Source organism: Chiloscyllium punctatum, chromosome 30 (assembly GCF_047496795.1).
Source record: "Chiloscyllium punctatum isolate Juve2018m chromosome 30, sChiPun1.3, whole genome shotgun sequence".
NCBI lineage: Eukaryota > Metazoa > Chordata > Chondrichthyes > Orectolobiformes > Hemiscylliidae > Chiloscyllium > Chiloscyllium punctatum.
In genome coordinates this window covers 79,247,341-79,319,429 of record NC_092768.1, presented here as the reverse complement: position 1 = coordinate 79,319,429, position 72,089 = coordinate 79,247,341, and positions in this window count along the sequence as shown.

The following is a 72,089-nucleotide window of genomic DNA, read 5'->3' as shown; positions in this document are numbered from 1 at the left end:
AAGAGCAGACTGACCCCACTCTGTCAGTGTAACACACCCAGGGAAGAGCAGACTGACCTCACTCTGTCAATGTAACACACCCAGGGAAGAGCAGACTGACCCGACTTTGTCAGTGTAACACACCCAGGGAAGAGCAGACTGACCTCACACTGTCATTGTAACACACCCAGGGAAGAGCAGACTGACCCGACTCTGTCAGTGTAACACACCCAGGGAAGAGCAGACTGACCTCACTCTGTCAATGTAACACACTCAGGGAAGAACAGACTGAACCCACTCTGTCAATGTAACACACCCAGGGAAGAACAGACTGAACCCACTCTGTCAATATAACACACCCAGGGAAGAGCAGACTGACCCCACTCTGTCAATGTAACAGACCCAAGGAAGAGAAGACTGACCTCACTCTGTCAATGTAACAGACGCAGGGAAGAGCAGACTGACCCCACTCTGTCAATGTAACAGACCCAAGGAAGAGCAGACTGACCTCACACTGTCAATGTAACAGACCCAGGGAAGAGCAGACTGACCCCACTCTGTCAATGTAACCCACCCAGGGAAGATCAGACTGACCCCACTCTGTCAATGTAACACACCCAGTGAATAGCAGACTGAACCCACTCTGTCAATGTAACACACCCGGGGAAGAGCAGACTGACCCCACACTGTCAATGTAACACACCCAGGGAAGAGCAGACTGAAACCACTCTGTCAATGTAACACACCCAGGGAAGAGCAGACTGACCCCACTCTGTCAATGTAACACCCAGGGAAGAGCAGACTGACCCCACTCGGTCAATGTAACAGACCCAAAGTTCGTTCAGATTGACCCCACTCTGTCAATGTAACACACCCAGGGAAGATCAGACTGACCCCACTCAATCAATGAATTACAACCAGCGAAGAGCAGACTGACCCCTCTCTGTCAGTGTAACACACGCAGGGAAGATCACACTGACCCCATTCTGTCAATGTAACACAACCAGGGAAGACCAGACTGACACCACTCTGTCAATGTAACCCACCCAGGGAAGAACAGACTGACCCCACTCTGTCAATGTAACATACCCAGGGAAGATCAGACTGACCTCACACTGTCAATGTAACAGACCCAAGGAAGAGCAGACTGACCTCACACTGTCAATGTAACAGACCCAGGGAAGAGCAGACTGACCCCACTCTGTCAATGTAACACTCAGGGAAGACCAGACTGACCCCACTCTGTCAATGTAACACACCCAGGGAAGAGCAGACTGACCCCATTCTGTCAATGTAATACACCCATGGAAGAGCAGACTGACTCCACACTGTCATTGTAACCCACCCAGGGAAGACCAGACTGACCCCACTCTGTCAATGTAACCCACCCAGGGAAGATCAGACTGACCTCACTCTGTCAATGTAACACACCCAGGGAAAAACACACTGACCCCACTCAGTCAATGAATCACAACCAGCGAAGATCAGACTGACCCCACTCTGTCATTGTAACCCACCCAGGGAAGACCAGACTGGCCCCACTCTGTCAATGTAACCCACACAGGTAAAAAAAAACAGACTGACCCCACACTGTCAAAGTAACACACCCAGGGAAGAGCACACTGACCTCACTCGGTCAAGAACTACACCCAGTGAATAGCAGACTGACCCCACTCTGTCAATGTAACACACCCAGGGAAGACCAGACTGGCCCCACTCTGTCAATGTAACACACCCAGGAAAGAGCAGACTGACCCCACTCTGTCAGTGTAACACACCCAGGGAAGAGCAGACTGACCCCACTCTGCCAATGTAACACAACCAGGGAAGAGCAGACTGACCCCTCTCTGTCAGTGTAACACACCCAGGGAAGAGCAGACTGACCCCACTCTGTCAATGTAACACACCCAGTGAACAGCAGACTGACCCCTCTCTGTCAGTGTAACACACCCAGGGAAGAGCAGACTGACCCCACTCTGTCAATGTAACACACCCAGAGAAGACCACACTGATCCCACACTATCAATGTAACACACCCAGGGAAGAGCAGACTGACCCCTATCTGTCAGTGTAACACACCCAGGGAAGAGCAGACTGACCCCACTCTGCCAAAGTAACAGAACCAGGGAAGACCAGACTGACCCCACGCTGTCAATGTAACCCACCCAGGGAAGAACAGACTGACCCCACTCTGTCAATTTAACACCCCGGGAAGAGCAGACTGACCTACTCTGTCATTGCAACCCACCCAGGGACGACTAGACTGACCCCACTCTGTCAATGTAAGCCCACCAGGGAAGAACAGATTGACCCCACTCTGTCAATGTAACACACCCAGGGAAGAGCAGACTGACGCCACTCAGTCAATGAATTACAACCAGCGAAGAGCAGACTGACCCCTCTCTGTCAGTGTAACACACCCAGGGAAGAGCAGACAGACTCCTATCTGTCAATGTGACACACTCAGTGTTCGTTCAGATTGACCCCACTGTGTCAATGTAACATACCCAGGGAAGAGCAGATTAAACGCAATCTGTCAATGTAACACACCCAGGTAAGTACAGACTGACCTCACTCTGTCAATGTAACACACCCAGGGAAGAGCAGACTGACCTCACTCTGTCAATGTAAAACACCCAGGGAAGAACAGACTGACCTCACTCTGTCAATGTAACACACCCAGGGAAGAGCATACTGAACCCACTCTTTCAATGTAACACACCCAGGGAAGAGCAGACTGACCCCACACTGTCAATCTAACACACCCAGGGAAGAGCAGACTGACCCCACTCTGTCAATGTAACACAACCAGGGAAGAGCAGACTGACCCCACTCTGACAATGTAACCCACCCAGGTAAAAAAAAACAGACTGACCCCACACTGTCAATGTAACACACCCAGTGAATAGCAGACTGACCCCACTCTGTCAATGTAACACACCCAGGGAAGACCAAACTGACCCCACTCTGTCAATGTAACACACCCAGAGAAGACCAGACTGATCCCACACTGTCAATGTAACACACCCAGGGAAGACCAGACTGACCCCTCTCTGTCAGTGTAACACACCCAGGGAAGAGCAGACTGACCACACTCTGTCAATGTAACACAACCAGGGAAGACCAGACTGACCCCACTCGGTCAATGTAACCCACCCAGGGAAGAACAGACTGACTCCACTCTGTCAATGTAACACACCCAGGGAAGAGCAGACTGACCCACTCTGTCATTGCAACCCACCCAGGGAAGACCAGACTGACCCCACTCTGTCATCGTAACCCACCCAGGGAAGAACAGACAGACCCCACTCTGTCAATGTAACACACCCAGGGAAGAGCAGACTGACCCACTCTGTCATTGCAACACACCCAGGGAAGACCAGACTGACCCCACTCTGTCAACGTAACCCACGCAGGGAAGAACAGACAGACCCCACACTGTCAATGAAACACACCCAGGGAAGATCAGACTGACCCCATTCAGTCAATGAATTACAACCAACGAAGAGCAGACTGACCCCTCGCTGTCAGTGTAACACACCCAGAGAAGAGCAGACAGACCCCACTCTGTCAATGTAACCCACCCAGGGAAGAACAGACTGATACCACTTTGTCAATGTAACACACCCAGGGAAGAGCAGACTGACCCCACTCTGTCAATGTAGCACACCCAGTGAACAGCAGACTGACCTCACTCTGTCAATGTAACACACCGTGGGAAGATCAGACTGACCCCACTCAGTCAATGTAAAACACCCAGGGAAGAGCAGACTGACCTCACTCTGTCAATGTAACACACCCAGGTAACAGCAGACAGACCCCACTCTGTCAATGTAACACACCCAAGGAAGAGCAGACTGACCCCACTCTGTCAATGTAACACACCCAGGGAAGAGCAGACTGACCCCACTCTGTCAATGTAACACCCAGGGAAGAGCAGACTGACTCCTATCTGTCAATGTGACACACTCAGTGTTCGTTCAGATTGACCCCACTATGTCAATGTAACATACCCAGGGAAGAGCAGACTAACCGCAATCTGTCAATGTAACACACCCAGGTAAGAACAGACTGACTTCACTCTGTCAATGTAACACACCCAGGGAAGAGCAGACTGACCTCACTCTGTCAATGTAAAACACCCAGGGAAGAGCAGACTGACCTCACTCTGTCGATGTAACACACCCAGGGAAGAGCAGACTGAACCCACTCTGTCAATGTAACACACCCAGGGAAGAGCAGACTGACCCCACACTGTCAATGTAACACACCCAGGGAAGAGCAGACTGACCCCACTCTGTCAATGTAACACACCCAGGGAAGAGCAGACTGACCCCACTCTGTCAATGTAACACGCAGGGAAGACCAGACTGACCCCACTCGGTCAATGTAACACACCCAGTGTTCGTTCAGATTGACCCCACTCTGTCAATGTAACACACCCAGGGAAGATCAGACTAACCCCACTCAATCAATGAATTACAACCAGCGAAGAGCAGACTGACCCCTCTCTGTCAGTGTAACACACCCAGGGAAGAGCAGACTGACCCCACTCTGTCAATGTAACACAACCAGGGAAGACAAGACTGACCCCACTCTGTCAATGTAACCCACCCAGGGAAGAACAGACTGACCCCACTCTGTCAATGTAACACACCCAGGAACAGAAGAGTGACCTCACTCTGTCAAAGTAACACACCCAGGGAAGAGCAGACTGTACCCACTCTGTCAATGTAACACACCCAGGGAAGACCAGACTGACCCCACTCTGTCAATGTAACACCCAGGGAAGAGCAGACTGACCTCACTCTGTCAATGTAACACACCCAGGGAAGAGCAGACTGAACCCACTCTGTCAATGTAACACACCCAGGGAAGAGCAGACTGACCCCACTCTGTCAATGTAACACACCCAGGGAAGAGCAGACTGACCCCACTCTGTCAATGTATCACACCCAGGGAAGGGCAGACTGACCCCACTCTGTCAATGTAACACCCAGGGAAGAGCAGACTGACCCCTTTCTGTCAATGTGACACACCCAGTCTTCGTTCAGATTGACCCCACTGTGTCAATGTAACATACCCAGGGAAGAGCAGACTAACCGCAATCTGTCAATGTAACACACCCAGGGAAGAGCAGACTGACACCACTCTGTCAATGTAACACACCCAGGGAAGAGCAGACTGACCTCACTCTGTCAATGTATCACACCCAGGGAAGGGCAGACTGACCCCACTCTGTCAATGTAACACCCAGGGAAGAGCAGACTGACCCCTTTCTGTCAATGTGACACACCCAGTCTTCGTTCAGATTGACCCCACTGTGTCAATGTAACATACCCAGGGAAGAGCAGACTAACCGCAATCTGTCAATGTAACACACCCAGGGAAGAGCAGACTGACACCACTCTGTCAATGTAACACACCCAGGGAAGAGCAGACTGACCTCACTCTGTCAATGTAACACACCCAGGGAAGGGCAGACTGACCCCACTCTGTCAATGTAACACCCAGGGAAGAGCAGACTGACCCCTTTCTGTCAATGTGACACACCCAGTCTTCGTTCAGATTGACCCCACTGTGTCAATGTAACATACCCAGGGAAGAGCAGACTAACCGCAATCTGTCAATGTAACACACCCAGGGAAGAGCAGACTGACACCACTCTGTCAATGTAACACACCCAGGGAAGAGCAGACTGACACCACTCTGTCAATGTAACACACCCAGGGAAGAGCAGACTAACCGCAATCTGTCAATGTAACACACCCAGGGAAGAGCAGACTGACCTCACTCTGTCAATGTAACACACCCAGGGAAGAGCAGACTGAACCCACTCTGTCAATCTTACACACCCAGGGAAGAGCAGACTGACCCCACACTGTCAAAGTAACACACCCAGGGAAGAGCAGACTGACCCCACTCTGTCAATGTAACACACCCAGGGAAGAGCAGACTGACCCCACTCTGTCAATGTAATCCACCCAGGGAAGAGCAGACTGACCCTACTCTGTCAATGTAACACACCCAGGGAAGAGCAGACTGACTCCACTCTGTCAATGTAACACACCCAGGGAAGAGCAGACTGACCCCACTCTGTCAATGTAACACACCCAGGGAAGAGCAGACTGACCCCACTCTGTCAATCCATCACACCCAGGGAAGAGCAGAATGACCCCACTCTGTCAGTGTAACACACCCAGGGAAGAGCAGACTGACCCCACTCTGCCAATGTAACACACCCAGGGAAGAGCAGACTGACCACTCTTTGTCAATGTGACACACCCAGGGAAGAGCAGACTGACCTCACTCTGTCAATGTAACACACCCAGGGAAGAGCAGACTGAACCCACTCTGTCAATGTAACACACCCAGGGAAGAGCAGACTGACCCCACTCTGTCAATGTAACACACCCAGGGAAGAGCAGACTGACCCCACTCTGTCAATGTATCACACCCAGGGAAGGGCAGACTGACCCCACTCTGTCAATGTAACACCCAGGGAAGAGCAGACTGACCCCTTTCTGTCAATGTGACACACCCAGTCTTCGTTCAGATTGACCCAACTGTGTCAATGTAACATCCCAATGAAGAGCAGACTAACCGCAATCTGTCAATGTAACACACCCAGGGAAGAGCAGACTGACCTCATTCTGTCAATGTAAAACACCCAGGGAAGAGCAGACTGAACCCACTCTGTCAATGTTACACACCCAGGGAAGAGCAGACTGACCCCACACTGTCAAAGTAACACACCCAGGGAAGAGCAGACTGACCCCACTCTGTCAATGTAACACACCCAGGGAAGAGCAGACTGACCCCACTCTGTCAATGTAATCCACCCAGGGAAGAGCAGACTGACCCTACTCTGTCAATGTAACACACCCAGGGAAGAGCAGACTGACTCCACTCTGTCAATGTAACACACCCAGGGAAGAGCAGACTGACCCCACTCGGTCAATGTAACACACCCAGGGAAGAGCAGACTGACCCCACTCTGTCAATCCATCACACCCAGGGAAGAGCAGACTGACCCCACTCTGTCAGTGTAACACACCCAGGGAAGAGCAGACTGACCTCACTCTGTCAATGTAACACACCCAGGGAAGGGCAGACTGACCCCACTCTGTCAATGTAACACCCAGGGAAGAGCAGACTGACCCCTTTCTGTCAATGTGACACACCCAGTCTTCGTTCAGATTGACCCCACTGTGTCAATGTAACATACCCAGGGAAGAGCAGACTAACCGCAATCTGTCAATGTAACACACCCAGGGAAGAGCAGACTGACACCACTCTGTCAATGTAACACACCCAGGGAAGAGCAGACTGACACCACTCTGTCAATGTAACACACCCAGGGAAGAGCAGACTAACCGCAATCTGTCAATGTAACACACCCAGGGAAGAGCAGACTGACCTCACTCTGTCAATCTTACACACCCAGGGAAGAGCAGACTGACCCCACACTGTCAAAGTAACACACCCAGGGAAGAGCAGACTGACCCCACTCTGTCAATGTAACACACCCAGGGAAGAGCAGACTGACCCCACTCTGTCAATGTAATCCACCCAGGGAAGAGCAGACTGACCCTACTCTGTCAATGTAACACACCCAGGGAAGAGCAGACTGACTCCACTCTGTCAATGTAACACACCCAGGGAAGAGCAGACTGACCCCACTCTGTCAATCCATCACACCCAGGGAAGAGCAGACTGACCCCACTCTGTCAGTGTAACACACCCAGGGAAGAGCAGACTGACCCCACTCTGCCAATGTAACACACCCAGGGAAGAGCAGACTGACCACTCTTTGTCAATGTGACACACCCAGGGAAGAGCAGACTGACCCCACTCTGTCAATGTAACACACCCAGGGAAGAGCAGACTAACCGCAATCTGTCAATGTAACACACCCAGGTAGGAGCAGACTGACGTCACTCTGTCAATGTAACACACCCAGGCAAGAGCAGACTGACCCGACTCTGTCAATGTAACACGCCCAGGGAAAAGCAGACTGACCCCACTCTGTCAATATAACCCACAAAGGGAAGAGCAGACTGACCCCACTCTGTCAATGTAACACACCCAGGGAAGAGCAGACTGACCTCACTCTGTCAATGTAACACACCCTGGGAAGAGCAGACTGACCCCACTCTGTCAATGTAACACACCCAGGGAAGAGCAGACTGACCGCACTCTGTCAATCTAACACACCCAGGGAAGAGAAGACTGACCCCACTCTGTCAATGTAACACACCCAGGGAAAAGCAGACTGACCCCACTCTGTCAATCCATCACACCCAGGGAAGAGCAGACTGACCCCACTCTGTCAATGTAACACACCCAGGGAAGAGCAGACTGACCACACTCTGTCAATGAAACACACCCAGGGAAGAGCAGACTGACCCCACTCTGTCAATGTAACACCCAGGGAAGAGCAGACTGACCCCACTCGGTCAATGTAACACACCCAGTGTTCGTTCAGATTGACCCCACTCTGTCAATGTAACACACCCAGGGAAGATCAGACTGACCCCACTCAATCAATGAATTACAACCAGCGAAGAGCAGACTGACCCCTCTCTGTCAGTGTAACACACCCAGGAAAGAGCAGACTGACTCCACTCTGTCAATGTAACACAACCAGGGAAGACCAGACTGACCCCACTCTGTCAATGTAACCCACCCAGGGAAGAACAGACTGACCCCACTCTGTCAATGTAACACACCCAGGAACAGCAGAGTGACCTCACTCTGTCAAAGTAACACACCCAGGGAAGAGCAGAGTGTACCCACTCTGTCAATGTAACACACCCAGGGAAGACCAGACTGACCCCACTCTGTCAATGTGACACCCAGGGAAGAGCAGACTGACCTCACTCTGTCAATGTAACACACCCAGGGAAGAGAAGACTGAACCCACTCTGTCAATGTAACACACCCAGGGAAGAGCAGACTGACCCCACTCTGTCAATGTAACACACCCAGGGAAGAGCAGACTGACCCCACTCTGTCAATGTATCACACCCAGGGAAGGGCAGACTGACCCCACTCTGTCAATGTAACACCCAGTGAAGAGCAGACTGACCCCTTTCTGTCAATGTGACACACCCAGTCTTCGTTCAGATTGACCCCACTGTGTCAATGTAACATCCCAATGAAGAGCAGACTAACCGCAATCTGTCAATGTAACACACCCAGGGAAGAGCAGACTGACCTCATTCTGTCAATGTAAAACACCCAGGGAAGAGCAGACTGAACCCACTCTGTCAATGTTACACACCCAGGGAAGAGCAGACTGACCCCACACTGTCAAAGTAACACACCCAGGGAAGAGCAGACTGACCCCACTCTGTCAATGTAACACACCCAGGGAAGAGCAGACTGACCCCACTCTGTCAATGTAATCCACCCAGGGAAGAGCAGACTGACCCTACTCTGTCAATGTAACACACCCAGGGAAGAGCAGACTGACTCCACTCTGTCAATGTAACACACCCAGGGAAGAGCAGACTGACCCCACTCGGTCAATGTAACACACCCAGGGAAGAGCAGACTGACCCCACTCTGTCAATCCATCACACCCAGGGAAGAGCAGACTGACCCCACTCTGTCAGTGTAACACACCCAGGGAAGAGCAGACTGACCCCACTCTGCCAATGTAACACACCCAGGGAAGAGCAGACTGACCACTCTTTGTCAATGTGACACACCCAGGGAAGAGCAGACTGACCCCACTCTGTCAATGTAACACACCCAGGGAAGAGCAGACTAACCGCAATCTGTCAATGTAACACACCCAGGTAGGAGCAGACAGACGTCACTCTGTCAATGTAACACACCCAGGCAAGAGCAGACTGACCCGACTCTGTCAATGTAACACGCCCAGGGAAAAACACACTGACCCCACTCTGTCAATATAACCCACAAAGAGAAGAGCAGACTGACCCCACTCTGTCAATGTAACACACCCAGGGAAGAGCAGACTGACCTCACTCTGTCAATGTAACACACCCAGGGAAGAGCAGACTGACCCCACTCTGTCAATGTAACACACCCAGGGAAGAGCAGACTGACCGCACTCTGTCAATCTAACACACCCAGGGAAGAGAAGACTGACCCCACTCTGTCAATGTAACACACCCAGGGAAAAGCAGACTGACCCCACTCTGTCAATCCATCACACCCAGGGAAGAGCAGACTGACCCCACTCTGTCAATGTAACACACCCAGGGAAGAGCAGACTGACCACATTCTGTCAATGTAACACACCCAGGGAAGAGCAGACTGACACCACTCTGTCAATGTAACACACCCAGGGAAAAGCAGACTGACCCCACTCTGTCAATCTAACACACCCAGGGAAGAGCAGACTGACACCACTCTGTCAATATAACACACCCAGGGAAGAGCAGACTGATCCCACTCTGTCAATCTAACACACCCAGGGAAGAGCAGACTGACCTCACTCTGTCAATGTACCACACCCAGGGAAGAGCAGACTGACCCCACTCTGTCAGTGTAACACACCCAGGGAAGAGCAGACTGACTCCACTCTGTCAATGTAACACAACCAGGGAAGACCAGACTGACCCCACTCTGTCAATGTAACCCACCCAGGGAAGAACAGACTGACCCCACTCTGTCAATGTAACCCACCCAGGAACAGCAGAGTGACCTCACTCTGTCAAAGTAACACACCCAGGGAAGAGCAGACTGTACCCACTCTGTCAATGTAACACACCCAGGGAAGACCAGACTGACCCCACTCTGTCAATGTGACACCCAGGGAAGAGCAGACTGACCTCACTCTGTCAATGTAACACACCCAGGGAAGAGCAGACTGAACCCACTCTGTCAATGTAACACACCCAGGGAAGAGCAGACTGACCCCACTCTGTCAATGTAACACACCCAGGGAAGAGCAGACTGACCCCACTCTGTCAATGTATCACACCCAGGGAAGGGCAGACTGACCCCACTCTGTCAATGTAACATCCAGGGAAGAGCAGACTGACCCCTTTCTGTCAATGTGACACACCCAGTCTTCGTTCAGATTGACCCCACTGTGTCAATGTAACATCCCAATGAAGAGCAGACTAACCGCAATCTGTCAATGTAAAACACCCAGGGAAGAGCAGACTGAACCCACTCTGTCAATGTTACACACCCAGGGAAGAGCAGACTGACCCCACACTGTCAAACTAACACACCCAGGGAAGAGCAGACTGACCCCACTCTGTCAATGTAACACACCCAGGGAAGAGCAGACTGACCCCACTCTGTCAATGTAATCCACCCAGGGAAGAGCAGACTGACCCTACTCTGTCAATGTAACACACCCAGGGAAGAGCAGACAGACTCCACTCTTTCAATGTAACACACCCAGGGAAGAGCAGACTGACCCCACTCGGTCAATGTAACACACCCAGGGAAGAGCAGACTGACCCCACTCTGTCAATCCATCACACCCAGGGAAGAGCAGACTGACCCCACTCTGTCAGTGTAACACACCCAGGGAAGAGCAGACTGACCCCACTCTGCCAATGTAACACACCCAGGGAAGAGCAGACTGACCACTCTTTGTCAATGTGACACACCCAGGGAAGAGCAGACTGACCCCACTCTGTCAATGTAACACACCCAGGGAAGAGCAGACTAACCGCAATCTGTCAATGTAACACACCCAGGTAAGAACAGACTGACCTCACTCTGTCAATGTAACACACCCAGGGAAGAGCAGACTGACCTCACTCTGTCAATATAAAACACCCAGGGAAGAGCAGACTGAACACACTCTGTCAATGTAACACACCCAGGGAAGAGCAGACTGACCTCACACTGTCAATGTAACACACCCAGGGAAGAACAGACTGACCCCACTCTGTCAATGTAACAGACCCAGGGAAGAGCAGACTGACCTCACACTGTCAATGTAACAGACCCAAGGAAGAGCAGACTGACCTCACACTGTCAATGTAACAGACCCAGGGAAGAGCAGACTGACCCCACTCTGTCAATGTAACAGACTCTGGGAAGACCAGACTGACCCCACTCTGTCAATGTAACACACCCAGGGAAGAGCAGACTGATCCCATTCTGTCAATGTAATACACCCAGGGAAGAGCAGACTGACTCCACACTGTCATTGTAACCCACCCAGGGAAGACCAGACTGACCCCACTCTGTCAATGTAACCCACCCAGGGAAGTTCAGACTGACCTCACTCTGTCAATGTAACACACCCAGGGAAAAACACACTGACCCCACTCAGTCAATGAATCACAACCAGCGAAGAGCAGACTGACACCACTCTGTCATTGTAACCCACCCAGGGAAGACCAGACTGGCCCCACTCTGTCAATGTAACCCACACAGGTAAAAAAAAACAGACTGACCCCACTCTGTCAAAGTAACACACCCAGTGAATAGCAGACTGACCCCACTCTGTCAATGTAACACACCCAGGGAAGACCAGACTGACCCCACTCTGTCAATGTAACAAACCCAGGGAAGAGCAGACTGACCCCTCTCTGTCAGTGTAACACACCCAGGGAAGAGCAGACTGACCCCACTCTGCCAATGTAACACAACCAGGGAAGAGCAGACTGACCCCTCTCTGTCAGTGTAACACACCCAGGGAAGAGCAGACTGACCCCACTCTGTCAATGTAACACACCCAGGGAAGAGCAGACTGACCCCACTCTGTCAGTGTAACACACCCAGGGAAGAGCAGACTGACCCCACTCTGCCAATGTAACACACCCAGGGAAGAGCAGACTGACCACACTCTATCAAAGTAACACACCCAGGGAAGAGCAGACAGACCCCACTCTGTCAATGTAACACACCCAGAGAAGACCAGACTGATCCCACACTATCAATGTAACACACCCAGGGAAGAGCAGACTGATCCCTATCTGTCAGTGTAACACACCCAGGGAAGAGCAGACTGACCCCACTCTGCCAAAGTAACACAACCAGGGAAGACCAGACTGACCCCACGCTGTCAATGTAACCCACCCAGGGAAGAACAGACTGACCCCACTCTGTCAATTTAACTCCCCCAGGGAAGAGCAGACTGACCCACTCTGTCATTGCAACCCACCCAGGGACGACTAGACTGACCCCACTCTGTCAATGTAAGCCACCCAGGGAAGAACAGACTGACCCCACTCTGTCAATGTAACACACCCAGGGAAGATCAGACTGACCCCACTCAGTCAATGAATTACAACCAGCGAAGAGCAGACTGACCCCTCTCTGTCAGTGTAACACACCCAGGGAAGAGCAGACTGACTCCTATCTGTCAATGTGACACACTCAGTGTTCGTTCAGATTGACCCCACTGTGTCAATGTAACATACCCAGGGAAGAGCAGATTAACCGCAATCTGTCAATGTAACACACCCAGGTAAGAACAGACTGACCTCACTCTGTCAACGTAACACACCCAGGGAAGAGCAGACTGACCTCACTCTGTCAATGTAAAACACCCAGGGAAGAGCAGACTGACCTCACTCTGTCAATGTAACACACCCAGGGAAGAGCAGACTGAACCCACTCTGTCAATGTAACACACCCAGGGAAGAGCAGACTGACCCCACACTGTCAATCTAACACACCCAGGGAAGAGCAGACTGACCCCACTCTGTCAATGTAACACACCCAGGGAAGAGCAGACGGACCTCACTCTGTCAATGTAAAACACCCAGGGAAGAGCAGACTGACCTCACTCTGTCAATGTAACACACCCAGGGAAGAGCTGACTGACCTCACTCTGTCAATGTAACACACCCAGGGAAGAGCAGACTGAACCCACTCTGTCAATGTAACACACCCAGGGAAGAGCAGACTGACCCCACACTGTCAATCTAACACACCCAGGGAAGAGCAGACTGACCCCACTCTGTCAATGTAACACAACCAGGGAAGACCAGACTGACCCCACTCGGTCAATGTAACCCACCCAGGGAAGAACAGACTGACCCCACTCTGTCAATGTAACACACCCAGGGAAAAGCAGACTGACCCACTCTGTCATTGCAACCCACCCAGGGAAGACCAGACTGACCCCACTCTGTCATCGTAACCCACCCAGGGAAGAACAGACAGACCCCACTCTGTCAATGTAACACACCCAGGGAAGAGCAGACTGACCCACTCTGTCATTGCAACCCACCCAGGGAAGACCAGACTGACCCCACTCTGTCAACGTTACGCACCCAGGGAAGAACAGACAGACCCCACACTGTCAATGAAACACACCCAGGGAAGATCAGACTGACCCCATTCAGTCAATGAATTACAACCAACGAAGAGCAGACTGACCCCTCGCTGTCAGTGTAACACACCCAGAGAAGAGCAGACAGACCCCACTCTGTCAATGTAACACAACCAGGGAAGACCAGACTGACCCCACTCTGTCAATGTAACACACCCAGGGAAGAGCAGACTGACCGCACTCTGTCAATCTAACACACCCAGGGAAGAGAAGACTGACCCCACTCTGTCAATGTAACACACCCAGGGAAAAGCAGACTGACCCCACTCTGTCAATCCATCACACCCAGGGAAGAGCAGACTGACCCCACTCTGTCAATGTAACACACCCAGGGAAGAGCAGACTGACCACATTCTGTCAATGTAACACACCCAGGGAAGAGCAGACTGACACCACTCTGTCAATGTAACACACCCAGGGAAAAGCAGACTGACCCCACTCTGTCAATCTAACACACACAGGGAAGAGCAGACTGACACCACTCTGTCAATATAACACACCCAGGGAAGAGCAGACTGATCCCACTCTGTCAATCTAACACACCCAGGGAAGAGCAGACTGACCTCACTCTGTCAATGTACCAAACCCAGGGAAGAGCAGACTGACCCCACTCTGTCAATGTAACACACCCAGGGAATAGCAGACTGACCCACTCTGTCATTGTAACCCATCCAGGGAAGAGCAGACAGACCCCTCTCTGTCACTTTAACCCACCCAGGAAATTCAGACTGACCACACTCTGTCAATGTAACACACCCAGGGAAGAGCAGACTGACCTCACCCTGTCAATGTAACACACCCAGGGAAGAGCAGACTGACCCGACTCTGTCAGTGTAACACACCCAGTGAATAGCAGACTGACCTCACTCTGTCAATGTAACACACCCAGGGAAGAGGAGACTGACCCAACTCTGTCAGTGTAACACACCCAGGGAAGAGCATACTGACCTCACTCTGTCAATGTAACACACCCAGTGAATAGCAGACTGACCTCACTCTGTCAATGTAACACCCAGGGAAGAGCAGACTGACTCCTATCTGTCAATGTGACACACTCAGTGTTCGTTCAGATTGACCCCACTGTGTCAATGTAACATACCCAGGGAAGAGCAGACTAACCGCAATCTGTCAATGTAACACACCCAGGTAAGAACAGACTGACCTCACTCTGTCAATGTAACACACCCAGGGAAGAGCAGACTGACCTCACTCTGTCAATATAAAACACCCAGGGAAGAGCAGACTGAACACACTCTGTCAATGTAACACACCCAGGGAAGAGCAGACTGACCTCACACTGTCAATGAAACACACCCAGGGAAGAGCAGATTGACCCCACTCTGTCAATGTAACACACCCAGGGAAGAACAGACTGACCCCACTCTGTCAATGTAACACACCCAGGGAAGAGCAGACTGACCTCACACTGTCAATGTAACAGACCCAGGGAAGAGCAGACTGACCTCACACTGTCAATGTAACAGACCCAAGGAAGAGCAGACTGACCTCACCCTGTCAATGTAACAGACCCAGGGAAGAGCAGACTGACCCCACTCTGTCAATGTAACAGACTCTGGGAAGACCAGACTGACCCCACTCTGTCAATGTAACACACCCAGGGAAGAGCAGACTGATCCCATTCTGTCAACGTAATACACCCAGGGAAGAGCAGACTGACTCCACACTGTCATTGTAACCCACCCAGGGAAGACCAGACTGACCCCACTCTGTCAATGTAACCCACCCAGGGAAGATCAGACTGACCTCACTCTGTCAATGTAACACACCCAGGGAAAAACACACTGACCCCACTCAGTCAATGAATCACAACCAGCGAAGAGCAGACTGACACCACTCTGTCATTGTAACCCACCCAGGGAAGACCAGACTGGCCCAACTCTGTCAATGTAACCCACACAGGTAAAAAAAAACAGACTGACCCCACTCTGTCAAAGTAACACACCCAGTGAATAGCAGACTGACCCCACTCTGTCAATGTAACACACCCAGGGAAGACCAGACTGACCCCACTCTGTCAATGTAACAAACCCAGGGAAGAGCAGACTGACCCCTCTCTGTCAGTGTAACACACCCAGGGAAGAGCAGACTGACCCCACTCTGCCAATGTAACACAACCAGGGAAGAGCAGACTGACCCCTCTCTGTCAGTGTAACACACCCAGGGAAGAGCAGACTGACCCCACTCTGTCAATGTAACACACCCAGGGAAGAGCAGACTGACCCCACTCTGTCAGTGTAACACACCCAGGGAAGAGCAGACTGACCCCACTCTGCCAATGTAACACACCCAGGGAAGAGCAGACTGACCACACTCTATCAAAGTAACACACCCAGGGAAGAGCAGACAGACCCCACTCTGTCAATGTAACACACCCAGAGAAGACCAGACTGATCCCACACTATCAATGTAACACACCCAGGGAAGAGCAGACTGATCCCTATCTGTCAGTGTAACACACCCAGGGAAGAGCAGACTGACCCCACTCTGCCAAAGTAACACAACCAGGGAAGACCAGACTGACCCCACGCTGTCAATGTAACCCACCCAGGGAAGAACAGACTGACCCCACTCTGTCAATTTAACTCCCCCAGGGAAGAGCAGACTGACCCACTCTGTCATTGCAACCCACCCAGGGACGACTAGACTGACCCCACTCTGTCAATGTAAGCCACCTAGGGAAGAACAGACTGACCCCACTCTGTCAATGTAACACACCCAGGGAAGATCAGACTGACCCCACTCAGTCAATGAATTACAACCAGCGAAGAGCAGACTGACCCCTCTCTGTCAGTGTAACACACCCAGGGAAGAGCAGACTGACTCCTATCTGTCAATGTGACACACTCAGTGTTCGTTCAGATTGACCCCACTGTGTCAATGTAACATACCCAGTGAATAGCAGATTAACCGCAATCTGTCAATGTAACACACCCAGGTAAGAACAGACTGACCTCACTCTGTCAACGTAACACACCCAGGGAAGAGCAGACTGACCTCACTCTGTCAATGTAAAACACCCAGGGAAGAGCAGACTGACCTCACTCTGTCAATGTAACACACCCAGGGAAGAGCAGACTGAACCCACTCTGTCAATGTAACACACCCAGGGAAGAGCAGACTGACCCCACACTGTCAATCTAACACACCCAGGGAAGAGCAGACTGACCCCACTCTGTCAATGTAACACAACCAGGGAAGAGCAGACGGACCTCACTCTGTCAATGTAAAACACCCAGGGAAGAGCAGACTGACCTCACTCTGTCAATGTAACACACCCAGGGAAGAGCAGACTGACCCCACTCTATCAATGTAACACACCCAGGGAAGACCAGACTGACCCCACTCTGTCAATGTAACACACCCAGAGAAGACCAGACTGATCCCACACTGTCAATGTAACACACCCAGGGAAGACCAGACTGACCCCTCTCTGTCAGTGTAACACACCCTGGGAAGAGCAGACTGACCACACTCTGTCAATGTAACACAACCAGGGAAGACCAGACTGACCCCACTCGGTCAATGTAACCCACCCAGGGAAGAACAGACTGACCCCACTCTGTCAATGTAACACACCCAGGGAAAAGCAGACTGACCCACTCTGTCATTGCAACCCACCCAGGGAAGACCAGACTGACCCCACTCTGTCATCGTAACCCACCCAGGGAAGAACAGACAGACCCCACTCTGTCAATGTAACACACCCAGGGAAGAGCAGACTGACCCACTCTGTCATTGCAACCCACCCAGGGAAGACCAGACTGACCCCACTCTGTCAACGTTACGCACCCAGGGAAGAACAGACAGACCCCACACTGTCAATGAAACACACCCAGGGAAGATCAGACTGACCCCATTCAGTCAATGAATTACAACCAACGAAGAGCAGACTGACCCCTCGCTGTCAGTGTAACACACCCAGAGAAGAGCAGACAGACCCCACTCTGTCAATGTAACACAACCAGGGAAGACCAGACTGACCCCACTCTGTCAATGTAACCCACCCAGGGAAGAACAGACTGATACCACTCTGTTAATGTAACACACCCAGGGAAGAGCAGACTGACCCCACTCTGTCAATGTGACACACCCAGTGAACAGCAGACTGACCTCACTCTGTCAATGTAACACACCGTGGGAAGATCAGACTGACCCCACTCAGTCAATGTAAAACACCCAGGGAAGAGCAGACTGACCTCACTCAGTCAATGTAACACACCCAAGGAAGAGCAGACTGACCCCACTCTGTCAATGTAACACACCCAGGGAAGAGCAGACTGACCCCACTCTGTCAATGTGACACACCCAGGGAAGAGCAGACTGACCCCACTCTGTCAATGTAACACACCCACGGAAGAGCAGACTAACCGCAATCTGTCAATGTAACACACCCAGGTAGGAGCAGACTGACGTCACTCTGTCAATGTAACACACCCAGGGAAGAGCAGACTGACCCCACTCTGTCAATGTAACACGCCCAGGGAAAAGCAGACTGACCCCACTCTGTCAATATAACCCACAAAGGGAAGAGCAAACTGACCCCAATCTGTCAATGTAACACACCCAGGGAAGAGCAGACTGACCTCACTCTGTCAATGTAACACACCCAGGGAAGAGCAGACTGACCCCACTCTGTCAATCTAACACACCCAGGGAAGAGCAGACTGACACAACTCTGTCAATCTCACACACCCAGGGAAGAGCAGACTGACCTCACTCTGTCAATGTACCACACCCAGGGAAGAGCAGACTGACCCCACTCTGTCAATGTAACACATCCAGGGAATAGCAGACTGACCCCACTCTGTCATTGTAACCCATCCAGGGAAGAGCAGACAGACCCCTCTCTGTCACTTTAACCCACCCAGGAAAGAGCAGACTGACCACACTCTGTCAATGTAACACACCCAGGGAAGAGCAGACTGACCTCACACTGTCAATGTAACACACCCAGGGAAGAGCAGACTGACCCGACTCTGTCAGTGTAACACACCCAGTGAATAGCAGACTGACCTCACTCTGTCAATGTAACACACCCAGGGAAGAGCAGACTGACCCGACTCTGTCAGTGTAACACACCCAGGGAAGAGCAGACTGACCTCACTCTGTCAATGTAACACACCCAGTGAATAGCAGACTGACCCCACTCTATCAATGTAACTTACCCAGGGAAGAGCAGACTGACCCCACTCTATCAATGTAACATACCCAGGGAAGAGCAGACTGACCCCACTCTGTCAATGTAACACACCCAGGGAAGAGCAGACTGACCCCACTCTGTCAATGTAACACACCCAGGGAAGAGCAGACTGACCTTACACTGTCAATGTAACAGACCCAAGGAAGAGCAGACTGACCTCACACTGTCAATGTAACAGACCCAGGGAAGAGCAGACTGACCCCACTCTGTCAATGTAACCCACCCAGGGAAGATCAGACTGACCCCACTCTGTCAATGTAACACACCCAGTGAACAGCAGACTGACCTCACTCTGTCAATGTAACACACCGTGGGAAGATCAGACTGACCCCACTCAGTCAATGTAAAACACCCAGGGAAGAGCAGACAGACCCCACTCTGTCAATGTAACACACCCAGAGAAGACCAGACTGATCCCACACTATCAATGTAACACACCCAGGGAAGAGCAGACTGATCCCTATCTGTCAGTGTAACACACCCAGGGAAGAGCAGACTGACCCCACTCTGCCAAAGTAACACAACCAGGGAAGACCAGACTGACCCCACGCTGTCAATGTAACCCACCCAGGGAAGAACAGACTGACCCCACTCTGTCAATTTAACTCCCCCAGGGAAGAGCAGACTGACCCACTCTGTCATTGCAACCCACCCAGGGACGACTAGACTGACCCCACTCTGTCAATGTAAGCCACCCAGGGAAGAACAGACTGACCCCACTCTGTCAATGTAACACACCCAGGGAAGATCAGACTGACCCCACTCAGTCAATGAATTACAACCAGCGAAGAGCAGACTGACCCCACTCTGTCAGTGTAACACACCCAGGGAAGAGCAGACTGACTCCTATCTGTCAATGTGACACACTCAGTGTTCGTTCAGATTGACCCCACTGTGTCAATGTAACATACCCAGGGAAGAGCAGATTAACCGCAATCTGTCAATGTAACACACCCAGGTAAGAACAGACTGACCTCACTCTGTCAACGTAACACACCCAGGGAAGAGCAGACTGACCTCACTCTGTCAATGTAAAACACCCAGGGAAGAGCAGACTGACCTCACTCTGTCAATGTAACACACCCAGGGAAGAGCAGACTGAACCCACTCTGTCAATGTAACACACCCAGGGAAGAGCAGACTGACCCCACACTGTCAATCTAACACACCCAGGGAAGAGCAGACTGACCCCACTCTGTCAATGTAACACAACCAGGGAAGAGCAGACGGACCTCACTCTGTCAATGTAAAACACCCAGGGAAGAGCAGACTGACCTCACTCTGTCAATGTAACACACCCAGGGAAGAGCAGACTGACCCCACTCTATCAATGTAACACACCCAGGGAAGACCAGACTGACCCCACTCTGTCAATGTAACACACCCAGAGAAGACCAGACTGATCCCACACTGTCAATGTAACACACCCAGGGAAGACCAGACTGACCCCTCTCTGTCAGTGTAACACACCCTGGGAAGAGCAGACTGACCACACTCTGTCAATGTAACACAACCAGGGAAGACCAGACTGACCCCACTCGGTCAATGTAACCCACCCAGGGAAGAACAGACTGACCCCACTCTGTCAATGTAACACACCCAGGGAAAAGCAGACTGACCCACTCTGTCATTGCAACCCACCCAGGGAAGACCAGACTGACCCCACTCTGTCAATGTAACACACCCAGGGAAGAGCAGACTGACCCACTCTGTCATTGCAACCCACCCAGGGAAGACCAGACTGACCCCACTCTGTCAACGTTACGCACCCAGGGAAGAACAGACAGACCCCACACTGTCAATGAAACACACCCAGGGAAGATCAGACTGACCCCATTCAGTCAATGAATTACAACCAACGAAGAGCAGACTGACCCCTCGCTGTCAGTGTAACACACCCAGAGAAGAGCAGACAGACCCCACTCTGTCAATGTAACACAACCAGGGAAGACCAGACTGACCCCACTCTGTCAATGTAACCCACCCAGGGAAGAACAGACTGATACCACTCTGTTAATGTAACACACCCAGGGAAGAGCAGACTGACCCCACTCTGTCAATATAACACACCCAGTGAACAGCAGACTGACCTCACTCTGTCAATGTAACACACCGTGGGAAGATCAGACTGACCCCACTCAGTCAATGTAAAACACCCAGGGAAGAGCAGACTGACCTCACTCAGTCAATGTAACACACCCAAGGAAGAGCAGACTGACCCCACTCTGTCAATGTAACACACCCAGGGAAGAGCAGACTGACCCCACTCTGTCAATGTGACACACCCAGGGAAGAGCAGACTGACCCCACTCTGTCAATGTAACACACCCACGGAAGAGCAGACTAACCGCAATCTGTCAATGTAACACACCCAGGTAGGAGCAGACTGACGTCACTCTGTCAATGTAACACACCCAGGGAAGAGCAGACTGACCCCACTCTGTCAATGTAACACGCCCAGGGAAAAGCAGACTGACCCCACTCTGTCAATATAACCCACAAAGGGAAGAGCAAACTGACCCCAATCTGTCAATGTAACACACCCAGGGAAGAGCAGACTGACCTCACTCTGTCAATGTAACACACCCAGGGAAGAGCAGACTGACCCCACTCTGTCAATCTAACACACCCAGGGAAGAGCAGACTGACACAACTCTGTCAATCTCACACACCCAGGGAAGAGCAGACTGACCTCACTCTGTCAATGTACCACACCCAGGGAAGAGCAGACTGACCCCACTCTGTCAATGTAACACATCCAGGGAATAGCAGACTGACCCCACTCTGTCATTGTAACCCATCCAGGGAAGAGCAGACAGACCCCTCTCTGTCACTTTAACCCACCCAGGAAAGAGCAGACTGACCACACTCTGTCAATGTAACACACCCAGGGAAGAGCAGACTGACCTCACACTGTCAATGTAACACACCCAGGGAAGAGCAGACTGACCCGACTCTGTCAGTGTAACACACCCAGTGAATAGCAGACTGACCTCACTCTGTCAATGCAACACACCCAGGGAAGAGCAGACTGACCCGACTCTGTCAGTGTAACACACCCAGGGAAGAGCAGACTGACCTCACTCTGTCAATGTAACACACCCAGTGAATAGCAGACTGACCCCACTCTACCAATGTAACTTACCCAGGGAAGAGCAGACTGACCCCACTCTATCAATGTAACATACCCAGGGAAGAGCAGACTGACCCCACTCTGTCAATGTAACACACCCAGGGAAGAGCAGACTGACCCCACTCTGTCAATGTAACACACCCAGGGAAGAGCAGACTGACCTTACACTGTCAATGTAACAGACCCAAGGAAGAGCAGACTGACCTCACACTGTCAATGTAACAGACCCAGGGAAGAGCAGACTGACCCCACTCTGTCAATGTAACCCACCCAGGTAAGATCAGACTGACCCCACTCTGTCAATGTAACACACCCAGTGAACAGCAGACTGACCTCACTCTGTCAATGTAACACACCGTGGGAAGATCAGACTGACCCCACTCAGTCAATGTAAAACACCCAGGGAAGAGCAGACTGACCTCACTCTGTCAATGTAACACACCCAGGGAACAGCAGACTGAACCCACTCTGTCAATGTAACACACCCAGGGAAGAGCAGACAGACCCCACTCTGTCAATGTAACACACCCAAGGAAGAGCAGACTGACCCCACTCTGTCAATGTAACACCCAGGGAAGAGCAGACTGACTCCTATCTGTCAATGTGACACACTCAGTGTTCGTTCAGATTGACCCCACTGTGTCAATGTAACATACCCAGGGAAGAGCAGACTAACCGCAATCTGTCAATGTAACACACCCAGGTAAGAACAGACTGACCTCACTCTGTCAATGTAACAACCCAGGGAAGAGCAGACTGACCTCACTCTGTCAATGTAAAACACCCAGGGAAGAGCAGACTAACCTCACTCTGTCAATGTAACACACCCAGGGAAGAGCAGACTGAACCCACTCTGTCAATGTAACACACCCAGGGAAGAGCAGACTGACCCCACACTGTCAATGTAACACACCCAGGGAAGAGCAGACTGACCCCACTCTGTCAAGGTAACACACCCAGGGAAGAGCAGACTGACCCCACTCTGTCAATGTAACACCCAGGGAAGAGCAGACTGACCCCAGTCGGTCAATGTAACACACCCAGGGAAGATCTGACTGACCCCACACAATCAATGAATTACAACCAGCGAAGAGCAGACTGACCCGTCTCTGTCAGTGTAACACACGCAGGGAAGAGCAGACTGACCCCACTCTGTCAATGTAACACAACCAGGGAAGACCAGACTGACCCCACTCTGTCAATGTAACCCACCCTGGGAAGAACAGACTGACCCCACTCTGTCAATGTAACATAACCAGGGAAGAGCAGACTGACCTCACACTGTCAATGTAACAGACCCAAGGAAGAGCAGACTGACCTCACACTGTCAATGTAACAGACCCAGGGAAGAGCAGACTGACCCCACTCTGTCAATGTAACAGACTCAGGGAAGACCAGACTGACCCCACTCTGTCAATGTAACACACCCAGGGAAGAGCAGACTGACCCCATTCTGTCAATGTAATACACCGATGGAAGAGCAGACTGACTCCACACTGTCATTGTAACCCACCCAGGGAAGACCAGACTGACCCCACTCTGTCAATGTAACCCACCCAGGGAAGATCAGACTGACCTCACTCTGTCAATGTAACACACCCAGGGAAAAACACACTGACCCCACTCAGTCAATGAATCACAACCAGCGAAGAGCAGACTGACCCCACTCTGTCATTGTAACCCACCCAGGGAAGACCAGACTGGCCCCACTCTGTCAATGTAACCCACACAGGTAAAAAAAAACAGACTGACCCCACACTGTCAAAGTAACACACCCAGGGAAGAGCACACTGACCTCACTCGGTCAATTACCACACCCAGTGAATAGCAGACTGACCCCACTCTGTCAATGTAACACACCCAGGGAAGACCAGACTGACCCCACTCTGTCAATGTAACACACCCAGGGAAGAGCAGGCTGACCCCTCTCTGTCAGTGTAACACACCCAGGGAAGAGCAGACTGACCCCACTCTGCCAATGTAACACAACCAGGGAAGAGCAGACTGACCCCTCTCTGTCAGTGTAACACACCCAGGGAAGACAAGACTGACCCCACTCTGTCAATGTAACACACCCAGGGAAGCGCAGACTGACCCCACTCTGCAAATGTAACACACCCAGGGAAGAGCAGACTGACCCCACTCTGTCAATGTAACACACCCAGGGAAGAGCAGACTGACCCCACTCTGTCAGTGTAACACACCCAGGGAAGAGCAGACTGACCCCACTCTGCCAATGTAACACACCCAGGGAAGAGCAGACTGACCACTCTTTGTCAGTGTAACACACCCAGGGAAGAGCAGACTGACCCCACTCTGTCAATGTAACACACCCAGAGAAGACCAGACTGATCCCACACTATCAATGTAACACACCCAGAGAAGAGCAGACTGACCCCTCTCTGTCAGTGTAACACACCCAGGGAAGAGCAGACTGACCCCACTCTGCCAATGTAACACAACCAGGGAAGACCAGACTGGCCCACGCTGTCAATGTAACCCACCCAGGGAAGAACAGACTGACCACACTCTGTCAATTTCACACACCCAGGGAAGAGCAGACTGACCCACTCTGTCATTGCAACCCACCCAGGGACGACTAGACTGACCCCACTCTGTCAATGTAAGCCACCCAGGGAAGAACAGACTGACCCCACTCTGTCAATGTAACACACCCAGGGAAGATCAGACTGACCCCACTCAATCAATGAATTACAACCAGCAAAGAGCAGACTGACCCCTCTCTGTCAGTGTAACACACGCAGGGAAGAGCAGACTGACCCCACTCTGTCAATGTAACACAACCAGGGAAGACCAGACTGACCCCACTCTGTCAATGTAACCCAACCAGGGAAGAACAGACTGACCCCACTCTGTCAATGTAACACACCCAGGAGCAGCAGAGTGACCTCACTCTGTCAATGTAACACACCCAGGGAAGAGCAGACTGACCTCACTCTGTCACTGTAACACACCCAGGGAAGAGCAGACTGACCCCACTCTATCAATGTAACACCCAGGGAAGAGCAAACTGACCCCACTCTGTCAATGTAACACCCAGGGAAGAGCAGACTGACCTCACTCTGTCAAGGTAACACACCCAGGGAAGAGCAGACTGAACCCACTCTGTCAATGTAACACACCCGGGGAAGAGCAGACTGACCCCAATCTGTCAATGTAACACACCCAGGGAAGAGCAGACTGACCCCACTCTGTCAATGTAACACACCCAGGGAAGGGCAGACTGACCCCACTCTGTCAATGTAACACCCAGGGAAGAGCAGACTGACCCCTTTCTGTCAATGTGACACACCCAGTGTTCGTTCAGATTGACCCCACTGTGTCAATGTAACATACCCAGGGAAGAGCAGACTAACCGCATTCTGTCAATGTAACACACCCAGGGAAGAGCAGACTGACCTCACTCTGTCAATGTAAAACACCCAGGGAAGAGCAGACTGACCTCACTCTGTCAATGTAACACACACAGGGAAGAGCAGACTGAACCCACTCTGTCAATGTAACAGACCCAAGGAAGAGCAGACTGACCTCACTCTGTCAATGTAAAACACCCAGGGAAGAGCAGACTGACCTCACTCTGTCAATGTAACACACACAGGGAAGAGCAGACTGAACCCACTCTGTCAATGTAACACACCCAGGGAAGAGCAGACTGACTCCACTCTGTCAATGTAACAGACCCAAGGAAGAGCAGACTGACCTCACACTGTCAATGTAACAGACTCAGGGAAGACCAGACTGACCCCACTCTGTCAATGTAACACACCCAGTTAAGAGCAGACTGACCCCATTCTGTCAATGTAATACACCCATGGAAGAGCAGACTGACTCCACACTGTCATTGTAACCCACCCAGGGAAGAGCAGACTGACCCCACTCTGTCAATGTAACACAACCAGGGAAGACCAGACTGACCCCACTCGGTCAATGTAACACATCCAGGGAAGAGCAGACTGACCCCACTCTGTCATTGTAACCCATCCAGGGAAGAGCAGACAGACCCCTCTCTGTCACTTTAACCCACCCAGGAAAGAGCAGACTGACCACACTCTGTCAATGTAACACACCCAGGGAAGAGCAGACTGAGCTCACACTGTCAATGTAACACACCCAGGGAAGAGTAGACTGACCTCACACTGTCAATGTAACACACCCAGTGAAGAGCAGACTGACACAACTCTGTTAATCTTACATACCCAGGGAAGAGCAGACTGACCCCACTCTGTCAATCTAACACACACAGGGAAGAGCAGACTGACCCCACTCTGTCAATGTAACACATCCAGGGAAGAGCAGACTGACCCCACTCTGTCATTGTAACCCATCCAGGGAAGAGCAGACAGACCCCTCTCTGTCACTTTAACCCACCCAGGAAAGAGCAGACTGACCACACTCTGTCAATGTAACACACCGAGGGAAGGGCAGACTGACCCCACTCTGTCAATGTAACACCCAGGGAAGAGCAGACTGACCCCACTCTGTCAATATAACCCACAAAGGGAAGAGCAGACTGACCCCACTCTGTCAATGTAACACACCCAGTGAATAGCAGACTGACCTCACTCTGTCAATGTAACACACTCAGGGAAGAACAGACTGAACCCACTCTGTCAATGTAACACACACAGGGAAAAGCAGACTGACCCCACTCTATCAATGTAACTTACCCAGGGAAGAGCAGACTGACCTCACACTGTCAATGTAACAGAGCCAAGCAAGAGCAGACTGACCTCACACTGTCAATGTAACAGACCCAGGGAAGAGCAGACTGACCCCACTCTGTCAATGTAACACACCCAGGGAAGAGCAGACTGACCCCACTCTGTCAATGTAACACACCAAGGGAAGACCAGACTGACCCCACTCTGTCAATGTAACACACCCAGGGAAGAGCAGACTGACCTCACTCTGTCCATGTAACACACTCAGGGAAGAACAGACTGAACCCACTCTGTCAATGTAACACACCCAGGGAAGAGCAGACTGACCCCACTCTGTCATTGTAAACCACCCAGGGAAGACCAGACTGGCCCCATTCTGTCAATGTAACCCACACAGGTAAGAGCAGACTGACCCCACTCGGTCAATGTAACACATCCAGGGAAGAGCAGACTGACCCCACTCTGTCATTGTAACCCATCCAGGGAAGAGCAGACAGACCCCTCTCTGTCACTTTAACCCACCCAGGAAAGAGCAGACTGACCACACTCTGTCAATGTAACACACCCAGGGAAGAGCAGACTGACCTCACACTGTCAATGTAACACACCCAGGGAAGAGTAGACTGACCTCACACTGTCAATGTAACACACCCAGTGAAGAGCAGACTGACACAACTCTGTTAATCTTACATACCCAGGGAAGAGCAGACTGACCCCACTCTGTCAATCTAACACACACAGGGAAGAGCAGACTGACCCCACTCTGTCAATGTAACACATCCAGGGAAGAGCAGACTGACCCCACTCTCTCATTGTAACCCATCCAGGGAAGAGCAGACAGACCCCTCTCTGTCACTTTAACCCACCCAGGAAAGAGCAGGCTGACCACACTCTGTCAATGTAACACACCCAGGGAAGGGCAGACTGACCCTACTCTGTCAATGTAACACCCAGGGAAGAGCAGACTGACCCCACTCTGTCAATATAACCCACAAAGGGAAGAACAGACTGACCCCACTCTGTCAATGTAACACACCCAGAGATGATCAGATTGACCCCACTCTATCAATGTAACTTACCCAGGGAAGAACAGACTGACCCCACTGTGTCAATGTAACACACCCAGGGAAGAGCAGACTGACCTCACACTGTCAATGTAACAGAGCCATGCAAGAGCAGACTGACCTCACACTGTCAATGTAACACACCCAGGGAAGAGCAGACTGACCCCACTCTGTCAATGTAACACACCCAGGGAAGAGCAGACTGACCCCACTCTGTCAATGTAACACACTCAGGGAAGAACAGACTGAACCCACTCTGTCAATGTAACACACCCAGGGAAGAGCAGACTGACCCCACTCTGTCATTGTAATCCACCCAGGGAAGACCAGACTGGCCCCACTCTGTCAATGTAACCCACACAGGTAAGAGCAGACTGACCCCACTCTGTCAATGTAACACACCCAGGGAAGAGCAGACTGACCGCACTCTGTCAATGTAACACGCACAGGGAAAAGCAGACTGACCCCACTCTGTCAATGTAACACACCCAGGGAAGACCAGACTGACCCCACTCGGTCAATGTAACACATCCAGGGAAGAGCAGACTGACCCCACTCTGTCATTGTAACCCATCCAGGGAAGAGCAGACAGACCCCTCTCTGTCACTTTAACCCACCCAGGAAAGAGCAGACTGACCACACTCAGTCAATGTAACACACCCAGGGAAGAGCAGACTGACCTCACACTGTCAATGTAACACACCCAGGGAAGAGTAGACAGACCCCACTCTGTCAATGTAACACACCCAGGGAAGAGCAGACTGACCCCACTCTGTCAATCTAACACACACAGGGAAGAGCAGACTGACCCCACTCTGTCAATGTAACACATCCAGGGAAGAGCAGACTGACCCCACTCTGTCATTGTAACCCATCCAGGGAAGAGCAGACAGACCCCTCTCTGTCACTTTAACCCACCCAGGAAAGAGCAGACTAACCACACTCTGTCAATGTAACACACCCAGGGAAGGGCAGACTGACCCCACTCTGTCAATGTAACACCCAGGGAAGAGCAGACTGACCCCACTCTGTCAATATAACCCACAAAGGGAAGAGCAGACTGACCCCACTCTGTCAATGTAACACACCCAGTGAATAGCAGACTGACCTCACTCTGTCCATGTAACACACTCAGGGAAGAACAGACTGAACACACTCTGTCAATATAACACACCCAGAGAAGATCAGATTGACCCCACTCTATCAATGTAACATACACAGGGAAGAGCAGACTGACCTAACACTGTCAATGTAACAGACCCAAGGAAGAGCAGACTGACCTCACACTGTCAATGTAACAGACCCAAGGAAGAGCAGACTGACCCCACTCTGTCAATGTAACACACCCAGGGAAGACCAGACTGACCCCACTCTGTCAATGTAACATACACAGGGAAGAGCAGACTGACCCCACTCTGTCAATGTAACACACCCAGGGAAAAGCAGACTGACCACACTCTATCAATGTAACTTACCCAGGGAAGAGCAGACTGACCTCACACTGTCAATGTAACCGAGCCAAGCAAGAGCAGACTGACCTCACACTGTCAATGTAACACACCCAGGGAAGAGCAGACTGACCCCACTCTGTCAATGTAACACACCCAGGGAAGAGCAGACTGACCCCACTCTGTCAATGTAACACACCAAGGGAAGACCAGACTGACCCCACTCTGTCAATGTAACACACCCAGGGAAGAGCAGACTGACCTCACTCTGTCCATGTAACACACTCAGGGAAGAACAGACTGAACCCACTCTGTCAATGTAACACACCGGGGAAGAGCAGACTGACCCCACTCTGTCATTGTAATCCACCCAGGGAAGACCAGACTGGCCCCACTCTGTTAATGTAACCCACACAGGTAAGAGCAGACTGACCCCACTCTGTCAATGTTACACACCCAGGGAAGAGCAGACTGACCGCACTCTGTCAATGTAACACGCACAGGGAAAAGCAGACTGACCCCACTCTGTCAATGTAACACACCCAGGGAAGGGCAGACTGACCTCACTCTGTCCATGTAACACACTCAGGGAAGAACAGACTGAACCCACTCTGTCAATGTAACACACCCAGGGAAGAGCAGACTGACCCCACTCTGTCATTGTAATCCACCCAGGGAAGACCAGACTGGCCCCACTCTGTCAATGTAACCCACACAGGTAAGAGCAGACTGAACCCACTCTGTCAATGTAACACACCCAGGGAGGAGCAGACTGACCGCACTCTGTCAATGTAACACGCACAGGGAAAAGCAGACTGACCCCACTCTGTCAATCTAACGCACCCAGGGAAGAGAAGACTGACCCCACTCTGTCAATGTAACACACCCAGGGAAAAGCAGACTGACCCCACTCTGTCAATCCATCACACCCAGGGAAGAGCAGACTGACCCCACTCTGTCAATGTTACACACCCAGGAAAGAACAGACTGACCCCACACTGTCAATGTAACACACCCAGGGAAGAGCAGACTGACCCCACTCTGTCAATGTAACACACCCAGGGAAGAGCAGACTGACTCCACTCTGTCAATGTAACAGACCCAAGGAAGAGCAGACTGACCTCACTCTGTCAATGTAACACACCCAGGGAAAAACACACTGACCCCACTCAGTCAATGAATCACAACCAGCGAAGAGCAGACTGACCCCACTCTGTCATTGTAACCCACCCAGGGAAGACCAGACTGGCCCCACTCTGTCAATGTAACCCACACAGGTAAAAAAAAACAGACTGACCCCACACTGTCAAAGTAACACACCCAGGGAAGAGCACACTGACCTCACTCGGTCAATTACCACACCCAGTGAATAGCAGACTGACCCCACTCTGTCAATGTAACACACCCAGGGAAGAGCAGACTGACCCCACTCTGTCAATGTAACACACCCAGGGAAGAGCAGACTGACCCCACTCTGTCAATGTAACACACCCAGGGAAGACCAGACTGACCCCACTCTGTCAATGTAACACACCCAGGGAAGAGCAGACTGACCCCTCTCTGTCAGTGTAACACACCCAGGGAAGCGCAGACTGACCCCACTCTGCAAATGTAACACAGCCAGGGAAGAGCAGACTGACCCCTCTCTGTCAGTGTAACACACCCAGGGAAGAGCAGACTGACCCCACTCTGTCAATGTAACACACCCAGGGAAGAGCAGACTGACCCCTCTCTGTCAGTGTAACACACCCAGGGAAGCGCAGACTGACCCCACTCTGCAAATGTAACACACCCAGGGAAGAGCAGACTGACCACTCTTTGTCAGTGTTACACACCCAGGGAAGAGCAGACTGACCCCACTCTGTCAATGTAACACAACCAGGGAAGAGCAGACTGACCCCTCTCTGTCAGTGTAACACACCCAGGGAAGAGCAGACTGACCCCTCTCTGTCAGTGTAACACACCCAGGGAAGAGCAGACTGACCCCTCTCTGTCAGTGTAACACACCCAGGGAAGAGCAGACTGACCCCACTCTGTCAATGTAACACACCCAGGGAAGAGCAGACTGACCCCTCTCTGTCAGTGTAACACACCCAGGGAAGCGCAGACTGACCCCACTCTGCAAATGTAACACACCCAGGGAAGAGCAGACTGACCCCACTCTGTCAATGTAACACACCCAGGGAAGAGCAGACTGACCCCACTCTGTCAGTGTAACACACCCAGGGAAGAGCTGACTGACCCCACTCTGCCAATGTAACACACCCAGGGAAGAGCAGACTGACCACTCTTTGTCAGTGTTACACACCCAGGGAAGAGCAGACTGACCCCACTCTGTCAATGTAACACACCCAGAGAAGACCAGACTGATCCCACACTATCAATGTAACACACCCAGGGAAGAGCAGACTGACCCCTCTCTGTCAGTGTAACACACCCAGGGAAGAGCAGACTGACCCCACTCTGTCAATGTTACACACCCAGGAAAGAGCAGACTGACCCCACACTGTCAATGTAACACACCCAGGGAAGAGCAGACTGACCCCACTCTGTCAATGTAACACACCCAGGGAAGAGCAGACTGACCCCACTCTGTCAATGTAATCCACCCAGGTAAGAGCAGACTGACCCCTCTCTGTCAATGTAACACACCCAGCGAAGAGCAGACTGACCCCTCTCTGTCAGTGTAACACACCCAGGGAAGAGCAGACTGACCCCACTCTGTCAATGTAACACAACCAGGGAAGAACAGACTGACCCCACTCGGTCAATGTAACCCACCCAGGGAAGAACAGACTGACCCCTCTCTGTCAATGTAACACACCCAGGGAAGAGCAGACTGACCCCACTCTGTCAATGTAACACACCCAGGGAAGACCAGACTGACCCCACTCTGTCAATGTAACACACCCAGGGAAGAGCAGACTGACCCCTCTCTGTCAGTGTAACACACCCAGGGAAGCGCAGACTGACCCCACTCTGCAAATGTAACACAACCAGGGAAGAGCAGACTGACCCCTCTCTGTCAGTGTAACACACCCAGGGAAGAGCAGACTGACCCCACTCTGTCAATGTAACACACCCAGGGAAGAGCAGACTGACCCCTCTCTGTCAGTGTAACACACCCAGGGAAGCGCAGACTGACCCCACTCTGCAAATGTAACACACCCAGGGAAGAGCAGACTGACCACTCTTTGTCAGTGTTACACACCCAGGGAAGAGCAGACTGACCCCACTCTGTCAATGTAACACAACCAGGGAAGAGCAGACTGACCCCTCTCTGTCAGTGTAACACACCCAGGGAAGAGCAGACTGACCCCTCTCTGTCAGTGTAACACACCCAGGGAAGAGCAGACTGACCCCTCTCTGTCAGTGTAACACACCCAGGGAAGAGCAGACTGACCCCACTCTGTCAATGTAACACACCCAGGGAAGAGCAGACTGACCCCTCTCTGTCAGTGTAACACACCCAGGGAAGCGCAGACTGACCCCACTCTGCAAATGTAACACACCCAGGGAAGAGCAGACTGACCCCACTCTGTCAATGTAACACACCCAGGGAAGAGCAGACTGACCCCACTCTGTCAGTGTAACACACCCAGGGAAGAGCTGACTGACCCCACTCTGCCAATGTAACACACCCAGGGAAGAGCAGACTGACCACTCTTTGTCAGTGTTACACACCCAGGGAAGAGCAGACTGACCCCACTCTGTCAATGTAACACACCCAGAGAAGACCAGACTGATCCCACACTATCAATGTAACACACCCAGGGAAGAGCAGACTGACCCCTCTCTGTCAGTGTAACACACCCAGGGAAGAGCAGACTGACCCCACTCTGTCAATGTTACACACCCAGGAAAGAGCAGACTGACCCCACACTGTCAATGTAACACACCCAGGGAAGAGCAGACTGACCCCACTCTGTCAATGTAACACACCCAGGGAAGAGCAGACTGACCCCACTCTGTCAATGTAATCCACCCAGGTAAGAGCAGACTGACCCCTCTCTGTCAATGTAACACACCCAGCGAAGAGCAGACTGACCCCTCTCTGTCAGTGTAACACACCCAGGGAAGAGCAGACTGACCCCACTCTGTCAATGTAACACAACCAGGGAAGAACAGACTGACCCCACTCGGTCAATGTAACCCACCCAGGGAAGAACAGACTGACCCCACTCTGTCAATGTAACACACCCAGGGAAGAGCAGACTGACCCGACTCTGTCAATGTAACAGACCCAGGGAAGAGCAGACTGACCCCACTCTGTCAATGTAACACACCCAGTGAATAGCAGACTGACCTCACTCTGTCAATGTAACACACCCAGGGAAGAGCAGACTGACCCCACTCTGTCAATGTAACACAACCAGGGAAGAGCAGACTGACCCCACTCTGTCAATGTAACACACCCAGGGAAGAGCAGACTGACCTCACTCTGTCAATGTAAAACACCCAGGGAAGAGCAGACTGACCTCACTCTGTCAATGTAACACACCCAGGGAAGAGCAGACTGAACCCACTCTGTCAATGTAACCCACCCAGGGAAGAGCAGACTGGCCTCACTCTGCCAATGTAACACACCCAGGGAAGAGCAGACTGACCCCACTCTGTCACTGTAACACACCCAGGGAAGAGCAGACAGACCCCACTCTGTCAATGTAACACACCCAGAGAAGAGCAGACTGACCCCACTCTGTCAATGTAACACACCCAGGGAAGAGCAGACTGACCGCACTCTGTCAATGTAACACCCATGGAAAAGCAGACTGACCGCACTCTGTCAATCTAACACACCCAGGGAAGAGAAGACTGACCCCACTCTGTCAATGTAACACACCCAGGGAAGAGCAGACTGACCCGACTCTGTCAATGTAACAGACCCAGGGAAGAGCAGACTGACCCCACTCTGTCAATGTAACACACCCAGTGAATAGCAGACTGACCTCACTCTGTCAATGTAACACACCCAGGGAAGAGCAGACTGACCCCACTCTGTCAATGTAACACAACCAGGGAAGAGCAGACTGACCCCACTCTGTCAATGTAACACACCCAGGGAAGAGCAGACTGACCTCACTCTGTCAATGTAAAACACCCAGGGAAGAGCAGACTGACCTCACTCTGTCAATGTAACACACCCAGGGAAGAGCAGACTGAACCCACTCTGTCAATGTAACCCACCCAGGGAAGAGCAGACTGGCCTCACTCTGCCAATGTAACACACCCAGGGAAGAGCAGACTGACCCCACTCTGTCACTGTAACACACCCAGGGAAGAGCAGACAGACCCCACTCTGTCAATGTAACACACCCAGAGAAGAGCAGACTGACCCCACTCTGTCAATGTAACACACCCAGGGAAGAGCAGACTGACCGCACTCTGTCAATGTAACACCCATGGAAAAGCAGACTGACCGCACTCTGTCAATCTAACACACCCAGGGAAGAGAAGACTGACCCCACTCTGTCAATGTAACACACCCAGGGAAAAGCAGACTGACCCCACACTGTCAATCCATCACACCCAGGGAACAGCAGACTGAACTCACTCTATCAATGTAACACACCCAGGGAAGAGCAGACTGACCACATTCTGTCAATGTAACACACCCAGGGAAGAGCAGACTGACACCACTCTGTCAATGTAACACACCCAGGGAAAAGCAGACTGACCCCACTCTGTCAATGTAACACACCCAGGGAAAAGCAGACTGACCCCACACTGTCAATCCATCACACCCAGGGAACAGCAGACTGAACTCACTCTGTCAATCTAACACACCCAGGGAAGAGCACACTGACCTCACTCTGTCAATGTAACACAACCAGGGAAGAGCAGACTGAACCAATCTGGCAATGTAACACACCCAGTGAAGAGCAGACTGACACAACTCTGTTAATCTTACATACCCAGGGAAGAGCAGACTGACCTCACTCTGTCAATGTAACGCACCCAGGGAAGAGCAGACTGAACCAATCTGGCAATGTAACACATCGAGGGAAGAGCAGACTGACACCACTCTGTCATTGTAACCCATCCAGGGAAGAGCAGACAGACCCCTCTCTGTCACTTTAACCCACCCAGGAAAGAGCAGACTGACCTCACACTGTCAATGTAACACACCCAGGGAAGAGCAGACTGACCCCACTCTGTCAGTGTAACACACCCAGTGAATAGCAGACTGACCTCACTCTGTCAATGTAACACACCCAGTGAATAGCAGACTGACCTCACTCTGTCCATATAACACACTCAGGGAAGAACAGACTGAACCCACTCTGTCAATGTAACACACCCAGGGAAGAGCAGACTGACCCCACTCTGTCAATGTAACATACCCAGGGAAGAGCAGACTGCCCTCACACTGTCAATGTAACAGAGCCAAGCAAGAGCAGACTGACCTCACACTGTCAATGTAACAGACCCAGGGAAGAGCAGACTGACCCCACTCTGTCAATGTAACAGACTCAGGGAAGACCAGACTGACCCCACTCTGTCAATGTAACACACCCAGTTAAGAGCAGACTGACCCAATTCTGTCAATGTAATACACCCATGGAAGAGCAGACTGACTCCACACTGTCATTGTAACCCACCCAGGGAAGACCAGACTGACCCTACTCTGTCAATGTAACACACCCAGGGAAGATCAGACTGACCTCACTCTGTCAATGTAACACACCCAGGGAAAAACACACTGACCCCACTCAGTCAATGAATCACAACCAGCGAAGAGCAGACTGACCCCACTCTGTCATTGTAACCCACCCAGGGAAGACCAGACTGGCCCCACTCTGTCAATGTAACCCACACAGGTTAAAAAAAAACAGACTGACCCCACACTGTCAAAGTAACACACCCAGGGAAGAGCAGACTGACACCACTCTGTCAATGTAACACACCCAGGGAAAAGCAGACTGACCCCACTCTGTCAATCTAACACACCCAGGGAAGAGCACACTGACCTCACTCTGTCAATGTAACACAACCAGGGAAGAGCAGACTGACCTCACTCTGTCAATGTAACACACCCAGAGAAGACCAGACTGATCCCACACTATCAATGTAACACACCCAGGGAAGAGCAGACTGACGCCTCTCTGTCAGTGTAACACACCCAGGGAAGAGCAGACTGACCCCACTCTGTCAATGTTACACACCCAGGAAAGAGCAGACTGACCCCACACTGTCAATGTAACACACCGAGGGAAGAGCAGACTGACCCCACTCTGTCAATGTAACACACCCAGGGAAGAGCAGACTGACCCCACTCTGTCAATGTAATCCACCCAGGTAAGAGCAGACTGACCCCACTATGTCAATGTAACACACCCAGCGAAGAGCAGACTGACCCCTCTCTGTCAATGTAACACAACCAGGGAAGAACAGACTGAACCCAATCGATCAATGTAACCCACCCATGGAAGAACAGACTGAACCCACTCTGTCAATGTAACACACCCAGGGAAGAGCAGACTGACCCGACTCTGTCAATGTAACAGACCCAGGGAAGAGCAGACTGACCCCACTCTGTCAATGTAACACACCCAGTGAATAGCAGACTGACCTCACTCTGTCAATGTAACACACCCAGGGAAGAGCAGACTGACCCCACTCTGTCAATGTAACACAACCAGGGAAGAGCAGACTGACCCCACTCTGTCAATGTAACACACCCAGGGAAGAGCAGACTGACCTCACTCTGTCAATGTAAAACACCCAGGGAAGAGCAGACTGGCCTCACTCTGCCAATGTAACACACCCAGGGAAGAGCAGACTGACCCCACTCTGTCACTGTAACACACCCAGGGAAGAGCAGACAGACCCCACTCTGTCAATGTAACACACCCAGAGAAGAGCAGACTGACCCCACTCTGTCAATGTAACACACCCAGGGAAGAGCAGACTGACCTCACACTGTCAATGTAACACACCCAGGGAAGAGCAGACTGACCCCACTCTGTCAGTGTAACACACTCAGTGAATAGCAGACTGACCTCACTCTGTCAATGTAACACACCCAGTGAATAGCAGACTGACCTCACTCTGTCCATGTAACACACTCAGGGAAGAACAGACTGAACCCACTCTGTCAATGTAACACACCCAGGGAAGAGCAGACTGACCCCACTCTGTCAATGTAACATACCCAGGGAAGAGCAGACTGCCCTCACACTGTCAATGTAACAGAGCCAAGCAAGAGCAGACTGACCTCACACTGTCAATGTAACAGACCAAGAGAAGAGCAGACTGACCCCACTCTGTCAATGTAACACACCAAGGGAAGACTAGACTGACCCCACTCTGTCAATGTAACACACCCAGGGAAGAGCAGACTGACCCCACTCTGTCATTGTAATCCACCCAGGGAAGACCAGACTGGCCCCACTCTGTCAATGTAACCCACACAGGTAAGAGCAGACTGACCCCACTCTGTCAATGTAACACACCCAGGGAAGAGCAGACTGACCGCACTCTGTCAATGTAACACGCACAGGGAAAAGCAGACTGACTCCACTCTGTCAATGTAACAGACCCAAGGAAGAGCAGACTGACCTCACACTGTCAATGTAACAGACCCAGGGAAGACCAGACTGACCCCACTCTGTCAATGTAACACACCCAGTTAAGAGCAGACTGACCCCATTCTGTCAATGTAATACACCCATGGAAGAGCAGACTGACTCCACACTGTCATTGTAACCCACCCAGGGAAGACCAGACTGACCCCACTCTGTCAATGTAACCCACCCAGGGAAGATCAGACTGACCTCACTCTGTCAATGTAACACACCCAGGGAAAAACACACTGACCACACTCAGTCAATGAATCACAACCAGCGAAGAGCAGACTGACCCCACTCTGTCATTGTAACCCACCCAGGGAAGACCAGACTGGCCCCACTCTGTCAATGTAACCCACACAGGTTAAAAAAAACAGACTGACCCCACACTGTCAAAGTAACACACCCAGGGAAGAGCAGACTGACACCACTCTGTCAATGTAACACACCCAGGGAAAAGCAGACTGACCCCACTCTGTCAATCTAACACACCCAGGGAAGAGCACACTGACCTCACTCTGTCAATGTAACACAACCAGGGAAGAGCAGACTGACCTCACTCTGTCAATGTAACACACCCAGAGAAGACCAGACTGATCCCACACTATCAACGTAACACACCCAGGGAAGAGCAGACTGACCCCTCTCTGTCAGTGTAACACACCCAGGGAAGAGCAGACTGACCCCACTCTGTCAATGTTACACACCCAGGAAAGAGCAGACTGACCCCACACTGTCAATGTAACACACCCAGGGAAGAGCAGACTGACCCCACTCTGTCAATGTAACACACCCAGGGAAGAGCAGACTGACCCCACTCCGTCAATGTAACACACCCAGGGAAGAGCAGACTGACCCGACTCTGTCAATGTAACAGACCCAGGGAAGAGCAGACTGACCCCCCTCTGTCAATGTAACACACCCAGTGAATAGCAGACTGACCTCACTCTGTCAATGTAACACACCCAGGGAAGAGCAGACTGACCCCACTCTGTCAATGTAACACAACCAGGGAAGAGCAGACTGACCCCACTCTGTCAATGTAACACACCCAGGGAAGAGCAGACTGACCTCACTCTGTCAATGTAAAACACCCAGGGAAGAGCAGACTGACCTCACTCTGTCAATGTAACACACCCAGGGAAGAGCAGACTGAACCCACTCTGTCAATGTAACCCACCCAGGGAAGAGCAGACTGGCCTCACTCTGCCAATGTAACACACCCAGGGAAGAGCAGACTGACCCCACTCTGTCACTGTAACACACCCAGGGAAGAGCAGACAGACCCCACTCTGTCAATGTAACACACCCAGAGAAGAGCAGACTGACCCCACTCTGTCAATGTAACACACCCAGGGAAGAGCAGACTGACCGCACTCTGTCAATGTAACACGCCCAGGGAAAAGCAGACTGACCGCACTCTGTCAATCTAACACACCCAGGGAAGAGAAGACTGACCCCACTCTGTCAAAGTAACACACCCAGGGAAAAGCAGACTGACCCCACACTGTCAATCCATCACACCCAGGGAAGAGCAGACTGAACTCACTCTGTCAATCTAACACACCCAGGGAAGAGCAGACTGACCTCACTCTGTCAATGTAACGCACCCAGGGAAGAGCAGACTGAACCAATCTGGCAATGTAACACACCCAGTGAAGAGCAGACTGACACAACTCTGTTAATCTTACATACCCAGGGAAGAGCAGACTGACCCCACTCTGTCAATGTAACACATCCAGGGAAGAGCAGACTGACCCGACTCTGTCATTGTAACCCATCCAGGGAAGAGCAGACAGACCCCTCTCTGTCACTTTAACCCACCCAGGAAAGAGCAGACTGACCACACTCTGTCAATGTAACACACCCAGGGAAGAGCAGACTGACCTCACACTGTCAATGTAACACACCCAGGGAAGAGCAGACTGACCCCACTCTGTCAGTGTAACACTCCCAGTGAATAGCAGACTGGCCTCACTCTGTCAATGTAACACACCCAGTGAATAGCAGACTGACCTCACTCTGTCCATGTAACACACTCAGGGAAGAACAGACTGAACCCACTCTGTCAATGTAACACACCCAGGGAAGAGCAGACTGACCCCACTCTGTCAATGTAACATACCCAGGGAAGAGCAGACTGCCCTCACACTGTCAATGTAACAGAGCCAAGCAAGAGCAGACTGACCTCACACTGTCAATGTAACAGACCCAGGGAAGAGCAGACTGAACCCACTCTGTCAATGTAACACACCAAGGGAAGACCAGACTGACCCCACTCTGTCATTGTAATCCACCCAGGGAAGACCAGACTGGCCCCACTCTGTCAATGTAACCCACACAGGTAAGAGCAGACTGACCCCACTCTGTCAATGTAACACACCCAGGAAAGAGCAGACTGACCGCACTCTGTCAATGTAACACGCACAGGGAAAAGCAGACTGACTCCACTCTGTCAATGTAACAGACCCAAGGAAGAGCAGACTGACCTCACACTGTCAATGTAACAGACCCAGGGAAGAGCAGACTGACCCCACTCTGTCAATGTAACAGACTCAGGGAAGACCAGACTGACCCCACTCTGTCAATGTAACACACCCAGTTAAGAGCAGACTGACCCCATTCTGTCAATGTAATACACCCATGGAAGAGCAGACTGACTCCACACTGTCATTGTAACCCACCCAGGGAAGACCAGACTGACCCCACTCTGTCAATGTAACCCACCCAGGGAAGATCAGACAGACCTCACTCTGTCAATGTAACACACCCAGGGAAAAACACACTGACCCCACTCAGTCAATGAATCACAACCAGCGAAGAGCAGACAGACCCCACTCTGTCATTGTAACCCACCCAGGGAAGACCAGACTGGCCCCACTCTGTCAATGTAACCCACACAGGTAAAAAAAAACAGACTGACCCCACACTGTCAAAGTAACACACCCAGGGAAGAGCAGACTGACACCACTCTGTCAATGTAACACACCCAGGGAAAAGCAGACTGACACCACTCTGTCAATGTAACACACCCAGGGAAAAGCAGACTGACCTCACACTGTCAATGTAACTCACCCAGGGAAGAGCAGACTGACCTCACTCTGTCAATGTAACACACCCAGGGAAGAGCAGACAGACCTCACTCTGTCAATGTAACGCACCCAGGGAAGAGCAGACTGAACCAATCTGGCAATGTAACACACCCAGTGAAGAGCAGACTGACCCCACTCTGTCAATCTTACATACCTAGGGAAGAGCAGACTGACCCGACTCTGTCAATGTAACACACCCAGGGAAGAGCAGACTGACCCCACTCTGTCAATGTAACACACCCAGGGAAGAGCAGATTGACCCCACTCTGTCAATGTAACACATCCAGGGAAGAGCAGACTGTCCCCACTCTGTCATTGTAACCCATCCAGGGAAGAGCAGACAGACCCCTCTCTGTCAATGTAACACACCCAGGGAAGAGCAGACTGACCTCACACTGTCAATGAAACACACCCAGGGAAGAGCAGACTGACCCGACTCTGTGAGTGTAACACACTCAGCGAATAGCAGACTGACCTCACTCTGCCAATGTAACACACCCAGGGAAGAGCAGACTGACCTCACACTGTCAATGTATCACACCCAGGGAAGAGCAGACTGACCTCACTCTGTCAATGTAACATACCCAGGGAAGAGCAGACTGAACCCACTCTGTCAATGTAACACACCCAGGGAAGAGCAGACTGACCCCACTCTGTCAATGTAACACACCCAGGGAAAAGCAGACTGACCCCACTCTGTCAATGTAACACACCCAGGGAACAGCAGACTGACCCCACTCTGTCAATGTAACACCCAGGGAAGAGCAGACTGACCCCTTTCTGTCAATGTGACACACCCAGGGAAGAGCAGACTGACCCCACTCTGTCAATGTAACACACCCAGGGAAGAGCAGACTGACCCCACTCAGTCAATGAATCACAACCAGCGAAGAGCAGACTGACCCCTCACTGTCAGTGGAACACACCCAGGGAAGAGCAGACTGACCCCACCCTGTCAATGTAACACAACCAGGGAAGAGCAGACTGACCGCACTCTGTCAATGTAACACGCCCAGGGAAAAGCAGACTGACCCCACTCTGTCAATCTAACACACCCAGGGAAGAGAAGACTGACCCCACTCTGTCAATGTAACACACCCAGGGAAAAGCAGACTGACCCCACTCTGTCAATCCATCACACCCAGGGAAGAGCAGACTGACCCCACTCTGTCAATGTAACACACCCAGGGAAGAGCAGACTGACCTCACTCTGTCAATGTAACACACCCAGGGAAGAGCAGACTGACCCCACTCTGTCAATGTAACACCCCCAGGGAAGAGCAGACTGACCCCACTCTGTCAATGTAACACACCCAGGGAAGAGCAGACTGACCGCACTCTGTCAATGTAACACGCCCAGGGAAAAGCAGACTGACCCCACTCTGTCAATCCATCACACCCAGGGAAGAGCAGACTGACCCCACTCTGTCAATGTAACACACCCAGGGAAGAGCAGACTGACTACATTCTGTCAATGTAACACACCCAGGGAAGAGCAGACTGACCCCACTCTGTCAATGTAACACACCCAGGGAAGAGAAGACTGACCACATTCTGTCAATGTAACACACCCAGGGAAGAGCAGACTGACACCACTCTGTCAATGTAACACACCCAGGGAAAAGCAGACTGACCCCACTCTGTCAATCTAACACACCCAGGGAAGAGCAGACTGACCTCACTCTGTCAATGTAACACAACCAGGGAAGAGCAGACTGACCTCACTCTGTCAATGTAACGCACCCAGGGAAGAGCAGACTGACCCCACTCTGTCAATCTAACACACCCAGGGAAGAGCAGACTGACCCCACTCTGTCAATGTAACACATCCAGGGAAGCGCAGACTGACCACACTCTGTCATTGTAACCCATCCAGGGAAGAGCAGACAGACCCCTCTCTGTCACTTTAACCGACCCAGGAAAGAGCAGACTGACCACACTCTGTCAATGTAACACACCCAGTGAAGAGCAGACTGACCTAACACTGTCAATGTAACACACCCAGGGAAGAGCAGACTGACCCGACTCTGTCAGTGTAACACACCCAGGGAAGAGCAGACTGACCCCACTCTGTCAATGTAACACACCCAGTGAATAGCAGACTGACCTCACTCTGTCATTGTAACACACTCAGGGAAGAACAGACTGAACCCACTCTGTCAATGTAACACACCCAGAGAAGATCAGATTGACCCCACTCTATCAATGTAACATACCCAGGGAAGAGCAGACTGAACCCATTCTGTCAATGTAACAGACCCCGGGAAGAGCAGACTGACCCCACTCTGTCAATGTAACAGACTCAGGGAAGACCAGACTGACCCCACTCTGTCAATGTAATCCACCCAGGGAAGGCCAGACTGGCCCCACTCTGTCAATGTAACTCACACAGGTAAGAGCAGACTGACCCCTCTTTGTCAGTGTAACACACCCAGGGAAGAGCAGACTGACCCCACTCTGTCAATGTAACACACCCAGAGAAGACCAGACTGATCCCACACTATCAATGCAACACACCCAGGGAAGAGCAGACTGACCCCTCTCTGTCAGTGTAACACACCCAGGGAAGAGCAGACTGACCCCACTCTGCAAATGTAACCCACCCAGGGAAGAACAGACTGACCCCACTCTGTCAATTTAACACACCCAGGGAAGAGCAGACTGACCCCACTCTGTCATTGTAACCCACCCAGGGAAGACCAGACTGACCCCACTCTGTCAAGGTAAAATACCCAGGGAAGAACAGACTGAACCCACACTGTCAATGTAACACACCCAGGGAAGAGCAGACTGACCCCACTCTGTCAATGTTACACACTCAGGGAAGAGCAGACTGACCGCAATCTGTCAATGTAACACACCCAGGTAAGAGCAGACTGACCACATTCTATCAAAGCAACACACCCAGGGAAGAATAGACAGACCCCTCTCTGTCAATGTACCACACCCAGGGAACAGCAGACTGACCTCACACTGTCAATGTAACACACCCAGGGAAGAGCAGACTGACCAATCACTGTCAATGTAACACACCCAGGGAAGATCAGACTGAACCCACTCTCTCAATGTAACATACCCAGGGAAGAGCAGACTGACCGCAATCTGTCAATGTAACACACCCAGGTAAGAGCAGACTGACCACACTCTATCAAAGTAACACACCCAGGGAAGAATAGACAGACCCCTCTCTGTCAATGTACCACACCTAGGGAACAGCAGACTGATCCGACTCGGGCAATTTACCACACCCAGTGAAGAGCAGACTGACCCGACTCTGGCAGTGTAACACACCCATGGAAGAGCAGACTGACCCCACTCTGTCAATGGAACACACCCAGTGAATAGCAGACTGACCTCACTCTGTCAATGTAACACACCCAGGGAAGAACAGACTGAACCCACTCTGTCAATATAACACACCCAGAGAAGATCAGTTGACCCCACTCTATCAATGTAACATACGCAGGGAAGAGCAGACTGAGCGCAATCTGTCAATGTAACAGACCCAGGGAATAGCAGACTGACCCCAATCTGTCAATGTAACACACCCAGTGAATAGCAGACTGACCTCACTCTGTCAATGTAACACACCCAGGGAAGAACAGACTGAACGCACTCTGTCAATATAACACACACAGAGAAGATCAGATTGACCCCACTCTATCAATGTAACATACCAAGGGAAGAGCAGACTGACCCCACTCTGTCAATGTAACACACCCAGGGAAGAGCAGACTGACCCCACTCTGTCAATGTAACACTCACGGAAGAGCAGACTGACCCCTTTCTGTCAATGTGACACACCCAGGGAAGAATAGGCAGACCCCACTCTGTCAATGTAAGCCACCAGGGAAGAGTAGACTGACCTCATACTGTCAAAGTAACACACCCAGGGAAGATCAGACTGACCCCACTCTGTGAATGTAACACACCCAGGGAAGAGCAGACTGACCCCACTCTGTCAAGTTAACATACCCAGGGTAGAGCAGACTGACCCCATTCTGTCAATGTAACACACCCATGGAAGAGCAGACTGACCCCACTCTGTCAATGTAACCCACCCAGGGAAGAACAGACTGACCCCACACTGTCACTGTATCACACCCAGGGAAGAGCAGACTGACCGCAATCTGTCAATGTAACACACCCAGTTAAGAGCAGACGACCACACTCTCTCAAAGTAACACACCCAGGGCAGAACAGACAGACCCCACTCTGTCAATGTAACACACCCAGGGAAGAGCAGACTGAAACAACTCTGTCAATGTAACCCACCCAGGGAAGAGCAGACTGGCCTCACTCTGCCAATGTAACACACCCAGGGAAGAGCAGACTGACCCCACTCTGTCACTGTAACACACCCAGGGAAGAGCAGACAGACCCCACTCTGTCAATGTAACACACCCAGAGAAGAGCAGACTGACACCACTCTGTCAATGTAACACCCATGGAAAAGCAGACTGACCGCACTCTGTCAATCTAACACACCCAGGGAAGAGAAGACTGACCCCACTCTGTCAATGTAACACACCCAGGGAAAAGCAGACTGACCCCACACTGTCAATCCATCACACCCAGGGAACAGCAGACTGAACTCACTCTATCAATGTAACACACCCAGGGAAGAGCACACTGACCTCACTCTGTCAATGTAACACAACCAGGGAAGAGCAGACTGAACCAATCTGGCAATGTAACACACCCAGTGAAGAGCAGACTGACACAACTCTGTTAATCTTACATACCCAGGGAAGAGCAGACTGACCTCACTCTGTCAATGTAACGCACCCAGGGAAGAGCAGACTGAACCAATCTGGCAATGTAACACACCCAGTGAAGAGCAGACTGACACAACTCTGTTAATCTTACATACCCAGGGAAGAGCAGACTGACCCCACTCTGTCAATCTAACACACACAGGGAAGAGCAGACTGACCCCACTCTGTCAATGTAACACATCGAGGGAAGAGCAGACTGACCCCACTCTGTCATTGTAACCCATCCAGGGAAGAGCAGACAGACCCCTCTCTGTCACTTTAACCCACCCAGGAAAGAGCAGACTGACCACACTCTGTCAATGTAACACACCCAGGGAAGAGCAGACTGACCTCACACTGTCAATGTAACACACCCAGGGAAGAGCAGACTGACCCCACTCTGTCAGTGTAACACACCCAGTGAATAGCAGACTGACCTCACTCTGTCAATGTAACACACCCAGTGAATAGCAGACTGACCTCACTCTGTCCATATAACACACTCAGGGAAGAACAGACTGAACCCACTCTGTCAATGTAACATACCCAGGGAAGAGCAGACTGCCCTCACACTGTCAATGTAACAGAGCCAAGCAAGAGCAGACTGACCTCACACTGTCAATGTAACAGACCCAGGGAAGAGCAGACTGACCCCACTCTGTCAATATAACACACCAAGGGAAGACCAGACTGACCCCACTCTGTCAATGTAACACAACCAGGGAAGAGCAGACTGACCCCACTCTGTCATTGTAATCCACCCAGGGAAAACCAGACTGGCCCCACTCTGTCAATGTAACCCACACAGGTAAGAGCAGACTGACCCCACTCTGTCAATGTAACACACGCAGGGAAGAGCAGACTGACCGCACTCTGTCTATGTTGCACGCACAGGGAAAAGCAGACTGACTCCACTCTGTCAATGTAACAGACCCAAGGAAGAGCACACTGACCTCACACTGTCAATGTAACAGACCCAGGGAAAAGCAGACTGACCCCACTCTGTCAATGTAACAGACTCAGGGAAGACCAGACTGACCCCACTCTGTCAATGTAACACACCCAGTTAAGAGCAGACTGACCCCATTCTGTCAATGTAATACACCCATGGAAGAGCAGACTGACTCCACACTGTCATTGTAACCCACCCAGGGAAGACCAGACTGACCCTACTCTGTCAATGTAACACACCCAGGGAAAAACACACTGACCCCACTCAGTCAATGAATCACAACCAGCGAAGAGCAGACTGACCCAATCTGTCATTGTAACCCACCCAGGGAAGACCAGACTGGCCCCACTCTGTCAATGTAACCCACACAGGTAAAAAAAAACAGACTGACCCCACACTGTCAAAGTAACACACCCAGGGAAGAGCAGACTGACACCACTCTGTCAATGTAACACACCCAGGGAAAAGCAGACTGACCCCACTCTGTCAATCTAACACACCCAGGGAAGAGCACACTGACCTCACTCTGTCAATGTAACACAACCAGGGAAGAGCAGACTGACCTCACTCTGTCAATGTAACACACCCAGAGAAGACCAGACTGATCCCACACTATCAATGTAACACACCCAGGGAAGAGCAGACTGACCCCTCTCTGTCAGTGTAACACACCCAGGGAAGAGCAGACTGACCTCACTCTGTCAATGTAACACACCCAGGGAAAAACACACTGACCCCACTCAGTCAATGAATCACAACCAGCGAAGAGCAGACTGACCCCACTCTGTCATTTTAACCCACCCAGGGAAGACCAGACTGGCCCCACTCTGTCAATGTAACCCACACAGGTAAAAAAAAACAGACTGACCCCACACTGTCAAAGTAACACACCCAGGGAAGAGCAGACTGACCCCACTCTGTCAATGTAACACACCCAGGGAAGAGCAGACTGACCCCACTCTGTCAATGTAACACACCCAGGGAAGAGCAGACTGACCCCACTCTGTCAATGTAACAGACCCAGGGAAGAGCAGACTGACCCCACTCTGTCAATGTAACACACCCAGTGAATAGCAGACTGACCTCACTCTGTCAATGTAACACACCCAGGGAAGAGCAGACTGACACCACTCTGTCAATGTAACACAACCAGGGAAGAGCAGACTGACCCCACTCTGTCAATGTAACACACCCAGGGAAGAGCAGACTGACCTCACTCTGTCAATGTAAAACACCCAGGGAAGAGCAGACTGACCTCACTCTGTCAATGTAACACACCCAGGGAAGAGCAGACTGAACCCACTCTGTCAATGTAACCCACCCAGGGAAGAGCAGACTGGCCTCACTCTGCCAATGTAACACACCCAGGGAAGAGCAGACTGACCCCACTCTGTCACTGTAACACACCCAGGGAAGAGCAGACAGACCCCACTCTGTCAATGTAACACACCCAGAGAAGAGCAGACTGACCCCACTCTGTCAATGTAACACACCCAGGGAAGAGCAGACTGACCGCACTCTGTCAATGTAACACGCCCAGGGAAAAGCAGACTGACCGCACTCTGTCAATCTAACACACCCAGGGAAAAGCAGACTGACCCCACTCTGTCAATGTAACACACCCAGGGAAAAGCAGACTGACCCCACACTGTCAATCCATCACACCCAGGGAAGAGCAGACTGAACTCACTCTGTCAATCTAACACACCCAGGGAAGAGCAGACTGACCTCACTCTGTCAATGTAACGCACCCAGGGAAGAGCAGACTGAACCAATCTGGCAATGTAACACACCCAGTGAAGAGCAGACTGACACAACTCTGTTAATCTTACATACCCAGGGAAGAGCAGACTGACCTCACACTGTCAATGTAACACACCCAGGGAAGAGCAGACTGACCCCACTCTGTCAGTGTAACACACCCAGTGAATAGCAGACTGACCTCACTCTGTCAATGTAACACACCCAGTGAATAGCAGACTGACCTCACTCTGTCCATATAACACACTCAGGGAAGAACAGACTGAACCCACTCTGTCAATGTAACATACCCAGGGAAGAGCAGACTGCCCTCACACTGTCAATGTAACAGAGCCAAGCAAGAGCAGACTGACCTCACACTGTCAATGTAACAGACCCAGGGAAGAGCAGACTGACCCCACTCTGTCAATATAACACACCAAGGGAAGACCAGACTGACCCCACTCTGTCAATGTAACACAACCAGGGAAGAGCAGACTGACCCCACTCTGTCATTGTAATCCACCCAGGGAAAACCAGACTGGCCCCACTCTGTCAATGTAACCCACACAGGTAAGAGCAGACTGACCCCACTCTGTCAATGTAACACACCCAGGGAAGAGCAGACTGACCGCACTCTGTCTATGTTGCACGCACAGGGAAAAGCAGACTGACTCCACTCTGTCAATGTAACAGACCCAAGGAAGAGCACACTGACCTCACACTGTCAATGTAACAGACCCAGGGAAAAGCAGACTGACCCCACTCTGTCAATGTAACAGACTCAGGGAAGACCAGACTGACCCCACTCTGTCAATGTAACACACCCAGTTAAGAGCAGACTGACCCCATTCTGTCAATGTAATACACCCATGGAAGAGCAGACTGACTCCACACTGTCATTGTAACCCACCCAGGGAAGACCAGACTGACCCTACTCTGTCAATGTAACACACCGAGGGAAAAACACACTGACCCCACTCAGTCAATGAATCACAACCAGCGAAGAGCAGACTGACCCAATCTGTCATTGTAACCCACCCAGGGAAGACCAGACTGGCCCCACTCTGTCAATGTAACCCACACAGGTAAAAAAAAACAGACTGACCCCACACTGTCAAAGTAACACACCCAGGGAAGAGCAGACTGACACCACTCTGTCAATGTAACACACCCAGGGAAAAGCAGACTGACCCCACTCTGTCAATCTAACACACCCAGGGAAGAGCACACTGACCTCACTCTGTCAATGTAACACAACCAGGGAAGAGCAGACTGACCTCACTCTGTCAATGTAACACACCCAGAGAAGACCAGACTGATCCCACACTATCAATGTAACACACCCAGGGAAGAGCAGACTGACCCCTCTCTGTCAGTGTAACACACCCAGGGAAGAGCAGACTGACCTCACTCTGTCAATGTAACACACCCAGGGAAAAACACACTGACCCCACTCAGTCAATGAATCACAACCAGCGAAGAGCAGACTGACCCCACTCTGTCATTGTAACCCACCCAGGGAAGACCAGACTGGCCCCACTCTGTCAATGTAACCCACACAGGTAAAAAAAAAACAGACTGACCCCACACTGTCAAAGTAACAAACCCAGGGAAGAGCAGACTGACACCACTCTGTCAATGTAACACACCCAGGGAAAAGCAGACTGACCCCACTCTGTCAATCTAACACACCCAGGGAAGAGCACACTGACCTCACTCTGTCAATGTAACACAACCAGGGAAGAGCAGACTGACCACACTCTGTCAATGTAACACACCCAGAGAAGACCAGACTGATCCCACACTATCAATGTAACACACCCAGGGAAGAGCAGACTGACCCCTCTCTGTCAGTGTAACACACCCAGGGAAGAGCAGACTGACCCCACTCTGTCAATGTTACACACCCAGGAAAGAGCAGACTGACCCCACACTGTCAATGTAACACACCCAGGGAAGAGCAGACTGACCCCACTCTGTCAATGTAACACACCCAGGGAAGAGCAGACTGACCCCACTCTGTCAATGTAACACACCCAGGGAAGAGCAGACTGACCCCACTCTGTCAATGTAACAGACCCAGGGAAGAGCAGACTGACCCCACTCTGTCAATGTAACACACCCAGTGAATAGCAGACTGACCTCACTCTGTCAATGTAACACACCCAGGGAAGAGCAGACTGACACCACTCTGTCAATGTAACACAACCAGGGAAGAGCAGACTGACCCCACTCTGTCAATGTAACACACCCAGGGAAGAGCAGACTGACCTCACTCTGTCAATGTAAAACACCCAGGGAAGAGCAGACTGACCTCACTCTGTCAATGTAACACACCCAGGGAAGAGCAGACTGAACCCACTCTGTCAATGTAACCCACCCAGGGAAGAGCAGACTGGCCTCACTCTGCCAATGTAACACACCCAGGGAAGAGCAGACTGACCCCACTCTGTCACTGTAACACACCCAGGGAAGAGCAGACAGACCCCACTCTGTCAATGTAACACACCCAGAGAAGAGCAGACTGACCCCACTCTGTCAATGTAACACACCCAGGGAAGAGCAGACTGACCGCACTCTGTCAATGTAACACGCCCAGGGAAAAGCAGACTGACCGCACTCTGTCAATCTAACACACCCAGGGAAAAGCAGACTGACCCCACTCTGTCAATGTAACACACCCAGGGAAAAGCAGACTGACCCCACACTGTCAATCCATCACACCCAGGGAAGAGCAGACTGAACTCACTCTGTCAATCTAACACACCCAGGGAAGAGCAGACTGACCTCACTCTGTCAATGTAACGCACCCAGGGAAGAGCAGACTGAACCAATCTGGCAATGTAACACACCCAGTGAAGAGCAGACTGACACAACTCTGTTAATCTTACATACCCAGGGAAGAGCAGACTGACCTCACACTGTCAATGTAACACACCCAGGGAAGAGCAGACTGACCCCACTCTGTCAGTGTAACACACCCAGTGAATAGCAGACTGACCTCACTCTGTCAATGTAACACACCCAGTGAATAGCAGACTGACCTCACTCTGTCCATATAACACACTCAGGGAAGAACAGACTGAACCCACTCTGTCAATGTAACATACCCAGGGAAGAGCAGACTGCCCTCACACTGTCAATGTAACAGAGCCAAGCAAGAGCAGACTGACCTCACACTGTCAATGTAACAGACCCAGGGAAGAGCAGACTGACCCCACTCTGTCAATATAACACACCAAGGGAAGACCAGACTGACCCCACTCTGTCAATGTAACACAACCAGGGAAGAGCAGACTGACCCCACTCTGTCATTGTAATCCACCCAGGGAAAACCAGACTGGCCCCACTCTGTCAATGTAACCCACACAGGTAAGAGCAGACTGACCCCACTCTGTCAATGTAACACACCCAGGGAAGAGCAGACTGACCGCACTCTGTCTATGTTGCACGCACAGGGAAAAGCAGACTGACTCCACTCTGTCAATGTAACAGACCCAAGGAAGAGCACACTGACCTCACACTGTCAATGTAACAGACCCAGGGAAAAGCAGACTGACCCCACTCTGTCAATGTAACAGACTCAGGGAAGACCAGACTGACCCCACTCTGTCAATGTAACACACCCAGTTAAGAGCAGACTGACCCCATTCTGTCAATGTAATACACCCATGGAAGAGCAGACTGACTCCACACTGTCATTGTAACCCACCCAGGGAAGACCAGACTGACCCTACTCTGTCAATGTAACACACCGAGGGAAAAACACACTGACCCCACTCAGTCAATGAATCACAACCAGCGAAGAGCAGACTGACCCAATCTGTCATTGTAACCCACCCAGGGAAGACCAGACTGGCCCCACTCTGTCAATGTAACCCACACAGGTAAAAAAAAACAGACTGACCCCACACTGTCAAAGTAACACACCCAGGGAAGAGCAGACTGACACCACTCTGTCAATGTAACACACCCAGGGAAAAGCAGACTGACCCCACTCTGTCAATCTAACACACCCAGGGAAGAGCACACTGACCTCACTCTGTCAATGTAACACAACCAGGGAAGAGCAGACTGACCTCACTCTGTCAATGTAACACACCCAGAGAAGACCAGACTGATCCCACACTATCAATGTAACACACCCAGGGAAGAGCAGACTGACCCCTCTCTGTCAGTGTAACACACCCAGGGAAGAGCAGACTGACCTCACTCTGTCAATGTAACACACCCAGGGAAAAACACACTGACCCCACTCAGTCAATGAATCACAACCAGCGAAGAGCAGACTGACCCCACTCTGTCATTGTAACCCACCCAGGGAAGACCAGACTGGCCCCACTCTGTCAATGTAACCCACACAGGTAAAAAAAAACAGACTGACCCCACACTGTCAAAGTAACAAACCCAGGGAAGAGCAGACTGACACCACTCTGTCAATGTAACACACCCAGGGAAAAGCAGACTGACCCCACTCTGTCAATCTAACACACCCAGGGAAGAGCACACTGACCTCACTCTGTCAATGTAACACAACCAGGGAAGAGCAGACTGACCTCACTCTGTCAATGTAACACACCCAGAGAAGACCAGACTGATCCCACACTATCAATGTAACACACCCAGGGAAGAGCAGACTGACCCCTCTCTGTCAGTGTAACACACCCAGGGAAGAGCAGACTGACCCCACTCTGTCAATGTTACACACCCAGGAAAGAGCAGACTGACCCCACACTGTCAATGTAACACACCCAGGGAAGAGCAGACTGACCCCACTCTGTCAATGTAACACACCCAGGGAAGAGCAGACTGACCCCACTCTGTCAATGTAACACACCCAGGGAAGAGCAGACTGACCCCACTCTGTCAATGTAACAGACCCAGGGGAGAGCAGACTGACCCCACTCTGTCAATGTAACACACCCAGTGAATAGCAGACTGACCTCACTCTGTCAATGTAACACACCCAGGGAAGAGCAGACTGACACCACTCTGTCAATGTAACACAACCAGGGAAGAGCAGACTGACCCCACTCTGTCAATGTAACACACCCAGGGAAGAGCAGACTGACCTCACTCTGTCAATGTAAAACACCCAGGGAAGAGCAGACTGACCTCACTCTGTCAATGTAACACACCCAGGGAAGAGCAGACTGAACCCACTCTGTCAATGTAACCCACCCAGGGAAGAGCAGACTGGCCTCACTCTGCCAATGTAACACACCCAGGGAAGAGCAGACTGACCCCACTCTGTCACTGTAACACACCCAGGGAAGAGCAGACAGACCCCACTCTGTCAATGTAACACACCCAGAGAAGAGCAGACTGACCCCACTCTGTCAATGTAACACACCCAGGGAAGAGCAGACTGACCGCACTCTGTCAATGTAACACGCCCAGGGAAAAGCAGACTGACCGCACTCTGTCAATCTAACACACCCAGGGAAAAGCAGACTGACCCCACTCTGTCAATGTAACACACCCAGGGAAAAGCAGACTGACCCCACACTGTCAATCCATCACACCCAGGGAAGAGCAGACTGAACTCACTCTGTCAATCTAACACACCCAGGGAAGAGCAGACTGACCTCACTCTGTCAATGTAACGCACCCAGGGAAGAGCAGACTGAACCAATCTGGCAATGTAACACACCCAGTGAAGAGCAGACTGACACAACTCTGTTAATCTTACATACCCAGGGAAGAGCAGACTGACCTCACACTGTCAATGTAACACACCCAGGGAAGAGCAGACTGACCCCACTCTGTCAGTGTAACACACCCAGTGAATAGCAGACTGACCTCACTCTGTCAATGTAACACACCCAGTGAATAGCAGACTGACCTCACTCTGTCCATATAACACACTCAGGGAAGAACAGACTGAACCCACTCTGTCAATGTAACATACCCAGGGAAGAGCAGACTGCCCTCACACTGTCAATGTAACAGAGCCAAGCAAGAGCAGACTGACCTCACACTGTCAATGTAACAGACCCAGGGAAGAGCAGACTGACCCCACTCTGTCAATATAACACACCAAGGGAAGACCAGACTGACCCCACTCTGTCAATGTAACACAACCAGGGAAGAGCAGACTGACCCCACTCTGTCATTGTAATCCACCCAGGGAAAACCAGACTGGCCCCACTCTGTCAATGTAACCCACACAGGTAAGAGCAGACTGACCCCACTCTGTCAATGTAACACACCCAGGGAAGAGCAGACTGACCGCACTCTGTCTATGTTGCACGCACAGGGAAAAGCAGACTGACTCCACTCTGTCAATGTAACAGACCCAAGGAAGAGCACACTGACCTCACACTGTCAATGTAACAGACCCAGGGAAAAGCAGACTGACCCCACTCTGTCAATGTAACAGACTCAGGGAAGACCAGACTGACCCCACTCTGTCAATGTAACACACCCAGTTAAGAGCAGACTGACCCCATTCTGTCAATGTAATACACCCATGGAAGAGCAGACTGACTCCACACTGTCATTGTAACCCACCCAGGGAAGACCAGACTGACCCTACTCTGTCAATGTAACACACCGAGGGAAAAACACACTGACCCCACTCAGTCAATGAATCACAACCAGCGAAGAGCAGACTGACCCAATCTGTCATTGTAACCCACCCAGGGAAGACCAGACTGGCCCCACTCTGTCAATGTAACCCACACAGGTAAAAAAAAACAGACTGACCCCACACTGTCAAAGTAACAAACCCAGGGAAGAGCAGACTGACACCACTCTGTCAATGTAACACACCCAGGGAAAAGCAGACTGACCCCACTCTGTCAATCTAACACACCCAGGGAAGAGCACACTGACCTCACTCTGTCAATGTAACACAACCAGGGAAGAGCAGACTGACCTCACTCTGTCAATGTAACACACCCAGAGAAGACCAGACTGATCCCACACTATCAATGTAACACACCCAGGGAAGAGCAGACTGACCCCTCTCTGTCAGTGTAACACACCCAGGGAAGAGCAGACTGACCCCACTCTGTCAATGTTACACACCCAGGAAAGAGCAGACTGACCCCACACTGTCAATGTAACACACCCAGGGAAGAGCAGACTGACCCCACTCTGTCAATGTAACACACCCAGGGAAGAGCAGACTGACCCCACTCTGTCAATGTAACACACCCAGGGAAGAGCAGACTGACCCCACTCTGTCAATGTAACAGACCCAGGGAAGAGCAGACTGACCCCACTCTGTCAATGTAACACACCCAGTGAATAGCAGACTGACCTCACTCTGTCAATGTAACACACCCAGGGAAGAGCAGACTGACACCACTCTGTCAATGTAACACAACCAGGGAAGAGCAGACTGACCCCACTCTGTCAATGTAACACACCCAGGGAAGAGCAGACTGACCTCACTCTGTCAATGTAAAACACCCAGGGAAGAGCAGACTGACCTCACTCTGTCAATGTAACACACCCAGGGAAGAGCAGACTGAACCCACTCTGTCAATGTAACCCACCCAGGGAAGAGCAGACTGGCCTCACTCTGCCAATGTAACACACCCAGGGAAGAGCAGACTGACCCCACTCTGTCACTGTAACACACCCAGGGAAGAGCAGACAGACCCCACTCTGTCAATGTAACACACCCAGAGAAGAGCAGACTGACCCCACTCTGTCAATGTAACACACCCAGGGAAGAGCAGACTGACCGCACTCTGTCAATGTAACACGCCCAGGGAAAAGCAGACTGACCGCACTCTGTCAATCTAACACACCCAGGGAAAAGCAGACTGACCCCACTCTGTCAATGTAACACACCCAGGGAAAAGCAGACTGACCCCACACTGTCAATCCATCACACCCAGGGAAGAGCAGACTGAACTCACTCTGTCAATCTAACACACCCAGGGAAGAGCAGACTGACCTCACTCTGTCAATGTAACGCACCCAGGGAAGAGCAGACTGAACCAATCTGGCAATGTAACACACCCAGTGAAGAGCAGACTGACACAACTCTGTTAATCTTACATACCCAGGGAAGAGCAGACTGACCCCACTCTGTCAATGTAACACATCCAGGGAAGAGCAGACTGACCCGACTCTGTCATTGTAACCCATCCAGGGAAGAGCAGACAGACCCCTCTCTGTCACTTTAACCCACCCAGGAAAGAGCAGACTGACCACACTCTGTCAATGTAACACACCCAGGGAAGAGCAGACTGACCTCACACTGTCAATGTAACACACCCAGGGAAGAGCAGACTGACCCCACTCTGTCAGTGTAACACACCCAGTGAATAGCAGACTGACCTCACTCTGTCAATGTAACACACCCAGTGAATAGCAGACTGACCTCACTCTGTCCATGTAACACACTCAGGGAAGAACAGACTGAACCCACTCTGTCAATGTAACACACCCAGGGAAGAGCAGACTGACCCCACTCTGTCAATGTAACATACCCAGGGAAGAGCAGATTGCCCTCACACTGTCAATGTAACAGAGCCAAGCAAGAGCAGACTGACCTCACACTGTCAATGTAACAGACCCGGGGAAGAGCAGACTGACCCCACTCTGTCAATGTAACACACCAAGGGAAGACCAGACTGACCCCACTCTGTCAATGTAACACACCCAGGGAAGAGCAGACTGACCCCACTCTGTCATTGTAATCCACCCAGGGAAGACCAGACTGGCCCCACTCTGTCAATGTAACCCACACAGGTAAGAGCAGACTGACCCCACTCTGTCAATGTAACACACCCAGGGAAGAGCAGACTGACCGCACTCTGTCAATGTAACACGCACAGGGAAAAGCAGACTGACTCCACTCTGTCAATGTAACAGACCCAAGGAAGAGCAGACTGACCTCACACTGTCAATGTAACAGACCCAGGGAAGAGCAGACTGACCCCACTCTGTCAATGTAACAGACTCAGGGAAGACCAGACTGACCCCACTCTGTCAATGTAACACACCCAGTTAAGAGCAGACTGACCCCATTCTGTCAATGTAATACACCCATGGAAGAGCAGACTGACTCCACACTGTCATTGTAACCCACCCAGGGAAGACCAGACTGACCCCACTCTGTCAATGTAACCCACCCAGGGAAGATCAGACAGACCTCACTCTGTCAATGTAACACACCCAGGGAAAAACACACTGACCCCACTCAGTCAATGAATCACAACCAGCGAAGAGCAGACTGACCCCACTCTGTCATTGTAACCCACCCAGGGAAGACCAGACTGGCCCCACTCTGTCAATGTAACCCACTCAGGTAAAAAAAAACAGACTGACCCCACACTGTCAAAGTAACACACCCAGGGAAGAGCAGACTGACACCACTCTGTCAATGTAACACACCCAGGGAAGAGCAGACTGACCTCACACTGTCAATGTAACTCACCCAGGGAAGAGCAGACTGACCTCACTCTGTCAATGTAACACACCCAGGGAAGAGCAGACTGACCTCACTCTGTCAATGTAACGCACCCAGGGAAGAGCAGACTGAACCAATCTGGCAATGTAACACACCCAGTGAAGAGCAGACTGACCCCACTCTGTCAATCTTACATACCTAGGGAAGAGCAGACTGACCCCACTCTGTCAATGTAACACACCCAGGGAAGAGCAGACTGACCCCACTCTGTCAATGTAACACACCCAGGGAAGAGCAGATTGACCCCACTCTGTCAATGTAACACATCCAGGGAAGAGCAGACTGTCCCCACTCTGTCATTGTAACCCATCCAGGGAAGAGCAGACAGACCCCTCTCTGTCAATGTAACACACCCAGGGAAGAGCAGACTGACCTCACACTGTCAATGTAACACACCCAGGGAAGAGCAGACTGACCCGACTCTGTGAGTGTAACACACCCAGCGAATAGCAGACTGACCTCACTCTGCCAAAGTAACACACCCAGGGAAGAGCAGACTGACCCCACTCTGTCAATGTAACACACCCAGGGAAGAGCAGACTGACCTCACACTGTCAATGTATCACACCCAGGGAAGAGCAGACTGACCTCACTCTGTCAATGTAACATACCCAGGGAAGAGCAGACTGAACCCACTCTGTCAATGTTACACACCCAGGGAAGAGCAGACTGACCCCACTCTGTCAATGTAACACACCCAGGGAAAAGCAGACTGACCCCACTCTGTCAATGTAACACACCCAGGGAACAGCAGACTGACCCCACTCTGTCAATGTAACACCCAGGGAAGAGCAGACTGACCCCTTTCTGTCAATGTGACACACCCAGGGAAGAGCAGACTGACCCCACTCTGTCAATGTAACATACCCAGGGAAGAGCAGACTGACCCCACTCAGTCAATGAATCACAACCAGCGAAGAGCAGACTGACCCCTCACTGTCAGTGTAACACACCCAGGGAAGAGCAGACTGACCCCACCCTGTCAATGTAACACAACCAGGGAAGAGCAGACTGACCGCACTCTGTCAATCTAACACACCCAGGGAAGAGAAGACTGACCCCACTCTGTCAATGTAACACACCCAGGGAAAAGCAGACTGACCCCACTCTGTCAATCCATCACACCCAGGGAAGAGCAGACTGACCCCACTCTGTCAATGTAACACACCCAGGGAAGAGCAGACTGACCTCACTCTGTCAATGTAACACACCCAGGGAAGAGCAGACTGACCCCACTCTGTCAATGTAACACACCCAGGGAAGAGCAGACTGACCCCACTCTGTCAATGTAACACACCCAGGGAAGAGCAGACTGACCGCACTCTGTCAATGTAACACGCCCAGGGAAAAGCAGACTGACCCCACTCTGTCAATCCATCACACCCAGGGAAGAGCAGACTGACCCCACTCTGTCAATGTAACACACCCAGGGAAGAGCAGACTGACCACATTCTGTCAATGTAACACACCCAGGGAAGAGCAGACTGACCCCACTCTGTCAATGTAACACACCCAGGGAAGAGCAGACTGACCACATTCTGTCAATGTAACACACCCAGGGAAGAGCAGACTGACACCACTCTGTCAATGTAACACACCCAGGGAAAAGCAGACTGACCCCACTCTGTCAATCTAACACACCCAGGGAAGAGCAGACTGACCTCACTCTGTCAATGTAACACAACCAGTGAAGAGCAGACTGACCTCACTCTGTCAATGTAACGCACCCAGGGAAGAGCAGACTGACCCCACTCTGTCATTCTAACACACCCAGGGAAGAGCAGACTGACCCCACTCTGTCAATGTAACACATCCAGGGAAGCGCAGACTGACCACACTCTGTCATTGTAACCCATCCAGGGAAGAGCAGACAGACCTAACACTGTCAATGTAACACACCCAGGGAAGAGCAGACTGACCCGACTCTGTCAGTGTAACACACCCAGTGAATAGCAGACTGACCTCACTCTGTCAATGTAACACACCCAGGGAAGAGCAGACTGACCCGACTCTGTCAGTGTAACACACCCAGGGAAGAGCAGACTGACCTCACTCTGTCAATGTAACACACCCAGTGAATAGCAGACTGACCTCACTCTGTCATTGTAACACACTCAGGCAAGAACAGACTGAACCCACTCTGTCAATGTAACACACCCAGAGAAGATCAGATTGACCCCACTCTATCAATGTAACATACCCAGGGAAGAGCAGACTCAACCCATTCTGTCAATGTAACAGACCCAGGGAAGAGCAGACTGACCCCACTCTGTCAATGTAACAGACTCAGGCAAGACCAGACTGGCCCCACTCTGTCAATGTAACTCACACAGGTAAGAGCAGACTGACCCCTCTTTGTCAGTGTAACACACCCAGGGAAGAGCAGACTGACCCCACTCTGTCAATGTAACACACCCAGAGAAGACCAGACTGATCCCACACTATCAATGCAACACACCCAGGGAAGAGCAGACTGACCCCTCTCTGTCAGTGTAACACACCCAGGGAAGAGCAGACTGACCCCACTCTGCAAATGTAACCCACCCAGGGAAGAACAGACTGACCCCACTCTGTCAATTTAACACACCCAGGGAAGAGCACACTGACCCCACTCTGTCATTGTAACCCACCCAGGGAAGACCAGACTGACCCCACTCTGTCAAGGTAAAATACCCAGGGAAGAACGGACTGAACCCACTCTGTCAATGTAACACACCCAGGGAAAAGCAGACTGACCCCACTCTGTCAATGTTACACACTCAGGGAAGAGCAGACTGACCGCAATCTGTCAATGTAACACACCCAGGTAAGAGCAGACTGACCACATTCTATCAAAGCAACACACCCAGGGAAGAATAGACAGACCCCTCTCTGTCAATGTACCACACCCAGGGAACAGCAGACTGACCTCACACTGTCAATGTAACACACCCAGGGAAGAGCAGACTGACCAATCACTGTCAATGTAACACACCCAGGGAAGATCAGACTGACTCCACTCTCTCAATGTAACATACCCAGGGAAGAGCAGACTGACCGCAATCTGTCAATGTAACACACCCAGGTAAGAGCAGACTGACCACACTCTATCAAAGTAACACACCCAGGGAAGAATAGACAGACCCCTCTCTGTCAATGTACCACACCTAGGGAACAGCAGACTGATCCGACTCGGGCAATTTACCACACCCAGTGAAGAGCAGACGGACCCGACTCTGGCAGTGTAACACACCCATGGAAGAGCAGACTAACCCCACTCTGTCAATGTAACACACCCAGGGAAGAACAGACTGAACCCACTCTGTCAATATAACACACCCAGAGAAGATCAGTTGACCCCACTCTATCAATGTAACATACCCAGGGAAGAGCAGACTGAGCGCAATGTGTCAATGTAACAGACCCAGGGAAGAGCAGACTGACCCCAATCTGTCAATGTAACACACCCAGTGAATAGCAGACTGACCTCACTCTGTCAATGTAACACACCCAGGGAAGAGCAGACTGACCCCACTCTGTCAATGTAACACACGCAGAGAAGATCAGATTGACACCACTCTATCAATGTAACACACCCAGGGAAGAACAGACTGAACGCACTCTGTCAATATAACACACACAGAGAAGATCAGATTGACACCACTCTATCAATGTAACATACCAAGGGAAGAGCAGACTGACCGCAATCTGTCAATGTAACACACCCAGGGAAGAGCAGACTGACCCCACTCTGTCAATGTAACACTCACGGAAGAGCAGACTGACCCCTTTCTGTCAATGTGACACACCCAGGGAAGAATAGGCAGACCCCACTCTGTCAATGTAAGCCACCAGGGAAGAGTAGACTGACCTCATACTGTCAAAGTAACACACCCAGGGAAGATCAGACTGACCCCACTCTGCGAATGTAACACACCCAGGGAAGAGCAGACTGACCCCACTCTGTCAAGTTAACATACCCAGGGTAGAGCAGACTGACCCCATTCTGTCAATGTAACACACCCATGGAAGAGCAGACTGACCCCACTCTGTCAATGTAACACACCCAGGGAAGAGCAGACTGACCGCAATCTGTCAATGTAACACACACAGTTAAGAGCAGACTGACCACACTCTATCAAAGTAACACACCCAGGGCAGAACAGACAGACCCCACTCTGTCAATGTAAGCCACCAGGAAAGAGCAGACTGACCTCACACTGTCAATGTAACACACCAAGGGAAGATCAGACTGACCCCACTCTCTCAATGTAACACACCCAGGGAAGATCAGACTGACCCCACTCTGCGAATGTAACACACCCAGGGAAGAGCAGACTGACCCCACTCTGTCAAGTTAACATACCCAGGGTAGAGCAGACTGACCCCATTCTGTCAATGTAACACACCCATGGAAGAGCAGACTGACCCCACTCTGTCAATGTAACACACCCAGGGAAGAGCAGACTGACCGCAATCTGTCAATGTAACACACACAGTTAAGAGCAGACTGACCACACTCTATCAAAGTAACACACCCAGGGCAGAACAGACAGACCCCACTCTGTCAATGTAAGCCACCAGGAAAGAGCAGACTGACCTCACACTTTCAATGTAACACACCAAGGAAAGATCAGGCTGACCCCACTATCTCAATGTAACATACCCAGGGAAGAGCAGATTGACCGCAATCTGACAATGTAACACACCCAGGTAAGAGCAGACTGACCACACTCTATCAAAGTAACACACCCAGGGAAGAATAGACAGACCCCACTCTGTCAATGTAAGCCACCAGGGAAGAGCAGACTGACCTCACACTGTCAATGTAACACACCCAGCGAAGATCAAACTGACCCCACTCTCTCAATGTAAAACACCCAGGGAAGAGCAGACTGACCACACTCTGACAATGTAACACACCCAGGGAAGAGCAGACTGACCACACTCTGACAATGTAACACACCCAGGGAAGAGCAGACTGACCCCACTCTGTCAATGTAACACACCCAGGGAAGAGCAGACTGACCCCACTCTGTCAATGTAACACACCCAGGGAAGAGCAGACTGACCACACTCTGACAATGTAACACACCCAGGGAAGAGCAGACTGACCCCACTCTGTCAATGTAACACACCCAGGGAAGACCAGACTGACCCCACTCTGTCAATGTAATACACCCAGGGAAGAGCAGACAGACCCCACTCTGTCATTGTAACACACCCAGGGAAGAACACACTGACCTCACTCGGTCAATTACCACACCCAGTGGAGAGCAGACTGACCCCACTCTGTCAATGTAACACACCCAGGGAAGAGCAGACTGACCTCACTCTGTCAATGTAACACACCCAGGGAAGAGCAGACTGACCCCACTCTGTCAATGTAACACACCCAGGGAAGAACAGACTGAACACACTCTGTCAATATAACACACCCAGGGAAGAATAGGCAGATCCCACTCGGTCAATGTAAGCCACCAGGGAAGAGTAGACTGACCTCATACTGTCAATGTAACACACCCAGGGAACAGCAGACTGACCTCACACTGTCAAAGTAACACACCCAGGGAAGATCAGACTGACCCCAATCTGTCAATGTAACACACCCAGGGAAGAGCTGACTGACCTCACACTGTCAATGTAACACACCCAAGGAAGAGCAGACTGACCCCATTCTGTCAATGTAACACACCCATGGAAGAGCAGACTGACCCCAAACTGTCATTGTAACCCGCCCAGGGAAGACCAGACTGACCCCACTCTGTCAATGTAACCCACGCAGGGAAGAACAGACTGACCCCACACTGTCAATGTATCACACCCAGGGAAGAACAGACTGAACCCACTCTATCAAAGTAACACACCCAGGGAAGAGCAGACTGACCCCACTCTGTCAATGTAACACACTCAGGGAAGAGCAGACTGACCGCAATCTGTCAATGTAACACACCCAGGTAAGAGCAGACTGACCACACTCTATCAAAGTAACACACCCAGGGAAGAGCAGACTGACCACACTCTATCAAAGTAACACACCCAGGGAAGAATAGGCAGATCCCACTCGGTCAATGTAAGCCACCAGGGAAGAGTAGACTGACCTCATACTGTCAATGTAACACACCCAGGGAAGAGCAGACTGACCTCACACTGTCAAAGTAACACACCCAGGGAAGATCAGAGTGACCCCACTCTGTCAATGTAACACACCCAGGGAAGAACAGACTGCCCTCACACTGTCAATGTAACAGACCCAGGGAAGAGCAGACTGACCCCACTCTGTCAAGGTAACATACCCAGGGAAGAGCAGACTGACCCCATTCTGTCAATGTAACACACCCATGGAAGAGCAGACTGACCCCACTCTGTCATTGTAACCCACCCAGGGAAGACCAGACTGACCCCACTCTGTCAATGTAACCCACCCAGGGAAGAACAGACTGACCCCACACTGTCAATGTATCACACCTAGGGAAGAACAGACTGAACCCACTCTGTCAATGTAACACACCCAGGGAAGAGCAGACTGACCCCACTCTGTCAATGTAACACACTCAGGGAAGAGCAGACTGACCGCAATCTGTCAATGTAAGCCACCAGGGAAGAGCAGACTGACCTCACACTGTCAATGTAACACACCCAGGGAAGAACAGACTGAACCCACTCTGTCAATGTAACACACCCAAGTAAGAGCAGACTGACCACACTCTATCAAAGCAACACACCCAGGGAAGAATAGACAGACCCCACTCTGTCAATGTAAGCCACCAGGGAAGAGCAGACTGACCTCACACTGTCAATGTAACACACCCAGGGAAGATCAGACTGACCCCACTCTCTCAATGTAACACACCCAGGGAAGAGCAGACTGACCCCACTCTGTCAAGGTAACATACCCAGGGAAGAGCAGACTGACCCCATTCTGTCAATGTAACACACCCATGGAAGAGCAGACTGACCACAAACTGTCATTGTAACCCGCCCAGGGAAGACCAGACTGACCCCACTCTGTCAATGTAACCCACCCAGGGAAGAACAGACTGACCCCACACTGTCAATGTATCACACCCAGGGAAGAACAGACTGAACCCACTCTGTCAAAGTAACACGCCCAGGGAAGAGCAGACTGACCTCACACTGTCAATGTAACACACCCAGGTAAGAGCAGACTGACCACACTCTATCAAAGTAACACACCCAGGGAAGAATAGGCAGATCCCACTCGGTAAATGTAAGCCACCAGGGAAGAGTAGACTGACCTCATACTGTCAATGTAACACACCCAGGGAAGAGCAGACTGACCTCACACTGTCAAAGTAACATACCCAGGGAAGATCAGACTGATCCCACTCTGTCAATGTAACACACCCAGGGAAGAACAGACTGACCTCACACTGTCAATGTAACAGACCCAGGGAAGAGCAGACTGACCCCACTCTGTCAAGGTAACATACCCAGGGAAGAGCAGACTGACCCCATTCTGTCAATGTAACACACCCATGGAAGAGCAGACTGACCCCACTCTGTCATTGTAACCCACCCAGGGAAGAGCAGACTGACCCCACTCTGTCAATGTAACCCACCCAGGGAAGAACAGACTGACCCCACACTGTCAATGTATCACACCCAGGGAAGAACAGACTGAACCCACTCTGTCAATGTAACACACCCAGGGAAGAGCAGACTGACCCCACTCTGTCAATGTAACACACTCAGGGAAGAGCAGACTGACCGCAATCTGTCAATGTAAGCCACCAGGGAAGAGCAAACTGACCTCACACTGTCAATGTAACACACCCAGGGAAGAACAGACTGAACCCACTCTGTCAATGTAACACACCCAAGTAAGAGCAGACTGACCACACTCTATCAAAGCAACACACCCAGGGAAGAATAGACAGACCCCACTCTGTCAATGTAAGCCACCAGGGAAGAGCAGACTGACCTCACACTGTCAATGTAACACACCCAGGGAAGATCAGACTGACCCCACTCTCTCAATGTAACATACCCAGGGAAGAGCAGACTGACCCCACTCTGTCAATGTAACACACCTAGGTAAGAGCAGACTGACCACACTCTATCAAAGTAACACACCCAGGGAAGAATAGACAGACCCCACTCTGTCAATGTAAGCCACCAGAGAAGAGCAGACTGACCTCACATTGTCAATGTAACACACCCAGGGAAGATCAGACTGACCCCACTCTCTCAATGTAACACACCCAGGGAAGAGCAGACTGACCACACTCTGAAAATGTAACACACCCAGGAAAGAGCAGACTGACCCCACTCTGTCAATGTAACACACCCAGGGAAGACCAGACTGACCCCACTCTGTCAATGTAACACACCCAGGGAAGAGCAGACTGACCCCACTCTGTCATTGTAACACACCCAGGGAAGAGAAGACTGACCCCACTCTGTCAATGTAACACACCCAGTGAATAGCAGACTGACCCCACTCTGTAAATGTAACACACCCAGAGAAGATCAGATTCGCCGCACTCTATCAATGTAACATACCCAGGGAAGAGCAGACTGAGCGCAATCTGTCAATGTAACACACCCAGGGAAGAGCAGACTGAGCGCAATCTGTCAATGTAACACACCCAGGGAAGAGCAGAATGACCCCACTGTGTCAATGTAACACACCCAGGGAAGAGCAGACTGACCTCACTCTGTCAATGTAACACACCCAGGGAAGAACAGACTGAACACACTCTGTCAATATAACACACCCAGAGAAGATCTGATTGACACCACTCTCTCAATGTAACATACCCAGGGAAGAGCAGACTGACCGCAATCTGTCAATGTCACACAGCCAGGGAAGAGCAGACTGACCACACTCTATCAAAGTAACACACCCAGGGAAGAATAGGCAGATCCCACTCGGTCAATGTAAGCCACCAGGGAAGAGTAGACTGACCTCACACTGTCAATGTAACACACCCAGGGAACAGCAGACAGACCTCACACTGTCAAAGTAACACACCCAGGGAAGATCAGACTGACCCCAATCTGTCAATGTAACACACCCAGGGAAGAGCTGACTGACCTCACACTGTCAATGTAACACACCCAGGGAAGAGCAGACTGACCCCACTCTGTCAATGTAACACACTCAGGGAAGAGCAGACTGACCCCTCTCTGTCAGTGTAACACACCCAGGGAAGAGCAGACTGACCCCATTCTGTCAATGAAACACACCCAGGGAAGAGCTGACTGACCTCACACTGTCAATGTAACACACCCAGGGAAGAGCAGACTGACCCCACTCTGTCAAGGTAACATACCCAGGGAAGAGCAGACTGACCCCATTCTGTCAATGTAACACACCCATGGAAGAGCAGACTGACCCCAAACTGTCATTGTAACCCACCCAGGGAAGACCAGACTGACCCCACTCTGTCAATGTTACCCACCCAGGGAAGAACATACTGACCCCACTCTGTCAATGTAACATACCCAGGGAAGAGCAGACTGACCGCAATCTGTCAATGTCACACAGCCAGGGAAGAGCAGACTGACCACACTCTATCAAAGTAACACACCCAGGGAAGAATAGGCAGATCCCACTCGGTCAATGTAAGCCACCAGGGAAGAGTAGACTGACCTCACACTGTCAATGTAACACACCCAGGGAACAGCAGACAGACCTCACACTGTCAAAGTAACACACCCAGGGAAGATCAGACTGACCCCAATCTGTCAATGTAACACACCCAGGGAAGAGCTGACTGACCTCACACTGTCAATGTAACACACCCAGGGAAGAGCAGACTGACCCCACTCTGTCAAGGTAACATACCCAGGGAAGAGCAGACTGACCCCATTCTGTCAATGTAACACACCCATGGAAGAGCAGACTGACCCCAAACTGTCATTGTAACCCACCCAGGGAAGACCAGACTGACCCCACTCTGTCAATGTTACCCGCCCAGGGAAGAACATACTGACCCCACACTGTCAATGTAACACACCCAGGGAAGAGCAGACTGACCCCACTATGTCAATGTAACACACTCAGGGAAGAGCAGACTGACCTCACACTGTCAATGTAACACACCCAGGTAAGAGCAGACTGACCTCACACTGTAAAAGTAACACACTCAGGGAAGATCAGACTTACCCCACTCTGTCAATGTAACACACCCAGGGAAGAGCAGACTGACCTCACACTGTCAATGTAACACACCAAGGGAAGAGCAGACTGACCCCACTCTGTCAAGGTAACATACCCAGGGAAGAGCAGACTGAACCCATTCTGTCAATGTAACACACCCATGGAAGAGCAGACTGACCCCACTCTGTCATTGTAAACCACCCAGGGAAGACCAGACTGACCCCACTCTGTCAATGTAACCCACCCAGGGAAGAACAGACTGACCCCACACTGTCAATTAATCACACCCAGGGAAGAACAGACTAAACCCACTCTGTCAAAGTAACACACCCAGGGAAGAGCAGACTGACCCCACTCTGTCAATGTAGCACACTGAGGGAAGAGCAGACTGACCGCAATCTGTCAATGTAACACACCCAGGTAAGAGCAGACTGACCACACTCTATCAAAGCAACACACCCAGGGGAGAATAGACAGACCCCACTCTGTCAATGTAAGCCACCAGGGAAGAGCAGACTGACCTCACACTGTCAATGTAACACACCCAGGGAAGAGCAGTCTGACCTCACACTGTCAATGTAACAGACCCAGGGAAGATCAGACTGACCCCACACTGTCACTGTATCACACCCAGGGAAGAGCAGACTGACCGCAATTTGTCAATGTAACACACCCAGGTAAGAGCAGACTGACCACACTCTATCAAAGTAACACACCCAGGGAAGAATAGACAGACCCCACTCTGTCAATGTAAGCCACCAGGGAAGAGCAGACTGACCTCACACTGTGAATGTAACACACCCAGGGAAGATTAGACTGACCCCACTCTGTCAATGTAACAGACCCAGATAAGAGCATACTGACCCCATTCTGTTAAAGTAACACACCCATGGAAGAGCAGACTGACTCCGCTCTGTCAATGTAACCCACCCAGGGAAGATCAGACTGACCTCACTCTGTCAATGTAACACACCCAGGGAAGAACACACTGACCCCACTCAGTCAATGAATCACAACCAGCGTAGAGCAGACTGACCCCACTCTATCATTGTAACCCACCCAGGGAAGGCCAGTCTGACCCCACACTGTCAATGTAACCCACCCAGGGAAGAGCAGACTGACCCCACTCTGTCAATGTAACATATCCAGGGAAGACCAGACTGACCCCACACTGTCAATGTTACACACCCAGGGAACAGCAGACTGACCCCACTCTGTCAGTGTAACACACCCAGGGAAGAATAGACAGACCCCACTCTGTCAATGTAAGCCACCAGGGAAGAGCAGACTGACCTCACTCTATCAATGTACCACACCCATGGAAGAGCAGACTGACCTCACACTGTCAATGTAACACACCCAGGGAAGAGCAGACTGACCTCACACTGTCAAAGTAACACACCCAGGGAAGAGCAGACTGACCTCACTCTATCAATGTACCACACCCATGGAAGAGCAGACTGACCTCACACTGTCAATGTAACACACCCAGGGAAGAGCAGACTGACCTCACACTGTCAAAGTAACACACCCAGGGAAGATCAGACTGACCCCACTCTCTCAATGTAACACACCCAGGGAAGAGCAGACTGACCACACTCTGTCAATGTAACACACCCAGGGAAGAGCAGACTGACCTCACACTGTCAATGTAACACACCCAGGGAAGATCAGACTGACCCCAATTTGTCAATGTAACACACTCAGGGAAGAGCAGACTGACCGCAATCTGTCAAAGTAACACACCCAGGTAAGAGCAGACTGACCACACTCTATCAAAGCAACACACCCAGGGAAGAATAGACAGATCCCACTCGGTCAATGTATCACACCCAGGGAAGAACAGACTGAACCCACTCTGTCAATGTAACGCACCCAGGGAAGAGCAGACTGACCCCACTCTGTCAATGTAACACACTCAGGGAAGAGCAGACTGACCCCACTTTGTCAATGTAACACACTCAGGGAAGAGCAGACTGACCCCATTCTGTCAATGTAACACACACATGGAAGAGCAGACTGACCCCACTCTGTCATTGTAACCCACCCAGGGAAGACCAGACTGACCCCACACTGTCAATGTAACCCACCCAGGAAAGAACAGACTGACCCCACTCTCTCCATGTATCACACCCAGGGAAGAACAGACTGAACCCACTCTGTCAATGTAACGCACCCAGGGAAGAGCAGACTGACCCCACTCTGTCAATGTAACACACTCAGGGAAGAGCAGACTGACCGCAATCTGTCAATGTAACACACCCAGGTAAGAGCAGACTGACCACACTCTATCAAAGCAACACACCCAGGGAAGAATAGACAGACCCCACTCTGTCAATGTAAGCCACCAGGGAAGAGCAGACTGACCTCACACTGTCAATGTAACACACCCAGGGAAGAGCAGACTGACCTCACACTGTCAATGTAACACACCCAGGGAAGATCAGACTGACCCCACTCTCTCAATGTAACAGACCCAGGTAAGAGCAGACTGACTCCACTCTGTCAATGTAACACACCCAGGAAAGAGCAGACTGCCCCCATTCAGTTAAAGTAACACACCCATGGAAGAGCAGACTGACCCCACTCTGTCAATGTAACACACCCAGGGAAGAAAACACTGACCCCACTCAGTAAATGAATCACAACCAGCGAAGAGCAGACTGACCCCACTCTATCATTGTAACCCACCCAGGGAAGAGCAGACTGACCCCACACTGTCAATGTAACCCACCCAGGGAAGAGCAGACTGACCCCACTCTGTCAATGTAACATATCCATGGAAGACCAGACTGACCCCACACTGTCAATGTTACATACCCATGGAACAGCAGACTGACCCCACTCTGTCAGTGTAACACACCCAGGGAAGAATACAAAGACGCCACTCTGTCAATGTAAGCCACCAGGGAAGAGCAGACTGACCTCACACTGTCAATGTAACACACCCAGGGAAGAGCAGACTGACCTCACACTGTCAATGTAACACACCCAGGGAAGAGCAGACTGACCTCACACTGTCAATGTAACACACCCAGGGAAGATCATACTGACCCCACTCTCTCAATGTAACACACCCATGGAACAGCAGACTGACCCCACTCTGTCAATCTAACACACCCAGGGAAGAGCAGACTGACCCCACTCTGTCAATCTAACACACCCAGGGAACAGCAGACTGACCCCACTCTGTCAATGTAACACACCCAGGGAAGAGCAGACTGACCTCACACTGTCAATGTAACACACCCAGGGAAGAGCAGACTGACCTCACACTGTCAATGTAACACACCCAGGGAAGATCATACTGACCCCACTCTCTCAATGTAACACACCCATGGAACAGCAAACTGACCCCACTCTGTCAGTGTAACACACCCAGGGAAGAGCAGACTGACCTCACTCTGTCAATGTAACACACCCAGGGAAGATCAGACTGACCCCACTCTGTCAATGTAACACACTCAGGGAAGAGCAGACTGACCGCAATCTGTCAATATAACACACCCAGGTAAGAGCAGACTGACCACACTCTATCAAAGCAACACCCCCAGGGAACAATAGTCAGACCCCACTCTGTCAATGTAAGCCACCAGGGAAGAGCAGACTGACCTCACACT